Raw genomic sequence first — 72089 nt, 5'->3', positions numbered from 1 at the left:
GACGCAGTTAACTTAAGCTTGAATCCTATCATCAGTGTTTTTGCTACACAAGGATGTGACCTTTGAAGCCTAAATGTATTTACTCTCTTTCAATAGTGCAGACTTTCTGGTTTGTCTCAAGGTGTGTGTGTGATGCATGGAATTTTATTACTTTATGATCTGACTTACAGTGTGGACGTGCAATGGAAAGAAAGACTTGCATCCCAAAGCACTTTACAGCCAATTAAGTATTTTTGAAATGTAGTCACTGTTGTAATGTAAGAAATGTGGCAGCATGATTTGTGCATCGCAAGGTCCCACAAACAGCAAAGTGATAATGACCAGATAATCCTCCACAGTGTGAAACCCCAACAGAATGGGATCGTAGTGGTGGGGGTTACTAAATGGGCCAGCACCTGACTTGCACGGCCATCATGCCTACATGTGTCAGCTGTGGCTCAGTGGGTAGCACTCTCGCCTCTGAGTCAGAAGGTTGTGGGTTCAAGTCCCACCCCAGAGACTTGAGTGCATAATCTAGGCTGACACTCCACTGCAGTACTGAGGGAGTGCTGCACTGTCGGAGGTGCCGTCTTTCGGATGAAACGTTAAATCAAGACCCCATCTGCTGTAAGGTGGATGTAAAAGATCCCATGGCGCTATTTCGAAGAAGAGCAGGGATGTTATCCCCGGTGTCCTGGCCAATATTTATCCCTCAATCAAAATCACTAAAAACAGATTATCTGGTCATTATCACATTGCTGTTTGTGGGAGTTTCCCACATTGCAACAGTGACTACACTCTCTAAGTACATCATTGGCTGTAAAGCGCTTTGAGACATCTGGTGGTCGTGAAAGGTGCTATATAAATACAAGTCTTTCTTTTAGTGTGTTGTTACAGACTCTCCACCTTCTACTATGTACCCATAGGGCCAAAACTAAGATAGCTGATGACTGTACTATACTCGCCCATTCTGAAGAATGGGAACAAAAGACTTGTATTTTTGCTGGTAGTGATTGAGGGAGGAATGTTGGACAAGACACCAGGATAGTTCCCTGCTCTTTCAATAGTCCCTTTAATATGCACCTGAACTACCAGAACATGTGCATTAACTTTGGTCCAAAATCTTATTACTCCTTCAGTACTGTATTGAAATGCCAGTCTAAATTATGTGTTTGGATCTTGGAGTGATTCTTGAATCCACAGTCTTTTGACTCAGAGGCAACAGCATGACCAACTAAGCCAGGCTGACATGCAATCTACAGAATATCATTGATCAGCTTGCTGAGTTGACCTTGCTTTATGGGTTAGCCATCAACTTAAAACAGACTGAAGTCATGCACCAAACGACACCAGGTTAACCTTACAACAAATGCAAGATCATGATAGGGAACACAAAGCTGAATGCAGTTTATCGCTTTACATACCTTTGTAGCAGTTGGATCAGGAAAACAATCACAATATCAAAAACGCCAATGCAGTATATGGTATGTGTACTATTACGTTTGGATCCAAGTTAAAGACAAAGTTGCAATTATACAGTGCAGTTGTGCTCACTACATCTATACAGCTACAAAACGTGGATTCTTTACTGTTGACACATGCTGGATTACTTTGGCAAATTTCCTGATGGTGAAAAATTTCTTCCATTCCTGAGTGGCTGTCTTCCTCACCAGGGACACCACGTTGGCCTCCTGAATGAACTCGTACCTTTTGTGCCTTGCTGCAGTCTTCTGAGGAGGGTGCTTGATTGATCCAAAGCTGACAACCCTCCTTTGCTGTGCTTGCTGCATCATAGAATCATAGAATGATTACAGCACTGAAGGAGGCCTTTCAGCCCGTCGATCCTGTGCCGGCTCTCTGCAAGAGCACTTCAGCTGGTCCCACTCTCCACCCTTTCCCCGTAGCTTGCAAATTTTTTTCCTTCAGGTACTTATCCAATTCCCTTTTGAAAGCCGCGATTGAGTCTGCCTCCACCACCCTTTCAGGCAGTGCATTCCAGATCCGAACCACTCACTGTAAAAAAGATTTTCCTCATGTCACCTTTGGTTCTTTTGTCAATCACCTTAAATCGGAGTCATCACTTGCAGGTTACGCGCAGTAAAGGAAGCAGACCTCCCTCTGCCCTGGTGCTTACACTTACTTCAGACTTGTCTCTCAAGTTTGGATCGTGAATTGTTGAACTAGTTCTACGTGTGTTGTGTATGTCCCTTTAAGGGAATAACTGGTCTCAGACTGCAGTACCGGCAGTGACCACCCCTGTATAAAAGGCGCAAGCAGCCTTCTGTAGTTTCAGTTTCCAGATTGTCTCCATTCAGTAAAGACTTGTTAAACCAACTCCTGCATTCCGTGTCTCCATTAACACATGGATTTAATACTGGCGACGAGTAAGAAACGAACTTACCTGCAACTCGGCAGCACCTCAGACGACGTTATTGAAGGTCGAAGCCAGAAGAAAGAAAAAAATATACTCCAGAAACGGGCGTCGACCGTGGGCAACCGCCCTCCAAATCATCGGATTGAAAACTTGCAGGAGAGACTGTCAAGAGCCAGGCTTGGTTCCCCAGTCTGTGGGTTCCCAGCTAATCGGGCTGGTGGCAGGTAGTGCACTGATCCTTCCTGGGCTGCGGCGGGCTAGAGCTCGATCGGGTGGCTCTGCAACGGGGCTGGGCAGCGAGTCGGGAAGCAAAGAGAGAGAGAGAGGGTGGAGCACACAGGGCGCGGCCGGTGCTTCGCAGCCAGGCAGCGTTCGGACCTAAGAAGAGGGAGGGAAATGTCCCAGAGGGTCCGCTCCACGACGGGAACGGTTAAAAATAAAAATACCGCGGAGAGCGGCGTTGACAGCAGTGGCAGCGGCGGGAAAGCGCGGGAGGCGTCATCTTAACTTGGCGGGGAAGAAGGAAAAGCGCGGGAGGCGCCATTTTGATCCATCGGGGACGAAGGAAAAGCGCGGGAGACGCCATCTTAGATTTTCAAGATGCCAAAGACTGGCGATATCACTGCCTTCGATAATGCAATAGAAGACTGGACCACGTATGTGGAAAGAGTCGAGGTATATTGCGAGGCAAACGAAATAGCCGAGGAGAAAAAGGCATCGGTATTGCTAAATTTAATGGGCGCAAGAACGTACGGCCTATTGCGGGACCTGATTACTCCAGCCAAACCGAAGGCGAAGAGTTTTAACGAAATTGTTGCTATCCTACAGGAACACTTAAATCCTACACCGCTGCTGATAACAGAAAGATTTAAATTCCACAGGAGAAATCAGCATAAAAATGAGAGCAATGCTGATTACCTTATGGAACTACGCAAGCTATCAAAGCACTGCCAGTTCGGAGCAGGACTGGCAGATACCTTACGGGACAAATTTGTCTGTGGACTCCTGAGTGAAGGAACCCAGAAGAGGTTACTCTCAGAGAAAGAGCTGACGCTAGATAAGGCTTTCAGCGTGGCAGTATCGTATGAAGCAACAGCAAGGGGAGCTGCGGAAATACAACAAAAGCCACAGGAATACGGCACCCACGAAATGACACGGGGATTTGCAAAATGTTATCGCTGCGGCAGAACAAACCATGACCAGAAGGACTGCTGGTCCAAGGACAAAATATGCAGGCAATGCGGAAAGATGGGACACATTGCACGAGTTTGCAGGTCTGAGAAGAAGACCAACGACAACAAAAAGGCTACTAAGGAACCGTACAGGAAAGTACAAAAGATGACGGACAGTAGTTCCGAAGACCAGATGAGCGATAGTGAATCCGGGAACAAGAGACTAAGCTGTCTCAAACTTCACAACGTAATCGCAAAAGAGGATCACCGAACCATTTGGGTCACCCTCACGATAGCAGGGTCCCAAGTCAAAATGGAATTGGATACAGGATCAGCTCTAACCGTCATGAATCGACGAGACTACGAGCGGCTATTCTCACATATACCCTTGAGAGAGACGGCCATTGTCTTGAAGATGTATACGGGGCAAAAAGTATACCCCAGAGGAAAAATAAGGGTGCCTGTCGAATACAACGGCAAGAAAATACGGAAATTGTATCTCTACATTCTGCAAGATGGTGGACCACCGTTATTGGGACGTGAATGGATCAGAAAGATAAGTTTAGACTGGCACTCCATTCAGGCACTGACGGTGGTTGGTAAAAAGGATGACGACGTCACTCCTGGACGATTGTCAACAATCTTAGCTGACGCCAAAGAGGTATTTCAACAAGAACTGGGCACTCTTAAAAGCGTAACCGCCTCGATAAAAATAGAAGAGAATGCAATTCCCAAGTTTTTCAAAGCAAGACCGGTACCATATGCAATTTGCCCAGCCGTCGAGGCAGATCTGGAGAATCTGGAGAATGCAGGCGTATTGCCTAAGGTAGACTGGAGCGAGTGGGCGACACCCATCGTTCCTGTCATGAAGAAAATGTTAAACAATAAGTCTGAGGAGCCAAGGAAGGTTTGCATCTGTGGGGACTTCAAGGTGACGGTGAACCCAGTCCTTCACACAGTACAATATCCTCTTCCAAGGATAGAAGACATCTTTGCCTCACTATCTGGAGGGAAGCGTTTTACAAAAATTGACCTAGCACAAGCATATTTACAGATTGAGGTTGAAGAATCCTCTAGGAAGTATCTCACGATAAACAATCACAAAGGTCTTTACCAGTATCATCGATTGGTATTCGGAGTAGCATCGGCTCCGGCGATATGGCAAAGAGCGATGGAACAAGTCCTGCAAGGGATTCCGGGGACTCAGTGTTACTTGGACGACATCCTAGTGACAGGTGAAGATGACAGTGAACACCTTAACAACCTAGAACAGGTGCTCACTAGACTACGTGAACATGGGCTACAAGCCAACCGCCCCAAGTGCGAGTTTTTTAAGAAACAGATATCGTATTGTGGCAACGTGATTGATGAAGAGGGGCTACATAAGTCCCCTGACAAAATTGAAGCGGTTGTTAAGGCCCCAGCGCCTGAAAATGTGTCGCAACTGAGGTCATTCCTCGGATTGGTGAATTACTACCATAAGTTTTTACCGAATTTGTCCACAATTCTGCACCCACTGAACGCCCTACTACGAACGGGAGTAGCATGGAAATGGAGCAATGACTGTAAGCGGGCCTTTCAGAAGAGTAAGGACTTAATCACTTCAAGAGAAGTATTGGCTCACTACAACCCATCACTACCGATAAGACTGGCGTGTGATGCATCTCCCTACGGCATTGGGGCGGTACTGTCACATAAATTCCTTGATGGTTTAGAGAGGCCGATAGCTTTTGCGTCACGCTCGTTAACTTCAGCCGAGCGTAACTACGCCCAGATTGACAGAGAGGCCCTCAGCCTAGTGTGGGGGGTGAAGAAGTTCAATTGCTACCTGCACGGTCAAAATTTTACTCTAATAACTGATCATCAACCTCTTGTCTCCATTTTCAACCCCCAGAAGGGCGTACCGATAATGACAGCACGACGGCTACAGAGGTGGTCCCTTTTCCTAGGGGCACACCAATATGACATCAAGTACAAAGGAACTAAACAGCATGGGAATGCTGATGGATTGTCGCGCCTACCGTTGCCGACGGTGGAAGAAGAACTTGCATTGGATCCAATGGAGATATTCCACTCGACCATAGTCGAATGTCTCCCTGTGACGAATGCAAACATAGAAAAGGAAACACGAAATGACCCGTCACTATCCCGGGTCTATGATTTAACGGTGAAGGGATGGCCAGCACATGGCGAACCACTGCTGCCAGCATTCTCGCCGAGAAGAGAACAGCTGTCAGTGTGCAGAGGAACCTTGATGTGTGGATCCAGAGTAGTGATTCCACCCAAATTGAAGGATAGAGTGCTCAATGAGCTTCATGAGGGTCATCTGGGAGGGGTAAAAATGAAGAACTTAGCTAGAGCGTTTGTGTGGTGGCGGGGAATCGATAGAGAAACCGAAGAGATGACCAAGAGCTGTACAGGATGCCAGAAGGTCCAAAATGCCCCACCACAAGCCCCTCTACATCCATGGGAGTGGCCCTCATCTCCATGGCAAAGGCTGCACATTGATTTTGCTGGTCCCTTCATGGACTCAATGTTTTTAATTGCGGTGGATGCACATTCAAAGTGGCCAGAGGTAATAAAAATGTCCTCAACCACCACAGAAAAAACTATCACAGTCTTACGAACCATATTCGCCAGGAATGGGCTGCCTGAACAGATTTGCTCTGACAATGGACCACAGTTTGTGTCTGAAGAGTTCCGGAGGTTCTTAAAGAACAATGGTGTTAAGCATTATACATCTGCCCCATATCATCCAGCCACTAATGGATTGGCCGAGATGTTTGTCCAAACATTCAAGAAGGCTATCAAGGCAATGTGTAATGAAGATATACCCCTACAACACAAGGTGGACAACTTCTTGTTTGCCTACCGGAATGCGACACATGCGGTTACCAACCAAACTTCTGCCATGATGTTCTTCAATCGAAGACTACGATGCCGCTTGGATTTGGTTAAGCCGAACATCAGAAGAGATGTGGAGAACAGGCAGTTTCAGAATATGAATGAAAGGCCAACCAGGAGTTTTAAGGTAGGTCAACCAGTTTTGGCCCGGGACTACCGCACAGAGAAATGGCAGCCAGGAACGATCTGTACACGGCAAGGACCTCTCATGTATACCGTGGACGTTGGAGAGAGCATTGTAAGACGCCATGCTGGCCAGATTCTAGAGTCACTGGAAAATGTCAACTCCACACCATGATCTGATACACCTGGCGATGAAACCGACGTACCAATTGCATCTACCGCAGAATCGGTGATATTGGAAGCAGATGAACAAAACAACGACATTGATCCCGACTCAACTTTACCAGAAGAATCTGATACCCCAAAGAGGCGTTATCCAGACAGAATCAGGAAGCCTCCTCAAAGACTGAACTTATAATTGCTTAACCTCAACCAATGTATCTAGCAACCGTAATTGTGATTGTAATTAGTTATCATTTAGTTGTTAAATGAATGTTATGTACTGTTTATCTAAAAGGGGAGGAATTGTTGTGTATGTCCCTTTAAGGGAATAACTGGTCTCAGGCTGCAGTACCGGCAGTGACCACCCCTGTATAAAAGGTGCTAGCAACCTTCTGTAGTTTCAGTTTTCAGAGTGTCTCCATTCAGTAAAGACTTGTTAAACCAACTCCTGCATTCCGTGTCTCCATTAACACATGGATTTAATAACGTGGGTCAGCTTTTCTTTAAGACACAGCAGCAGCCCATTAAATCTGCTGCTGTGCCAGACATCCTGCTCCTGTTACAACGATGTTCCCTGTACAGTACCCAATCCATGCAGGGAACACGGATCTATATTTAAAGGAGCCCCACTTTGCTAGATAACACGAGGCCCTCTCCATACAATGTACCTTGCAACCTGTGTGTGCTCGCCAGCAGTCTAGCTGTCACTGTAATGGGATCAGAAAGTTTAACTTATAACAAGTACCAGGGAAGGTTGAGAATCTTGCCTGGCAATTGACGATTCAATTGTAAGCACCCCAGCATCTATGAAAGTGAAACAATGGTAATTCCAATCAGGACACCACCCACAGGTAGGTAAATATCTTAGGGTAAAAATTCCACAATCCAAGGAGGCAGAACAAAGACACGATTTCAGCAGCCGGAGTCCAGTTTGGGGCAGAACCTGGATGCACCAGGTCCCTCCCCCACCATAGAAAACAAGATTATAAGTTGCCCGCTTTAGGGTGGGCACTTCTTAGGCCTGCTGCCACAACTTCGTAGAACAACTCAAGGGTATGTCCAGGGGTGTTATCAGGCAACCCCCAAATATTCTGTCCAGCTCACCTTAATAGCAGGTGTACGTCTCTCTGGGCCTGAGAGCTGACAAGATTCATTATGGGTCTTTTGAACCATAGAGGTTTATAGCCCAGAAGGAAGCAATGCAAGGTCTGCAAATGTGGGTGTGCAGCTCTCAGCGGGTGGGTACAGAGAACCTCTTGTGCATCTTTACCTGCTTGGTATCCCTCCATTGGTCTTCCCCTTCTATACATCTCAAATAGGAGAGTACCTGTTGGAAAACCCATTGATGCCAATAATGGTGTTGCAGGCATAAATCAAATTAGGCCAATTGGCACAAACATTAGCAAAAAGGCTCTTGAGAAACCTAATGCCAGCAGAAAAGGGTATTAAAAGAAAGAAAAACAAACTGTTTAAAAATGGCCTTAAAACATTGAATGAATATTCTCACTAGGCCTTTTCAGTTTACTGCTGTATACTGCTCAGTGCCCTAACAACCCTGGATGCCTATTACATATGGGCAAGATTTGCACTGTTGTGATGGTCAGATAGAAAGTAGAGTATAAATAAATGGATGTTTCTTGGATTGGCAAGATGAAGCTAGTGGCATGTCCCATGGATTTGTGTTGGGACCTCTTCTGTTCTCTTTTTCTCTAAATAATTTAGACATGCACATAAAGGAAATTATATCAACATTTATTGACAATACCTAATTAGGTGGCAGGGAAAACTGAGGAATGCTGGAGACTGCAGGAGGACATAGACAAGTTAAAACAGTGAGCAAGTATTTGACAAACGCAGTTCAATGTCAGATAAATGTGAAGTAGTACATTTTGGGGAAAAAGAACAGAACCTAAATGGTAAAATTTTCAATTGAAAAGAGGAATAGAGAAATGTGGAATGCAATACATAGATTGATCTTTAAAAGCACAATTACAAGTTCAAATGGAATTCTGGATTTCATATATAGGCACTGAACACAAAAGCAAGGGTGTGATGATAAAGTTGTACAAGTCTTTGATGAAGTCACGGATGAAATATAGTGTGAAATTTTGGTCATTCCTTTATTAAAAATGTCATAGAAAAGGAGCAACACAGATTCACTAGGAGGATATCAGGGTGGGAGGATATAGTTATAGGAACATAGGAACAGGAGTAGGCCATTCAGCCCCTCAAGGCTATTCTGCCATTCAATTAGATCATGGCTGATCTGTACCTTAACTCCATTAACCCACCTTTGTTCCATATCCCAGTTCATACCCTTAACTAACAAAAATCTATCTACCTCAGTTTTGACATTTTCAATTGACCCAGCAGGCACAGCCTTTTGGCTGAGCGAGTTCCAGATTTCTACTACCTTTTGTGTAAAAAGTGCTTCCTGATTTCACTTCTAAATGACCCAGCTCTAATTTTAAGATTATGCCTTCTGTTCTCGATTCCCCCACTAGAGGAAATAGTTTCTCTCTATCTACCCTATAACATTTCTTTATCATTTTAAACACCTCAATTAGATTCCCCCTCGACCTTCTAAACTCAAGGGAATACAAGCCAGGCTTATGCAACTTGTCCTCATAATTTAAGTCTTTTTTCCCCGGTATCATTCTGGTGAATCTGTGCTGTACCCCTTCCAAGGCCAATATATCCTTCCTAAGGTGTGGTGCCCAAAACTGACGCACTACTCGAAATGGGGTCTGACAAAGGTTCTGCACAAGTGAAGCATCACTTCCTCACTTTTAACTTCCAAACCTTTCGATATACAGGCCAACATTCCATTAGCCATTTAATTTTTTTTTGTACATGGATAGCCAAATCCCTTTGCTCCTCCACAGTTCCTAATCTCTCACCATTAAGAAAATAATCTGATTTGCCTTTGTCAGATCCAAAGTGGATGACCTCACACTTCCCCACATTAAATTCCATCTGCAATAGTTTTGCCCATTCACATAGTCTGTTGATATCTTTTTGTAATTTGCTGCTCCTATTGACACTTGTCCAAGTGCTTAATCACTCTGTCTATTATGATAGATTGCAATAACTTCCCCACAATTGATGTTAAACTAACAGGCCTGTAGTTACCTGGTTTCTCCCTCTCTTCTTAAATAATGGAGTGACGTTTGCAATTTTCTAATTCAAAGACACAGGCCAGAATTTTGTTGGGGGGTCAGTGGGCGCAATCGGTGGTGGTAAAGTGTTATTTTTCCCCAGCAGGTCAGGATCCCACTGTGAACCAGCTGCCACGTGCCTTTCCCTGATGACGGGTCTGTCAGCGCTGAGCAGATCTGACATGCAGCGGCGGGTTCACAGTGGGGGAACCAATTCAGGTAATTAGTGGCTTGTTTAGAACCACTTAAGAATGAATTTCAGCTCACCTTTTGCATTTGACAGCCTGCCCACGGGGTCCACACTGGTCATGGACCACATCTGTTAAGCTGAGGCGGGAGTTCAGTGGTCATTGAATCAGCTGTTGAGTTGACAGCTTCAAATGTACAGTAAAAACTCTCACCTTACAGAGATATCTTCCCTCAGCCACAAATTCTTCCTCACTGCATTTCCACAACAGATTCACCATGCTGCAAGTCTTTACACAAGTCTCCATCCAGTCTGACCTTATTACTTCTCTCACTATTGACAGATCGCTTCTGTCATCTCTACTTCACCTGCTATCTATTCCATCAGCATGGGTGCCCCTTATACTCTCTTACCTTGGTCCTCAAAATCCCACCACGATTAGCCCCAACACCCGCAGCACCAACAAAAACACCAACAACCTTCTCCACAATCACCTGATGCTGCACAGGACAGAGGGCATCAGCAACCGACCATATTGCTGCCCGGAAGGCCAGGGATGGCCTCACCTTGGCCAGATTTACTTCACTTGACACTGTACACCCTGGCTGCCACTTGATGCGCCAGGTTGGCACCACCCCACACCAACAACATAAAGCATCCCTATAATGCCCAAGTCATTCCTTTCATGCTCATCACCATAACAGGGAGGTACCCTTTTGTCTTACCATTCACTGCAACCCACTAAGCCACTTCCAAAGGAGCACACAAATCTGTCCAAGAACACAAAGTGTTGAAAAGAAAGTTTTCAATTTTTGACACCACATTAACAGACACTTTACATGAACATTGCATAAAACACCCAAATGCCTATCCTTCTGTGTTGTTAGTTGGTATGATTGCACTAGGATGAGGGTGAGTGTCAGGGGTGGTTAGTGAGATGGAGATGTGATAATATAAATAGAGAGGGATGGGTGGAGGTACAAGGTAAGTTGGTATGAGTAAGGATGTGCAGGAGTAGGGTAGGGAAGGCAGAGTGATGGGGATGTGATGAGTGGCACAGCAGAATGAGGTTGAGTGTGGCTTTGTACTAAGGTTTTGTGATCTACTGAGATCATTGAAAGGTTTGCGGCTCTGTACCCAGGTCCTCCTGACCACATCCCTGCTTGTGCCCTCCTCTGCAATGTGCAACCAGGCTGTGTTGATCTCCTGTGGAGGTCTCTTCTGCCCATGGGAAGGGAAGAGGACTTCCCTACGTGCTGTGACTTCCCCCATAAGCATATGGAGGGAGTCATGGGAGCGCCTGGGTGCAACCCTGTGTCTTTGTCAGTGTTTGCAGCACTTCAATGCTGTAGAACACTGACAGCACAAATGTCAAAATAAATTTGGCCATGGTCCCTTTAAGGAAACCGGCTGATGATGCATCGTCAAATGACGTCACCAGACCCGCTTCATCTAAATGGCTGGGAAATGCGCTGGGCGGGCTTAACGAGCCCAACCAAGGGATATTCATTCTACACAGCGGGCTGGAGCCAGCAGCGGGGTCATGATCCGCCACTGACGTCGCCCACCATGGACCCCCCGAGGTTAGTAAAATCCCGGCCACAATTCTTAAATCTAGGGAGCTTTGGACATTTATGAATAATGTATCTCAATTTCTTCACCTATTTCTTTTAATACCTTGGGGTGGAAACCATCAGGTCCTGGAGACATGTCTGTATTGAGTCCCATTATATTCTCCATTATCATTTTTTAAATTTACATTAAATCCACTAAGTTCCTCCCATTGACTTATTTTTAGATTCCCTTGTACTGCTGGTATTTTGTCCTCTTCCTCCACTGTGAAAATGGATACAACATTTTAATTTAACAAGTCTGCTATTTCCTTATTAGTTCTTGTAGCCTAGTTTGCACATATCTTTAATGGGGCCACATTCTTCTTTAACACTCTCTTTCTCTTAATATATTTATAATTATTTTTGTTAGCTTTAATATCCTATGCAATTTTTTTCATTTTCATTTTTGCACCTCTCATTACTTTTCTTGTATCCCTTTATTGCTTTTTATAGCTCGCCCAGTCTGCTGGATTTCCACTTTTCTTTGCATTTATGTGAGCCTTTTCTTTTAACTTGATACTGTCTCTTACCTCATTTGTTGACTATGGTTACTTAACTACACAAGTGGAGCCTTTGTCTTTTAGGGGTGTGTACTGGTTTTGTACTGTACCGATTACTTTTAATATATCCCATTGTTTGTAGGTTTACCCATTAACAGTTCAGTCCAGATTACTGAGGTGAATTCATTTTTCATCCCTTCAAAGTTTGCCTTACTTCAATTCAAAACTTTGGTTTGTAACTCTCCCTTCTCCCTCTCAAAGCTAATATAAAATGCAATCATATTACAGTCACTATTTCTAAGATGCTCTCTTACTGTCAGATTGTTAACTAATTCTGGTTCGTTACTCATCACTAAATCTAGCATGGCTCATTCCCTTATCAGTTCTAAAACATATTGGCCTGGAGATTCAGCTAGGTTTACGGCGCAATCTTGCCCGAACTTGGCCAAACCAGCGCAAAAGATCGCAGAATTTCAAGTGCAAATTATGTCCAGCTCAAATCGAGTTTCCGCAACCTTTTGTGCTAGTTTAAAAACATTGCGCTAGAAACCAGCCCCGTCCACAAAACTGGCCACGCCCCCAGATGAGAGTAAGCTTGCAGGGAACATAAAAACTGACTGTAAAAGCTTCTATAGATATGTGAAGCAAAAAAGATTGGTGAAGTCAAACGTAGGTCCCTTGCAGTCAGAATCAGGGGAATTTATAATGGGGAACAAAGAAATAGCTGACCAATTAAATACATATTTTGGTTCTGTCTTCACAAAGGAGGACACAAATAACCTCCCAGAGATGTTGGGGAACATAGGGTCCAATGAGAGGGAGGAATTGAATGAAATCAGTATTTGTAGGGAAATGGTGTTAGGGAAATTGATGGCATTGAAGGCCGATAAATCCCCAGGGCCTGATAATCTACATTCTAGGGCACTTAAGGAAGTGGCCCTAGAAATAGTAGATGCATTGCTGATCATCTCCCAAAATTCTATAGACTCTGGAACAGTTCCCATGGATTGGAGGGTAGCTAATGTAACCCCACTATTTAAAAAAGGTGGTAGAGAGAAAACGGGGAATTATAGACTGGTAAGCCTGACATCGGTAGTGGGGAAAATGCTAGAGTCCATTATAAAAGATGTAATAGCAGAGCACTTGGAAAACAATGACAGGATCGGACAAAGTCAACATGGATTTACAAAAGGTAAATCATGCTTGACTAATCTACTGGAATTTTTTGAGGATATAACTGGTAGAATAGATAAGGGAGAACCAGTGGATGTGGTGTATTTGGACTTTCAGAAGGCTTTCGATAAGGTCCCGCATAAGAGTTTGGCGTACAAGGTTAAAGCACATGGGATTGGGGGTAAGGTACTGACTTGGATAGAGAACTGGTTGGCAGACAGGAAGCAAAGAGTTGGAATAAACGGGTCTTTTTCCGAGTGGCAGGCAGTGACTAGTGGGGTACCGCAGGTACCGCTAGGACCCCAGCTATTCACAATATATATTAATGATCTAGACGAGGGAACTAAATGTAATATCTCCAAGTTTGCAGACGACACAAAGCTGGGTGGGCGTGTGTGCTATGAGGAGGATGCAGAGAAACTCCAGTATGATTTGGACAGGTTGGATGATATGGCAGATGCAGTATAATGTGGATAAATGCGAGGTTATCCACTTTGGTGGCAAAAACAGGAAGGCAGATTATTATCTGAACAGCAAAAAAGGGGAAGTGCAACGAGACCTGGGTGTCCTTGTGCACCAATCGCTAAAGGTAAGCATGCAGGTGCAGCAGGCGGCTAAGAAGGCAAATGGTATGTTGGCCTTCATAGCGAGAGGATTCGAGTACAGGAGCAAGGATGTCTTGCTGCAGTTGTACAGGGCCTTGGTGAGACCACACCTTAAATATTGTGTGCAGTTTTGGTTGCCTTATCTGAGGAAGGATGTTCTTGCCATGGAGGGAGTGCAGCGAAGATTCACCAGACTGATACCTGGGATGGCAGGAATGACGTATGTAGAGAGATTGGGTCGATTAGGCTTATATTCGCTAGAGTTTAGAAGAATGAGAGGGGATCTCATTGAAACTTATAAAATTCTAACAGGACTAGACAGACTAGATGCAGGAAGGATGTTTCTGATGGCTGGGGAGTCCAGAACCAGGGGTCATAGTCTAAGGATAAGGGGTAAGTCATTTAGGACTGAGATGAGGAGGAATTTCTTCACCCAGAGAGTGGTGAACCTGTGGAATTCTCTACCACAGAAGACAGTTGAGGCTAACTTATTAAATATATTCAAGAAGGAGTTAGATATATTTCTTAAGGCTAAAGGGATCAAGGGATATGGGGAGAAAGCAGGGACAGGGTACTGAATTTGGATGATCAGCCATGATCTCTTTAAATGGTGGAACAGGCTCGAGGGGCCAAATGGCCTACTCCTTCTCCTATCTTCTATGTTTCTATGTTTCTATCACATTAATCACCATGGCGAGTTTCTGCTAATTGCGCTCGTTTGTGGGCCTTCGAGGAGGCTCTAGAAATTAAGCTTTTTTATATGCGCAAGGACACTAATAGGCATGTCTTAAAAGTTTTTGACTATCATTTTTTTCATTTACCAATATAACTAGGAAATGGCTCTGTATAGTGTTTTTTAAAGTCATTTTCAGTTATTTAAAATTGGATTACTCACAGGTTGTGGATTCAACACTGATTAAAAATGCGTATTTTTTGTGATAAACTCATTTTCAACTGTATTAATCAAACTGCACCAAGTTACCACTCTTAAATATATCAAGGAATATGTTGTAAAGTAAACCATTAAAAAAAATTACATTTTAAAATGCTGCCCGATTGCGCTGGTTCATGGCAGAATTTACGTTCGCCGATATGCAAATGACTGAGCTGAAACTTGAGGGGAAAAAAACTTTGCAAAACGGGCTCAATTTTGGGCGCTTTTTGAACCCGGATCACCGACTGCGCCCAAAGTGGAAACTCCAGGCCAATGTTCTAGAAATCTGTCCCAAATACATTCTATAAATTCCCTGTACTACTCGAGCTGTTCTGCTTCTCTCACTCTATGTAAGAATTAAAATCTCCCATTACAACAACATTGTTTTTGCTACATGCTTCCCTGATTTCAGTATTTATATAACCAACACTCCCACCTTGCCCCCGCCACTATGTTACTACTATCAGGATGTCTGTAGACAGATCCTACGAGAGACTTGCAGCCTTTTCTGTTCCTTAACTCTACCCATAGGGGGGAATTTTTGGGGGGGTCAGCGGGCGCGTTTGGTGGCGGGTTTGGGTGGGAAGATTTTTTTTTGACAGCGGGTAGGGAACCCGCTGTCAACCTGCTTCCATGCTAGTCTCCCAGATGTCATTGCTGAACAGACCCGACACCAAACGGCGGGAGGAGGCAATTTGGATTATTAAGAGCTTGTTAACAGGCACTTAAAAACTATTTTAAGCTCACCTTTAGATTTTAAGAGTTTGCCCACGGCTTCCCCACTGCTCGGGGATCACGTCAGGTAAGGAGGTCAGGATTTGTGTCAGCATAGGATGATTTCTTAACTTGACAGCTGAAAATCTTCTATAAAAGCTCCCATTTCATAGCTGTTCACTTTCCAAGGCTAGAAGCTGTAGCCTACTGCATTTGGAAGACAGATTGAGCTTTATGCAGCTTGCAAGCGTTTGGAGCAAACTCTGTATCCAGTATCACCTCATTGGAACAACCTCTCTCACCATTGACAGATCGCTTCTGTCATCTCAACTTCACCTGCCATCTATTCCATCAGCATCGGTGCCCTTGAAACTATCTCACTTTGGTCCTCAGAATCCCACCACGTTCAGCCCCAACACCAGCAGCACCAGGCACACCAGCAGCACCAACAACAACACCAACCTTCTCTGCAATCAACTGATGCTACACAGGACACAAGGCATCAGTACCTGACCACATTGCTGCCCGGGACGGTCTCACCATAGCCAGATTTACTTCATTTGATGCTGTACACCCTGACTGCCACATGATGCGCCAGGTTGGCACCACCCCACACCAACACCATAAAGCATTCCTATAATGCCCAAGCCATTCCTTTCACACTCATCACCATTGCAGGGGGGTACCATTATGTCTCACCATTCACTGCAACTCATTAAGCCACTTCCAAAGGTGCACACAAATCTGTCCAAGAACGTAAAGTGTTGAAAATAAAGATTTCAATGTTTGACAGCGCATTAACAGAAACTTCACATGGACATTGGCTAAAACACCCAAGTGCCTACCCTTGTGTGTTGTTACTTGATATGATTGGACTAGGATGAGTGTGAGTGTGAGGGGTGGCTAGTGAGATGGGAAAGTGATAATGTACATAGAGAAGGATGGATGGAGGAGCAAGGTAAGTTGGTGTGAGTAAAGATGTGCAGGAGTAGGGTAGGGAAGGCAGCATGATGGGGATGTGATGAGTGGCACAGCAGGATGAGGTTGAGTGTGGCTTTGTAGTAGCGTTTTGTGATCTATAAAGATAATTGAAAGGTTTGCGCCACTGCAGCCTGATCCTCCTGATGATATCCCTGCTTGTGTCCTCCTGTGCAATGTGCAACAAGGCTGCATTGATCTCCTAGGGAGGTCTCTTCTGCCCATGGGAAGGGAAGAGGACCTCCCTGCGTGCTGTGACTCCCTCCATAAGCATATGGAGGGAGTCATGGGAGTGCCTGGGTGCAGCTGTGCAGTGCTTGTCAGTGTCCTAGCTCGTACCAAATCCCATTCACCCATCACCCCTGTGCTCGCTGACCTATATTGGCTCCCTGTTAAGCAACACCTTGATTTCAAAATTCTCATCCTTGTTTTCAAATCCCTCCATGGCCTCACCCCTTCCTATCTCTGTAATCTCCGTCAGCCCCGCAACCCCCTGAGATAGCTGCTTCTTTAATTCTGGACACCAGGCTGCTTGTCTTCAAAATAGTGCCATGGGATCTATTACATCCACATGAGAGAGCAGACGGGGCCTCAGTTTAACATCTTCATCTGAAACATGGCATCTCTGACAGTGCAGCACTCCCTCAGTACTGCACTGTAGTATCAGCCTAGATTTTTGTGCTCAAGTTCCATGGAGTGGGACTTGAACCCACAACCTTCTGACTCAGAGGCAAGAATGCTCCCCACTGAGCCACAGCTGATACTGGTGGGTGAATTGATTAACACCAATACACTTGCTATAAGCAGTGCGGACAGTACCTGGAAAGAGCAGGGAAATAGGATTAGAGTAGATAGTTTCCATGTAAACTAGCACCGGCACCGGCACAATAGGCTGAATGCTTTCCATTTGTACCAATATTTCTATGATATACTGGTCTTATAGAACACCATTCTAAATGATTCTTATAGTAAAACATAGAGGCCTAGAAATTCAGTCGCGTTTGCGCCCACTTATTGGCTATAGAGTGGTTTGCGCCGGAAGTTTTTTAGCGCCCGAAATTCAGTTGGTCCCTAACATCGGCGTTAGCCAGTGGCGCTGCGCCGGCACCGATGACGTCATCGGTGTGCGCAGCGCCCCGGTTCCAATGCTATTCCGTGCCGATGGCCAAATTCAGTTGCGGCCGCCTCGCCCGTAGCGGCCGCAAACAGCGTTTGAAAAACGGTGCCTTGCAGCTCCGAGAGGCCGGCGCATAAAGGTGGAGGGGCGGCCGGCCGCTTTCCCGGCGGCCGCCTGGCCACACCTCCCTCCCCGGACTCCTGCACCACCCCCCCGCGGCATTGGTGTCTGACTCCCGCGAGCCCGGCACTTCTCCGTGGTGCCGGGCTCATTTGCCGGGGGAATCCAGCGGCGATCTCACGGCTGCAGGCAGCTCCTCCTTAAGAGAAGGAGGAGGCCTGCAGTACCCCAGCCTGCCGCACCGCATCGGGTGCCGCAGCGGCAGCTGGACGCCTGAAACTGACTTTCATCGCCCCAAACGAGGCGGCCAAACCCTGCAATAGCGCCCGCCTCCGTCTTGGGGCGGCGCAACTGAATTTCAGGCGGGCGCTACGGGAATCCGGGCGAGCGCAAAATTTCGGGCACTAAAGACCTGGCGCGGCGATACCGAATTTTTAGCCCAGAGAAAGTTAAATTTGTAATTTTTTATTTGAATGCAAAATTAATTACAACGGATTTGCTGATATCTGAAATTTATCAGAAAACAATTCTACACAATTAGAAATGACCATTTTTTTCACTTTTCTTGGCTTTTTGTGCATTCTAATGATGACATAAGAAAGACAGTTATACTTTTGTATTGCAGGATGTAAGAGAAACTCAGTACACATTTAAAGGACATTTAAGGATAGAAATTCTAGCCTGGCGAGAGGGAGGAATTGCAATTTGGGACGGATTCAGCAAAGTATCAGTCATTTTTTTTATATTGTCAATGGGGTCATTCAGGTCATTCCAATTGTTGTTATGCCAGTGACTTTTCTTTGAAAACCATTATTTTTTGTTTTAATTTCATGATATACTTGCTATTAAATCAATATGAAAAAGCAACAAAAAACCTTCATTTTATGTAACTAGTTTCAGATTTGGTTGGTTCATGGGAAATTACTGCAAAATAATTGTAGAAAATTACAGATTTGGATCTGACATGAAGAAACAAATTCTGAATTTGGAGCAAGCCTCATTGGGTCATTCTGGGTTCATTCACTAATATCTGGTTTTTACCCAATTTGGATCAGCCTGGTTTCGGGTTGGCCTGTTTCTTTTAACCGTGTTGATGGAAGACTTCACTTTCCCAAAAAGGAAGGAAAATTCAGGGAGAGAATCTATGGTACTGGTAGTCACATCTCGAAAGCAGATACAGAGCACCACTGGCACAAGCTGAGAAGAGTTCCCCTGCAGGCTGTGAAATGATATGTGACATTGGGGGATAACTTCAGATATTGGGGTAATGACTTAAAAACATTAAAGGAGAAAGGAATTACATATATATTGCTGGTTGTCTGATTTTAATCTGCTGTTGTTGATGCAATTTTCAGTTTGTTTGCTTCTGGGATCTTGAATACTATTGGTCATTCCATTCATCTTCATTTTGTATCAGAGGAATCATGACAACTAAAGGTTGTACCTGTCAGTAAAGAAAGCTCATTAGTGGAAAGTATGAATACAAATCAAAGTAAAGCATTTTGTCTGAACATTCACAGAAAGAAACTGATAGAAGTGTATTCCTCTCCCCTCCCAATTCTTGTTGGTGCTGACTCCTCATGGTTCCACAGACACTAGCAGCCTCTGGTACCGTGCAAAACTGCTGTCCTGCATGTATCAGCCTAAACAGCAAGTGTTGGCAGACTATTCAATCATGAGGAAAGAGTGGCAGAGGGGAAGGGGGTGTGACGAGCGCGGGTGCTCATTCTAGTCATCATCTGAAGTTCACATACAAGCAAATTCTAGCAGAGTTCATTTGATAGTGATCAGGAAAGGAGACCTTGGCTGATTTGACCCCTCCTTTGCCCAGGACACGGAGGCCAACTGTAGTGCTCCAGCTGAGATCAGATAACTCAGCACAGAACAAATATTGAACCTAGAACCTCCCTGGTCTGCATGTTGCTGTGCCACCTACATGGTATATTTACCTACTACGCCATTAGGAGAGCCTAAAACTTACCTTCTCATTGGAAAATTAAAATAATGCAAAGATAAGCTAGATGAATTTGGCTCCATCGCTGCTATTTTCATATACTGATGTTTTTATACCTGGTCTAATGAATTATTATATACCCTCTCAAAGGAGCAGCTGTAAACATCCTTTATCATACACTTAATAATGTTACTAGTGACGTAATAAAACTCACTACGCACTTGGTTCGAGTATAAGCAAGGCTTTAATCAACTTGTTTCAAAACATGGAGGTCTAGTTGTCCTTCACTAGTTCCTGTCTTACAAAATGTCCCTGGGCAAGCTGGGCCCACGCCCGAGTATTTATACTCCTTGGACGGTGCCACCAGCTGGCCGTCCAGTGTTATTTCATGAGTCGTTTCTTCGTGATGATGAGATTTATAACAACTAGTAAGTTGTTGCTCCAAGAAATCTGGAACTTCAGCATCCCTATTCTCCTTTTTACTGTTCCCTTTATATACTTTTGGACTATTAACATATAGTACATGACATCTAAGACACTGAAGAGGACATTACTATATCTATGAAATCTGTAATGGAAAAGCTAATATTTACATAAATAAACAGTTACATGAAAAAATAAATTAATCTGACCTAAATTAACCCATATCTTTCTAAGTAACTATTCATTTTATCCTATATTATGGCCTCTAAAAGCTCACTCACTACCAATCTTAGGTCAACTGGTCTATAGTTACCCAATTTATCCCTTTCTTCCTTCTTGAGCAAAGGTGTTGTACAGGCAACCCTCCAAGCCTCTGGCACAATTCCATAATCAAAGGATGTTTGAAGATTATGGTCAAAGCCTCCCTTAGCATTCTAGAATGCATGTCATCAGGTGTCTTTTCCACTTTGAGTTCCACCAACTTTATATTTATATTTGAGACCTAAAGAGATGTGATAAAGTGATATATAAATACAAATGTTTCTTTCAGTGTTGTATGTGTTTCCATGCTGCAGAATGCAATACTTATATTAATATTTCAATTTGAAACAAGGTGTGAACAGAGGGGAAGAGGGGCAGAAGGAGGAGAAAGAGGGGCAAAAGGAGAGGAGAGAAGTAGTGGAGGGGCAAGTGGTGGAGGGGCAGGAATAGTTATCCTATCTAATTAGGCCAGCTCCACCTCTTATACCCTTTCATTCCCACTAGAAGAACAACTGCAACCACACAATTTCTACTGAATGAAAAACATGGAAAAATGTTGCAAACTGTGGAATGGTCCAAATTAAAATTGGAGAACAGCAGCAGAGATGGAGATCACCTGTTAATGCATAGTCACCCTGCACAGATGGTGATCATCTGCTGATCCCCAGACCCACTAAAGCAGAAGTCAGTGATCAGGGAGGGGAGTCCCTAATCCACCCTCCCCACCTACTAAATCAGAAAATCACGCTTCACCCCCTCCTCCAGCTGAGGGAAAATTAACCTCCTGAAACACCCCTCAGCCAGAAATCAGTCCTGTCCCAACACAAACATTGAATGTTGTTCCCATCCACCCTCCACTCTTGAGACAAAAATGAACCTCTGGCCACTGCCCATGCCCCCCCCCCCCCGCCCCCACTGCTGAATCAAAATTAGCTCAATGCACCTCACCTGGGTAAAATTGCACTCAGACACAGCCCTACTGAGACAAATTCCCCTGTGTCCTTTTCCTCTCCTTCCCATGCCTTGCCACCTCCTAACAAGGGTAATGCAATAATCGTGGGGGACTATAATCTTCATATAGATTGGGCAAACCAAATTGGCAAAAGTAGTTTGGAGGACGAGTTCATGGAATGCATTCACCCTTCCCTCTGCCCTTCCTCTTTGCATTTCCTCTGTCTCTGTCCTCCCCTCCCTCTCCTCTGCCCACCTCTTTTCACTCTCTCCCCTCTGCCCTTTCATTTCCTCTCCTCTCTCCTCCCTCAATTCCTTCCCTTCCCCTCTTCTCCCCCTCCCTCCACCTCCTCTCCCTCCCATTTCCTCCCCTCTACCACTTGCCCCTCCACTATTTCTCTCCTCTTCCTTCCTCCTCCTTCTGCCCCTCTTTCTCCTCCTTCTGCTCCTCTCCCCCTCTGTTCACACCATGTTTCAAAATGAAATATTAATATAAATATTTTACTCTGCAGCATGGAAACATATATATCACGGAAAGAAACATTTGTATTTAGATATCACCTTATCACATCTCTTTCGGTCTCAAATCACTTTGTATATAATGAGTATCTTTGTAGTACAGTGATGATTGTTATGTAGACCAACACAGTAGACTTTCTGTGCACAACAAAGTCCCACAAAGAACAATGAGATGAATGATCAGTTAATCTGTTTTGCTGGAATTGGTAGGGAGAGAGGAAAGTTCTCCAGGATACTGGGAGAACTTCCCACTCTTTTCTGAATAATACCATAGGATCTTTAACATTCAACTGATCGAGCAGATGCAATCTTAGTTTATTGTTTTATCTGAGGCATTAATCTAGTGTCAGTCTAGATTATTTACTTACATCCTGAGGTGGGGCTTGAATCCTCAAGCTTCTGAATCAAGTCAAGAATATTGCCAATTGAGCCAAGCTGACACTGCCTTCAATCTATCTTATATCCTTATAAAGAAGTAGCTGGTTTTTTCTACTTACCATATGAGCTGCAATGTAGCCAGAAAACTTCTACCCACATCATCTTTGATTATTTATTTCTCTTTTAATTTGGCAGAGAGAGCACAAGGTGCAAAACATAGTTGCACAGAAATCGCTGCAGAGGGATCCCTGTAAAACAATAAAAAATATAAGGTACAATAAATAAACACTAACATGCTCACTTCCCTGAGTATGCACATCTACTTTTACTTATTTTTATATATTTTTGCCCTCTCTTTTTATTTTGTCGTCAATCCACTTCTTGCTCTGCAGCTTGGGTGTGGGAGAGGGGAGAAATGGGTTTAAGCTGGTCTGGGCTGTAGACGTCAATGTTATTCTATGGTCTGATAGGAAGGCAGGCGAGCGGAAGGCCAGCTGGTAATGTCACTTCTTCTTACAATTAAAATCAAACCTTTTATTCTTTCATTATAATATAATAAATAATGTTTACATTTATATAGCCCCTTATTACTACACAACATTCAAAGTTCTTCACATAAGGAATGCCTTTTCAATGCACTGCCTGTTGTTATGTAGGCAAATGTATTAGGTATTATGCAGCCAACATGTGAAATGCTAATATATCTGATTAGTGTGTTAAAAGTGATTAGAGATTCGTTATATCCTATGACAGATGAGTTAACTTGCCTGAACTTGGACCCCAGTGAACCCAAGTTGCTGCAGATTTCTCTGGTACATTAGTGATTTAAGATTAGAACGTAAAAAATTGTCATCAACGCTACCGCTTTGGTCTGTTAAAAACTACATCTGATGGTCTCTCCATCAATGCTGCACACTTCTCCAGTGGACAGGAGACCTCCTCATCAATGATCCTGATCCTGATGGATGTTCCTGGGTCCTTAACAACTGCTTCCAGATTAATATTCCAGGTTTCTCCTGCTGGATGCTCCAGGCTCCATTAAGAATTGTCCTGCTTTCCTTCAGTGGAGGCTCCGTGCTCAATTATCAATAGTCCGTGCTTCTTCCAGTAGATGCATCAGCCTCTCTGAAGGATGCTCACTCCTGCCAAAACCACCCACTCCCTACATACTATTGTTCCTTGGGAAATTAGCTTTAAGAACATCTGTTATATCACTGAAAGACGTTCATAAAATAAAACCTTGTGAGAATTTGCCATTTTCATTATGAGAAGGAGAGAGAAAAAGAGGATGAGCCCAGAAAACTGAAAAACCTAAAGATGAGGGAGAACGAAACATTTCCCCTATACTGTATTGCTTTTCAATTGACAGATTTATATTGCTTTCCACTTGATCTGTTGTTTCTAAACAAAGGTAGGTTTAGGGCCAGGACTGGTATAGATAAAGCTGTATCCTAGTTTCAGTAGCGGAGCCCTTTTATAGCATTTGGAAAAGGAAAATGCTGTATTATTTTATATAGAACCTCCTATGATTCTCTAGTTAAATATTTTCCCATTTGCTCCCATTCATTTGAATCACTCACAAGCTTCTCAAGCTTCTTATTACTAACTTGCTAGACCTGATGCTGCACAGGACAGAGGGCATAAGCACCCGACCACATTGCTGGCCGGGAGGCCAGGGATGGCCTCACTATGGCCAGATTTACTTCACTTGACGCTGTACACCCTGGCTGCCACGTGATGTGTCAGGTTGGCACCACCCCACAACAACACCATAAAGCATCCCTACAATGCCCAAGCCATTCCTTTCACACTCATGACCATTGCGGGGGGTACCGTTATGTCTCACCATTTGCAGCAACTCACTAAGCCACTTCCAAAGGTGCACACAAATCTGTCCAAGAACACAAAGTGTTGAAATAAAGGTTTCAATGTTTGACACCACATTAATAGAAACTTTACATGAACATTGTATGCCTACCCTTGTGTGTTGTTAGTTGGTATGATTGCACTAGGATGAGCATGAGTGTGAGGGGTGGCTAGTGAGATGGGGATGTGATAATATAGATAGAGAGTGAGGGATGGGTGGAGGTGCAAGTTAAGTTGGTGTGAGTAAGGATGTATAGGAGTAGGGTAGGGAAGACAGAATGGTGAGGATGTGATGAGAGGCACAGCAGGATGAGGTTGAGTGTGGCTTTGTACTAACCTTTCATGATCTACTGAGATCATTGAAATGTTTGCGCCACTGCACCCAGGTCCTCCAGACCACATTCCTGCTTGTGCCCTACTCTGCAATGTGCAACCAGGCTTTGTTGATCTCCTGGGGAGGACTCTTGCACCCATGGGAAGGGAAGAGGACCTCCCTGTGTGCTGTGACTCCCTCCATAAGCATATGGAGGGAGTTATGGGAGAGCCTGGGCGAAGCCCTGTGTCTTTGTGCAGTCATTGTTAGTGTTTGAAACACCTCAATGCTGTAGAATACAGATAGCACAAATGTCAAAATAAATTTGGACATGATCCCTTTAAGGAAACCAACTGATAACGCGTCATCAAATGACGTCACCATACCCAATCCTCTAATTGGCCGGGAAACGCACTGGGCAGGCTTAACAAGCCCAATCAAGAGAAATTCATTTCACAGAACAGAATGGAGCCAGCAGTGGGGTCAGGACCCGCCACTGACCTCGCCCGCCATGGACCCGCCGAGGTGAGCAAAATCCCGGCCTATGTCTCCGTAATGGTTATTATATCACATCCATTTGTTTCTATCTGTGCTATTAATTCATCTATTTTGTTGTGAATGTTTTGCACATTCAGATATAGTGCCCTTAGCTTTAACTTTTTTCTATATTTCCCTGATCTCATCTTAGTCACTGATGCCCTATTACCTTTGTTAAGCTCTCTGTCCCTTCCTGACCCACTTTGCTTATTTTTACACATATCACTACTTTAGTAATCGATTGTCTGTAAAAGGTGTGGGCTTGAGGGACCAAATGGCTTTTTCTTATTTCATGCTTTCATACGTTCTTAAAATCTGACCTACTTACAGTGATGTAGTACTTTGTTCTGACGAGAGTTCTCATAGCCATGGTAGTACCACAGAGACAACACTCGCCCATGTTCCCTGCAATTTGACAGCTTAGGCAAATTGCACAGAAAAAACCACAGCAACCTAGAAATAATGAGACAACATAAACTATAAATGTATCACAAGCTTCCATTGGAGAGAACAGAGAAGTTAACGTTTTGGGTGCAGATAATTCTTCAAAACACAAATTTGCAGAAAGGTCCTCACTCGAAACAGTGGTCTGTTTTCCATAGATGCTGCCTGACCTGCTGGGTGTTTCCAGCATTTTCTGTTCAGATTTCCAGCATCTGCAGTATTCTGCTTTTCGTGTACAAACTCTCATTACGGTAACTGAATGAGATGCGACATTTAAGCAACAGTAGCAACCAAGCCTTACTTTTCTGCTTCAGTAAAATTCAAGTCTTTAATAGTTTGCAATTTTTCCTGCAGATTTGATAAAACGCTTCTTTTAACGCAAGATATTAGGATTTTTTCACGGTCAAATCGGACATTTTCAAACAACAACCTGCATTTATATAGTGTCTTTAATGTAGAAAAACACTCCAAAGTGCTTCACAGGAGCGTAATCAGACAAAAAGTGACAGAGTCAAAGAAGGAGCTATTAAGATGGGTATCTAAAAGCTTGATAAAAAAGGTAGGTTTTAGGAAGAATCTTAAAGGAAGAGAGAGAGAGGCTGAGATGGAGAGGCAGAAAGATATGGGAAGTAATTCCAGAGCTTAGAGCCTATATGGCTGAATGCACAGCTGTCAATGTTGAGGTGAAGCGAGTGTGGGATGCACAAGAGGCAAGAGTTGGAGAAACGCAGAGTTCTCGGAGGGTTGTAGGGCTGGAGAAGGTTACAGAGATAGAGAGGGGTGAGCCCATAGATGGATTGAAAAACAAGGATGAGAACTTTAAAATCAAGGCATTAGTGGACCAGGAGCCAATGTAGGTCATCAAACACCAGGGTAATGGGTAAGCGGGCCTTGGTACAGGTTAGGATAAGGGCAGCAGAGTTTTAAATGAGCTCAAGTTAATGGAGGGTGGAAGATGGGAGGTTGGCCAGGAGAGCATTGAAATAGTCAAATCTGTAGGTAACAAAAGCATGGATGAGGCTTTCAGCGACAGATAAGCTGAGGCAGGGGCAGAGACAACCGATGTTATGGAGTTAGAAGTAGGCGGTCCTAGTGATGGTGTGGATATGGGGTCAGAAGGTCAGTTCAGGGTTCAAAAAGGACACCGAGGTTACGAACAGTCCGGTTCAACCTAAAACAGTGGCCAAGGAAGGGGAATGGAATTGGTGGTAAGGGAATGGAATTTGTGGCGAGGGCCAAAGATAATGGCTTCGGTCTTCCCAATATTTAATTGGAGGAAATTGCAGCTTGATCACAACTGGATGTTGGAAAAGCTGTCTGACAATATAGCGGCTGTGGCGAGATCAAGAAACGTATTGATGAGATATATATATAAAAAAAGTCTTGCATTTATATAGCACCTTTCACGACCTCCGGATGTCCCAAAACAATGAAGTACTTTTGAAGTCTAGTCACTGATGTAATGTAGGAAACACAGCAGCCAATTTGCGCACAGCAAGCTCTCACAAACAACAATGAGTCAATGACCAGATAATCTGTTAAATATTGGCCAGGACACCAGGGAGAACTCTCCTGCTCTTCTTTGAATAGTGCCGTGGGATCATTTATGGCTACCTATGAGGGCAGGCGGGGCTTCACTTTAACATCTAATCCAAACGATGGAACCTCAGTACTGCAGCACTCCCTCAGCACTGCATCACTCCCTCAGCACTGCACTGGAGCATTAACCTAGATTTTGTGCTTAAGTTTCAGAAGTGGGACTTGAACCCAGAACAATTGGATTCAGAGGTGAGAGTGCAACTACTGAGCTATGTGTTGATGCCTATATATAGGCATGGAGCTTAGAATGGTGGTTTCTAACAGCCAAGCAGTAGTCCAAGGCAGAATTTAGTTCTGTTGTAGTGGGATTTGAGATAGAACATATTTAAAATGAAAGGAATGTTGTCCTTCTTTTAGAGTCTGTCATACAAATCAAATTCCTCTCATTTTTATTTTAATGGGGACTTTAACATCTCCATTAAACTAGCGGCGAGAGGAATTTGATAGGAGCACATTAAGCGTTAATATGATAACATTACCTGCAGTCATTTACAGGTTATCATTTGCAGTGTGTTGTATGAACGCATTAAAGCATAGAATCAGGCAGACAAGCTTCTAACTGTGATCTTCACTTTATTGTGTAAAATGGCTGACTGCCGTTTTCCCGGGTAATTCCCATAATGCAATGCACATTACATTACCGTATTTACTGGTGTCAAACTCGCACATTACATTACCGTATTGACTGGTGTCAAACTCGCAATCAATACACGACATCCCCCTTTTCCTTGGAAACAAACTTGCATTTTACAAACAGTTGCTTACAATAACACTGCATAACTTATTTGGTTTATAAACTTTTTACAAACTTGTGTCTTACCACACAACTAAATCATTCCCAGGTTTAAACATTTAACATCACCCATGCAGTTCTCGCACAGTTTATGTTGTGACATAATCAGACATTCTTTGGGGTTTTCTTTTAACTCTCTGAGGACTGGCTATATTGGGTATGTCTGACATGTTGGTGTCAGTGGGTATTGCCTGTGTCACAGTGGTATGTGTGTCAGGGTCTACTATACTGTCCTCAGTCCCTTGTGTTTCCTCCTGCTCATGGAGTGTCTCCTTTGGTCCATTGGTTCTGTATTTCTTCACAAACGTAGTGTTTCTCGAGTAGCGTGCTCCGTCTGGAGATTCCACTACTACTTGACTCCCTGTTTTACTCAAAACTTTGTGGGGTGTGGCATTAAAAGGAGTGGTGAACTTGTCCACTTTGTCCTGCCGTACCAGCACCGTGTCGCCAACTTCCACCTCTGAGTATTGTGTTCTCCGCTGTTCATTTGCGTACAGTTTGGACTTGCCTTTTTGTTCTGCGTCCCGGTCACGTACTTTCATGTCTGCGCGCGACTCTGTGATGTCTGGCAGCTTTCCTCTCATTTTCCATTTAAAGAGCAGCTCTGCCGGGCTCTTTCCTGTCGTGGCATGGTCAATGCTCCTGTACACAGTCACATATTTTCTAAGTTCACGTTTCCAATCTAGTCCTTCTGACTGAGAAATTCTGATTCTCTTCATCAGCGATGCATTCTAGCGCTCGACTTCTCCGTTAGCCTGAGCCCATTTTGCTGTCGTTTTCAGGTGTTTGATCCCGTTGTTTTCACAGTATTCTTTGAATAATTCAGATCGGAATTGGGGACCATTATCAGATTTGCAGGTGATTGGCAAACCATGACGGCTGAAGATTGACTAAACTATCAATAACCTTCTCTGTTGTTGTGGAGGTCATGATGTCGTATTCATAGTAGCGACTATAATAATCAACTACCACAAGAATGGAGTGGTTGGATGGCAAGGGTCCCAGTAAGTCTATAGCTACATCCTGCCAGGGGCCCTCCGGTAATGGTGTTGGTCTCACAGTTCAGGTGGGTCGGGTCTGGCTACTATCTGACAGCCGTGGCACGCTTTACAGTGTTTTTCATCTGCCTTCTCCATGCCAGGCCACCAAACCTTGGTTCTGAGATGTTGCTTTGTTCCAACTATTCCCAAGTGTCCTTCATGTGCTAACACCAGGGCTCGTGCGTGTAACACTGTGGGTAGCACGATGTGCGTTCCCCGAAGAACTAGGTACCCCACTACGCACAGCTCGTTTGCAATTGCTGCATAAGCTTTACAGTTCTCAAAATGTCCGTTTGTGATTGCCTTCCGTACCTCAATCAACTCTGGGTCGGTAGCAGAGGCTTCCTCCACCTCTCTAGTAGTGAGTGCTTTTGGTGTCGCACTCACAGCTACAAATCTCACGTATTCATCTGAGCCATGAGAATGTCTCTCCTGTTTTGCTGTCTCCCCCAGCAATCGTGACAGTGGGTCTGCAATGTTTTGCTTGCCTGGAATGTGTATCACCTTAAAATCGTACGGCTGTAATCTAAGTACCCATCTCTCTATACGGGCACAGGGTTTAGAGTGTGGGCCGTATATCACTTGTAATGGCTTATGGTCAGTTACCAAGTTAAATTTTCGGCCATACACATATGGATGCAGCTTCTCACAAGCCCATACAAGAGCTAAGGCCTCTCTCTCTGTTTGAGAGTATTTCCTCTCACAGTCTGTTAAACTACGACTTACATAGCATATTGGCACCTCTTGTCCCTGTTGGTCCTGAACTAGTACTGCGCCTAAACCTACAGGACTGGCATCTGCTATCACCTTGGTTGGTGCGTCCTTATCAAAATATGCTAAAGTGCCGGCTCTGGCCAACTCTTCCTTGAGTGCACTGAATGACTGTCTCTGTTGTGATCCAAATTTAAATGGTGTGTCTTTTCTCGTCAGGCGTTGCAGTGGCTCTGATAGTGTTGCAAACTGCGGGATGAATCTGCTACTGTACCCAACGAGTCCCAAGAAACTCCTCACCTCTGTAGCATTCTCTGGTTCCCGAGCTTCTGCCACCGCTCGCACTCTCTCTGCTGTTGGTCCGAGGCCCTTTTCAGACAACAGGATTCCCATGAAAATCAATCGGTCCATGTTGAATTGGCACTTCTGAGTTTAGTGTCAATCCACTTTCCATTAGTCTGGTCATGACAGCGTGCAGGCATCTGTCGTGCATTTCCTGGTCGTGTGCATGCACGATAATGTCGTCTGAGATGTTTTCAACACCCTCTATTCCAGCTAAGGCATTAGCTATCTCATGCTGATATTGCTCACTAGCTGAAGATACACCGAATATCAGCCTCTTGTACCTGTATACTCCGTTATGTACTGCAAAGTTGTGATTTCTTGTGACTCAGGGGTCAGTTCTAGCTGGTGATAACCCCATTTCAGGTCTAACTTACTAAACACCGTCGAGCCATTCATACCTTGGAGTATCTCATCAACGGTGGGGATTGGATATCGTTCCCTCACTATTGCCTGGTTTGCTCGTCTCACGTCTAGGCATAACCTTACATCCTTATCCGCTTTTGGTACAATAACCACAGGATTTACCCATGGGGTGGGACCAGTTACAGGTTCGATAATGTCCATGTCCCTCAATTGTTTTATTTTGGCCTCTACTGCCCCCCTTAAGTTGAATGGTATACGCCTGAGTGGCTGGGCCACAGGCTTCACTTGTGGGTCGATATACAAACTGATCTGTTTTGTGTTCAGCCTTCCTACTCCCTGGAACACCTTTGGATACCACTGTTCTAGTAGCTGTCTTACATCTACCACAGCTGAGACATCTGCACCTATTTTTAAAACTCCCAGTTTCATGGCTGTCTCCCTTCCTAGCAACGGCTCTCCATGGCCTTTAACCACAATGAACTCTGCCTGCTCAGTTCTCTTACCTATTGTAATCCTACATGTGAATATACCTTTAACTGACAGTGGTCGGCTAGAAGCATAAGAGAATAACTTTCTCTCTGTCTTAGGGACATGTGACTGACACTTAATGTGTTCTGACTTTAATCCTTCCCATATATTCTCATCTATCACATTATTAGTTGCACCTGAATCAATTAACATTCTCAGGTTTACTCCCCCCACACAAAAGGTAAGTCTCTCTGTCACGTTATTTCCAGTAACAGCAAATGCAAAGTAATTTTGTTCCTCTACATTGTTCACACTGTGTTTCTTTGTACCCTTTGTGCGGCATACTTTGGAGAAATGACCCTTTCCCTTGCACTTATGACACATTTGTCCGCGTGCTGGGCATTTCGGATCTCTGCCCATGTGGTCTGTGTGTCCACATCTGTAACATTTCCTTTCGTTCCTATCGCCATTTCCCTTTGGTTTCTCTGTCGAGCTTTTCGCATAATACCCTCTTTTCTGTGTAACACGACGAACAGTATCTGTCTCCGACTTCTCTGTACATGACATGGCTGACATCTGCTCCTTGATGTTTTCACATTGTGAGGCCAATTGCAACGTGCGGGCGAGCATTAGACCTTGCCCTTCCTCTAGCAATTTCGTCCGCACATAGGCTGATGTGCACCTACTCAGGATAGTGTCTCTTATTTGATTATCCGCATCCCCCCCAAAAGCACAGTCTTTAGCAGCCTGCCGCAAGCGAGTAGCAAATTGTTGCACAGTCTCACCTGTCTTCTGGGACAACTTATGATAAGTCTGTCTAGCAAATGCTGCGTTGACCTGGGGCACGAAGTAGTGATTCAAAGCACTAACTGCCGCCGTGTAGTCTGCTGGCTCTCCTGTGTCCGGTAGAGTCGAAAAGATATCCTGGACATCTGGTCCTGCTAGGTGTAGAAGTAGAGCTCTTCTCCTCTGCTTTGTGGCAGCTGTAGACGTTTCGTCGATAATGAGTCCTTTGCCGTCGGCATAAAGCTCAAAAGACGTTAACCACCTCGTCCATCTTGGACCCAACGTGGCTGGCTCGGCGAAGCATGCAAAATTTTGAATGCCGGTCTTCTCCATCCTAGCTAACTAAAACTTGGGCAACTACCTATTTAAAATGATTCCATTCGTTATCCTCGTCGCCAATGTTGTATGAACGCATTAAAGCATAGAATCAGGCACACAGGCTTCTAACTGTGATCTTCACTTTATTGTGTAAAATGGCTGACTGCCATTTTCCCGGGTAATTCCCATAATGCAATGCACATTACATTACCGTATTGACTGGTGTCAAACTCGCAATCAATACATGACACAGTGCAGCAAATGATTGAAATTCGTCTCGTCACTCGGTTTCCAGGCAAAGTTCTAAACTTTGTAGCAATCGTTAGAAAGGGTCATTGTGCTCCGATCCTGTCAGTATTTCCCAAAGCATTTAAAGATCTTGGGGAAGAATTTCCATGGGAGTGCTCCCAATCTCCTGCCATAACTTCAGTGGAAGTAACGGTGGAAACAACCGTTTATGCCATTTCTCCAGGGCTTCCGCTAATTCTCCACCAAAGCTACGGCGGGAGATTGGGAGAACCCTTGTGCAAATTCCAGGCACTTATTCTGTATAATTTGGAACTAAATTGGGCCGATGAGCTTTTTAAAAATTTTGAAGGAAGAATTTTTTCTCCAATGTTCTCCCTTTTGCTCATTTCCTCTTTTGTTTTGCTTGGTTATGGTTTCTCAGGCATTAGCAGCTCTTCAGTGCCTCACCCAAGGGGCCAATCTTCATGCATGAGTCCAGACTGAGTGTTAGCTCTTCATTTAACTGTAGGGAGCTGAGCTCAATCCTGTCCTTACCAAACATCCGCAGGTGCACTTTCAAGCAGGAGTTGCTGACAGTAGTCAAGGGTGGGAATGTTGTCTGATTTTTTTCTTGTTTCTAGCCATAGTGCGGAGGCCATTTGCTGCACTATTGCTGTGGCTGAGATCAGCTAACTCAACTCAGACCAAACTTGAGACTTTCTGGTTTATTTGCCTTCGTGTCACAGCCACTAAGCTGTCAGGGGAGCTGTGTGGAGTTTTTAAAATCAAAAACTCTAACCCAAACAGTGGACCTTAGAGATAGTTTAAAAAACAACAAAGGAAAAACTTGTATTTATATAGCGCCTTTCACCTCATCGGGATGTTCCAAAGCACTTCACAGTCTATAAAGTACTTTTGAAACGTAGTCAATGTTGTAATGTAGGGAAATAAATGCTAGTGTAACAGACTCTCAATGGTCAGTCTTTTGACTTCCTTCAGGGTTGGAAACAGACATAGATGGCCCTGTATAATTCTCTATCAGGCAAATAAGGTCAATCAGTGGAGCAAGGGTGGAGGGTAGGATCACACATGCATGGAACCCTTCACTAATATACTGGTACAGCCCCAAGATAATGGGACAGGCAACACTCGGCTAATTGTTATAATACTTTCTTTCAGTCATTTTTTTTCTTAAATTTTGTTTGCACAGAAATATTTTGGCTTTTTTGACTGTGGTTACTGCTTGAATGGCCTTGAAATGTAAAGGATCTAAGTATTTAGTGAAGCCAACAGGTCCACATATTGTACAGGCATGTCAGACAAACAGGTGTAGGCTGGCTTGGTAACTGGGTGATTTGTACGCAGCTTTAGGACTTTTGTATACAGAATGGCCATAGTCACAGAAGGTAAAAAGGAAAAGCAAGAAATATTTGCATTTAGATGGCGCATTTTATGACCTCAAGACGTCCCAAAGCGCTTTACAGCCAATGAAGTACTTTTGAGTGTAGTCACTGTTGTAACATAGGAAAGTGGACAGTATGTTTGAAAGAACAGAAAATTAACTAGAGAGCAGAAAGGACATTTAAATGTGACTGTGTCAGACAGTCCAAAACTATATATGTGTATACGGATTTTCTTACATATTCCCACATCATCACAACAGCTAAACAGTCCGGTGCTCCAGTCCTTTTTGGCTGTGGAAAGAGGCTGACTCATTATCACCACTGGGTTTCCTCCAAACTGTTCCATTTTGGTATTTTTCTTTTTGTGTTTCACAGGGACGCACACAAAATCTAGAAACAATAAAGAGCTATTTTTAGTGAGAAATGCTTGATGGCAATGAATTCTGAGACACAGCTGTAGAACTCTCTTTCAATGCACTCTTCTAAGCCAAATATCCCATGCAAAACCCTTAAACATTTCCAGTCTACAATCATTACTCTTCCCCTTAGGATTGAACATTGGACTTGTGGGGAAAGCAGCCACAATGCCAGCACACTGGACTCAACTAGAAGATGTGACCTGCAGTCCCAGTCAATGAAGATACACGCACAATCTTCCCCAACCTAAGGGAGTGAATTCACAAGGTCATCTGGGACAATTGCCTGGAGAATGCTGCCCCGCTTTGTGGCGGGGTGGGGGGTGGGGATGGTGAACAAGGACCACACCTGGAGTACAGCCATTTCTGGGGCACCACATCTTAGGAAGAATATATTGGCATTGGAGGGAGTGCAGTGTAGATTTACTAGACTGATACCTGGACTCCAAAGATTAAATTACAAGGATAGATTACATAAACTAGGATTGTACACAATGTTCCCTGTAAGCCGTGCTTTCTTCTGCAAGGGCTGTTTATTTTAATGCACAGTCCCTTTAAATCTTAGCGTATCCGCGGTATTTACAATGGAAAAGCCGATGAGCAGCCTGCACGGGACCTTGCAGATTGCTGCGCTCAGTTTAGAAGGAACATTGGTTGTATTCCCTAGAATTTAGAAGATTAAGGGGTGATTTGATCAAAGTTTTAAAGATATTAAGGGGAACTGATAGGGTAGATAGAAAGAAACTGTTTCTGCTGGTTGGGGAGTCTAGGACTAGGGGACATAGCCTAAAATTTAGAGCCAGGCCTTTCAGGAGTCAAGTTAGCAAACAGTGCTACACACAGAGGGTGGTAGAAGTTTGGAACTCTCTTCTGCAAATGGCAGTTGATGCTGGGCCAATTGTTAATTTTAAATTTGAGATTGATAGATTTTTGTTAACCAAAGGTATTAAGGATATGGGGCTGATATTAGGTCACAGATCAGCCATGATCTCATTGAATGGCAGAACAGGCTTGAGGGGCTAAATGGCCTATTCCTGTTCCTATGTTTATTATGAATTATTTACTGTTAGAAAGGACAGCAGTTGAGCCCAGAAATGGTTGTTGCTGAATGAACGCTTATAATGTTAGTGTTTTTTAAAATTTGTTCATGGAAAGTGGGCATCGCTGGCAAGGCCAGCATTTATTTCCCATCCCCAAATGTTAGCATACTAAATTTCCTGGTCCCGTATTTTAACCTGTTTGTTTTGCACAGTAACATAGTAATGTTTTGGATGGGTCAATCCAACCTAACTTTCCAAATCACCCAACAGTTTCCTTACTTTCATTCTGGAACTAATAGACCTATATCTCTTTTCCTATTAGGAATTCTGCCATGGCTCTCTGTTTCACCACCCCCACTGGTAATGGCTCGGATTTTGCGGTAAAAACCATGGTGAGGCTATCAGTGCTCACCGTTATTAATGTGTAAATTGGACAGCAACTTCCGGCGACCGCACATGCGCAGTTAAACGCGGAAACCAGGATGTTGCTGTCTGAGTTGCCTTGATCCTCCAGAAGCTGCACTATACTGGTATCTCGCCGCGAAACTCCGCATTGAAACATCGTGAAGTTGCGGTACTTATGTGATAAATACACACTAAACTCACTAGAGAATGTTAGGGCTTGTCCATTCCAGTGTAAGTACATTTTTAGCAGCGTGATAAGTCTTAATTACTGTCAAACAACCTCTTTGGTACTGAAAATATATTTTTACAAGTGTGGAGTCTCATTCCATCAGATTTTAATTATTGTTGGAGATTTTTTAAAAATGTAAATAATATTTTTTAAACTTTTTCTTTTTTTTAATCTCTCTTTTAATCCCATCGTTATCTCTTCCTCTTTATTTTGTTTTCTGCTCATTATTTGGCATTGAATTAAATATTCTAACTGACACTTCCTGGTTCAGACACTGCGGGGTCGATTTTCGTTCAGGTGCGGGGAATTGGCGGTTCCCCGAATTTAGTGATTCTGACACGATTGTAAATGGGTCTGTGAGATTGATGCAAATTTAACACAATTGGCCAATTGATTTCCAGCGTGTGGGAAGCCTTGGCAATTGAGTATTTCCAGTCAGAAAGTCGCAGAATATGACGTCATCATTGCTGCTGCTTTTACGGTTCACAGCAAGCCTTGCTTCCTCTGCAGGCTCCCAAACTTCACCATTAAGATGGCACAGGAGCCTGCAGGAGCAACGGCCAGCGGGAGGGCCAGATCTGCGCCCAAATTTGATGAGGCTTCGCTACAGGCATTATTGGATGGTGCTAGGGCCCACAGGGAGGTCCTCTTCCCTTCTTCAGGGAGGAAGAGGCCTCCGAGCCAGACCAAGGCTGTGTGGCTAGAGGTGGCAGGTCAAGTCAACTCCTTGGGGCTAACACGAAGAATGTGGTTGCAGTGCAGGAAAAGATTCCATGACCTTCTTCGCACTGGAAAAGTAAGTACTGTATGATGTTTCCATCACCCTCAATCTGATCCCCATTGCCTTTCCTTACCAGCACTCAGCTTTAGCAATCTCTTCCTGCACATCCCACTAGACACTCACATCCATGCACCCTTACCCATTCCCTCTTTCTCTATGCTCACATTCACAGAACTATGCCAACATGCAGCCCTCACACTCCCTCTCACTCTGATGCTTTGAACACAACTGACAACACACAGGGAGGGCCCTTGGTCTTGCAACCTCACTCCATCTTTGTCTCCTTCTAAGTATCTATGCTATGCAATCTCTGCACTCACTCCTTCATTCTCACTCAACCTCCACTTGTCTCCCTCATTGCAGGAAAAGAGAGCTCACAACAGGAGAGAGCGAGCCAGGACAGGAGGAGGGCCGCCCTCATTAGCCCAGCTCACCCCCTGGGAGGAAGGCGTCCTGGAGATTGCCGGGGCTGACCGAGATGTGGACGTTGGGGAAGGCGAGACAGGTGCATCCCCGCAAGCTGGTGACAGAATAGTTTTCCATCTCTCTTATTGGCATTGCATGAGTCGCTGATAATGATTCTGAAGCTACATCATATGGACTTATGATCATCTGCAAAATGCATTGTGCATGTAACCTTGGCATCACATCTCTAACTTTTTCCTTGGCTCCCCCACAGGACCATCGAGAGCCCCCATCCCCAGTGTGCAGGAGGAAGAGCCTGAGCAGCCAGACTCCTCAGAGGAATCTGCAACCTGTGAGGGTGCAGCGTCATCAGCAATAAGCGCACCCAGCACCAGTGCAGACACTCACACCTCGGTGGGACCTTCGGGACCTAGAGTAGAGTTGTCACCTGGTGTATCACAGCTCACAAGTGAGCATCAGCAGATTGTGGAGACAGGGACAGCAGTGGAGAGTCCTCATCGGAGGGCGCAGGACTCTGCCAGCTCGGCCCTCTGCCTCTGGGTCCATCCGTAAGATCAGAGGGGATGGAACTCCAGGCACAGATGCAGGAGTCTCTGGCAGGTTTTGTCTCTAGGGTTGCTGCGAGTGTGGAGCAAATGGAGGAGTCCATAGCGAACATGAGCAGAGCCTTTGTGGAGTCATTGACGCATGAACGCATCACCACGGAAAGGATGGCAACCTCCATGGAAAGGATGGCTACAGTCGAGGAGAGGATGGCTATGGCCATAGAGGAGCTAAGTCGCCAGAGTGTTGAAAACATGGTGAGAGTTCAGAATAGACTGACATCTCTTGAGGAGCGATGGTCAGCTATTGAACAGAGAAACCAGACCTTCATGGCAGGCTCTCTGAGTAGGACTGCCATTGTAGAAACGGGTCCCCATGGCCCCCCTGATGTGCAGCAAGCTGCTCTCAAGCCACTTGCAGGCACTGAGGGGGACCTGACCCATGAGAGGGAGGTTGGTGGCAGACCTCAAGGAAGTGAGGGCTCCTCTCCAAGCGCTCACACTTCCATGCCACTGCAGAGCCCTCGGTCAGCGCCTCGCCGGAGTCCACACCCAACGGAGATAGAGGTCTCAACCCCTGCACAGCCACAGGAGCAGCAGACTGCTGACGAGCCCTCACAGGCTTGCCATCCCAGAGGACGCCCGCCAAAGGTGTCGAGACAGGAGCAGCAGAAAAGTGAGCAAGGGGCTTCCACATCTGCTGAAGCCACAGGGGAACCACTACGTAGGAGCACTTGTAAGAGGAAAATAAAGCACTAATAGTCACAAGGGTAGTCACGTGGGTGAAATGTGTTTATTTTAAAAATGCCATCAGTTGGTTATTGTAAATAAAATTTCTGATGACAACTTCTGCAGTTGTGGCATGTGTCATTTCGCGAATGGGGCTGGAGGTCCTCTAATGCCAAGAGGGGAATGAAAAAAAGGCCTCCCATGCATCTGGTAGGTGCCTCAGTTGAGGAAGCGCTGAGTGAGGGTGGCGAGAGGGGTCTCGCAGGAGGTCACACTGGAGAAGTGTGTGAGGCTCCAAACTTCCACAGCTGTGGTTATGCCTTCTAAAAGTTCCCCCAGGCCTGAGACAACAAAGTCCTGCCACCTGCAAATGATGACTGATCAAATATCCTCTTTAATGTTGGACCTGCAGCTGATAGTCAGCAAGCCAATAGTGTTCACGCCAGGTTTCACAGGCGTGATCCCCACCAGGCACGTTTTGCGTGGGAAAAGGGTTAAACAGGCAAGCACCTGTTAAAATGGGATTATAAAGGCCAATCAGTGCTGTTTAAGGGCCCTAAAGACCAGTCCCGCCTGTTGCCGGCGGGACTGATTCGGGTCAATCAGACACACCTAGGTTAAAATGGCGTGGAGGCGGGAACCAGGCGGGGGGGGGGGGTTGCGACCCCTAGGTTTTGCAATTTTAACCCCCCGCACGCCTAAAAGCCCGCCTCACGGCCCAATGAAAATCGAGGCCTGCATGTCTCAGTAATAATTCTTCAATCTGATTGGTTAAGGAGATACACAGTTGCTTTCCCTGTTCACACAGGTCCCAGATCCCCTGTAGCTGCACCAAAATAGATTTATAATCACCACAAGTTCCAGAGCAAAAGCCCACAGAAAGTCTGTGAGTAAGTGCAATGTAATGAACAGTTGGCGCCATTCATTCGCCGCTGACCGCAAAATCTGGGCCATTGTTCCACAATTCTATCATCCACTTAATATTAGAAGAACTTCCTTGGATCCAAATTCTCCATACCTGTGAAATTCTTAGACCTCTAACAGCAAAGACTTATAGGGAGGCAGAGTCGTGGTATATGATAATTTCACTAAGTTTGATAGATCACACTTCAGTTATAAACAATAGTGGCAAATGTTTCAAAATGTTATTACTAATGCAAAGAAAAATATTTTAGTACCTTCAAAGAATTTCTTGAAACACCTGTCTTAACTGTTTTGTGATTTAAAAACAAAATCAACTTTCAATACAAAATAAGCAATCCATGAAGTACCTATATTATATGCTGTATTCTATAGTTCAATTAAACAACCAGAAGCCTTGGAGGGAGTGCAGCGTAGATTTACCAGAATGATACCTGGACTCCAAGGGTTAAATTACAAGAAAAGATAACACAAACTAGGGTTGTATTTCCTGCAATTTAGAAGGTTAATGTTAGATCTGTGGTTCAGTGGATAAATAATTACACGGATGCTGTACACAAACAAATAATAGGTCTTTACTGGAGGAGGGTAATCTCTAGACTGGGGTACAGAGGCATGCGCACAGCTTATATACCGGTGTGGTCACTGCCGGTACTACAGTATACAGGAGCTGTAAAAGGTAGTTCTGACTTAAAGCACATACACTACAGTTAATGATTGAAGTTTTCATGATATTAAGGGGAACTGATAAGGTTGATAGAGAGAAACTATTTCTGCTGAATGGGGAGTCTAGGACTAGGGGACATAGTCTAAAAGTCTGAGCGAGATCCTTCAGGAGTGAAGTTAGGAAACACAGAAGTATGGTAGAAGTTTAGAACTCTCTTCCGCAAATGGCAGTTGATGCTACGTCAATTGTTAATTTTAAATCCGAGATTGATTTCTTAACCAAAGGTATTAAGTGATATGGAGCAAAGGCAGTTATATGGAGTTAGGTCACAGATCAACCATTGAATGGCAGAACAATCGAGGGGCTAAATGGCCTACTCCTGTTCCTATGTTCCTATCGGGCATAACTGTCAAGACTGTTCTCACTGCCTGATTCACAAATTAAATGCTTAATACAACCTCAGCTCCAGAATCTTTTGCCCATCACAATTTTAATCAAACATATCGTACATAGATAGGCTATATTTTCCCTAAAATTTGCATAATTTCTTTGTAATTTCTCTTTTAATTGCTTTGGTGCAGCTTCTGACTTTGAGAGTCTAATCAGATCACTGGTGTGTGCTTATCTTGGTCAAATTGAGGAACCTTCAGCTTGTACCATATGACAGGTCTCCCCTGCAGTGAGAAGCATATAGTATTCACTTTCTTCAATTTGATCCCCAGACTCTACCAACCTCTCCTCTTGAGAACGAGTATCCTCACATAAGAACATAAGAAATAGGAGCAGGAGTAGGCCATTTGGCCCCTCGAGCCTGCTCCACCATTCAATATCCTAGCTGATCTTCTACCTCATCTCCACTTTCCTGCAGTATCCCCATATCCCTTGATTCCCTTAATATTCAAAAATATATCAATCTCTGTTTTGAATATACTCAATGACTCAGCCGCCACAGTTCTCTGGTAGAGAATTCCAAAGATTCACGCCCTCTGAGAGAAGAAATTACTCCTCATCTCCATCTTAATTGGGTGACCCCTTATTCTGAAACTATGCTCCCTAGTTCTAGATTCCCCCACGAGGGGAAACATCCTCTCAGCATCTACCCGTCAAGCCCCTTCAGAATCTTATATGTTTCAATAAGATCCCCTCTCATTCATCTAAACTCCAATGAGTATAGGCCCAACCTGCTCAACCTATCCTCATAAGACAACCCCTTCATCCCAGGAATCAACCCAGTGAACCTTCTCTGAACTGTCTCTAATGCAAGTTTATCCCTCCTTAAATAAGGAGACCAAAACTGTACACAGTACTCTAGGTGTGGTGTCACCAACGCCCTGTACAGTTGTAGCAAGACTTCCCTACTTTTATACTCCATCCCCCTTGCACTAAAGGGCAACATTCCATTTGCCTTCCTAATTACTTGCTGTACCTGCATGCTAACATTTTGTGTTTCATGTACGAGGACACTCAGATCCCTCTGTACTGCAGCATTCTGTAGTCTCTCCATTTAAATAATATTTTGCTTTTCTATTCTTCCTATCAAGGTGGATAACCTCACATTTTCCCACATTATACTCCATCTGCAAAATTTTGCCCACTCACTTAACCTATCTATATCCCTTTACAGACTCTTTGGCCTAGAAATTCGGTGGGCTGCGCCACCAGTTAGCGCTTAAAGAGGGCACTCAGTGGCTTTAGCGCCACTGGCCACGCCTCCCGCGATATTTAGCTGGGGCGCTAATGGCGGCGTTAGCCTGTTGCGCTGCGCCGCCACCGATGACGTCATCGGTGTGCGCAGCGCCCCGCTACTGCCCCGATCTCGATATTCGGTAGCGCCCGCCTCTGTAGCGCCGTTCGCAAATCGCGCCCGGTTCACGGGGCCTACCTGTGGCGGCAGTGGCGCAAATGAAGGTGGAGGTGCGGGGCGGCTGTTTTTTTCGGCAGCCGCCTACCAGCACCTCCGTCCCCGGCCTCCTGATCTCCCCCCGCGGCAGTGCCGGCTGTTTTCCGAGAGCCCGGCACTTCTCCTCGGTGCCGGGCTCTTTTGCCGGCACTCGCAATCTCCGATCGCGCTGGTGCAGGCCCCTCCCCCTTAAGAATGGGAGGAAGGCCTGCAGTACCGCAGCGTGCCGTGCCGCAGTGTGCCGTGCCGCAGCGTGTGGCGCTGCGGCACGTTGCACTGCGATATTCAGTTTCAGCGCCCTAAGAGGGACGTGGAGCGCCTCGAGCCTCGCCCCGTGTCCCTCTTGGGGCGTTCAGGCTGAATTTCCAGCGGTCGCAACTGCTCCGATCGCTGCGCTAATTCCGGCGCCCAGGCGAGCTTGGCGCCCCGTTTGCGGCTCCACCGAATTTCTCCCCCTTTGTGTCCTCCTCACAACTTACTTTTCCATCTATCTTTGTCTCATCAGCAAATTTGGCTACAGTACACTCATGCATACATTCCATGAATTCATCCTCCACACTATTACTGCAAATTTGGTTTGCCCAGTCTATATGTAGATTAAAGTCCCCCATGATTATCGTATTACCCTTGTTACATGCGCCTCTAATTTCCTCTAATATACTCACTGCACACCAAAGTTCAGAGTCAAGTCAAGTCAAGGTACTATTCGGGAGCCCTGATCATATTAAGGGCTCTTCAATTTGTTCTTAGGGCAGATCACGACCTAAAGTTTATTTTTTAATAAGTCCAAACTTCAGGTTCAAGCTCCTCTATTAACTTTCTGTAGTGCAGTTAACCAGTGCTCAAAAATCTTGAGGCTGCCTGTACATAACATCCACATTTTAAAAAAAGAGTATGAAATATGCTTTATTACAGATTTGAATTCAACCCATTTGAATCCATTCATTGCTGATATACTAGCTACTTTAGTTCAGTTTAATACATTTCACAAAGTGTTGTCTGTATCTTATTGCAGAAGTCTAGATCTGGTTTATTTTTTTACCTGCCAATAACTATAAGTAACTCACCGCCTCGAGTAAAGAAATGGATCCTGGAGACTCTTTCCTCTGTACTACGTTGAAAAATCAGTTACTACATTTTCTAACCACACCTTTATATAGGCTTAGTAAAGCAAGGACATGGCATTTTGCCAATCAGTTATTGTTGTTAGGTTAAACACGCCCCATTTTTCCAATATTTGCATTGAGTATTTTTTAAATGTTGTACCTTACAACACAGTACAAAGCAGCTGAAGGGATTCAACATGCGGGGCTAGGTTCTCCATCAGGAATCTGCCTGAAATCGGGCAGTGGAGGATGAGGGGAAATTCAGCCGATGAGGCCTACTGCTGCCTCACCTCCCCGACCTGGATTTTCCTCTCTCCCACCCCTGCTGAGACTGCTGCTGGCCACTCCTTTCCTGTCCACCACCTGAAAATGTCAATGGGAGGGGGAGGGGCATTGATACCTATAATGAAGAAAAAGCTTCTGTGCTGTTGCCGCAAGTGAGGACTGTAGACTCCAGAGTCACAACTATCAGTTGGCGCATATCCTCGGAGACTGACCTCAGAGGCTACACATATGTATAATGTTCCAATGCCATAGGCCACCTTCTCCTTGGCCTCCACTGGAAAGGTGGCACATCTTGATCCACTCCTCTGGCTCCATCACCCAGTGCCACATTCTCGCTATCATTCAAGGTCCCCCAGGTGAAAGTATCTGAGGTGGTGCATAGGATTGAGAAAGCAAGTAACACAGAGATGGGATTGAGGAGGTTGTGGCAGAGGAGCAGGGGGCAGGATTTTGGTCTGGGGTCTCATGAGTGAGCTTCACATCCAGACCCTCTCCCTCATCGGCATCATCATTGTAGTTGCCAAAGATGGTTTACCTTCCCTCCTGCTCCTCCTCCTCCTCCTTGTCTTCATCATCTTCCTCATCCTCTGCCCCGTTTGTTGCTCTGATGGATCTGCAGGAAAGGAGGGTTGAAGCTAAGAATGGGTGAGCAATTGAGATTAGGGAGACAATGAAGGGTCTGAAAGCTTGTGGCTGTGTGTCATTTCCAGGGATGCCATGGCACTAACCTGGCGTTGGCAATGTCCTACTGATCTTGTCATCTCCCATAGATGAAAAGCAGAGTGCCTCCCCAACAGCTTCATGGCAGGCTCCTTGTAAGGGTGAATTCTTTAATGTCAGAGATTTCCCCATACGTCCCCTATTTCTCAAGGACATTGTGTGCAAGATCCACCTGCAACAGGATTGCGCCAATTTAATGAAGGTTACCAACTGAGAGATGCCTCCCAGGTGGCGTCACACAACTGATGCAAGAGATCTTACCCTGTTAAAGGAGAGGAAGGGATTTTAAGATTTTCCAAGCAAATAATTGTTGTTAGGAGAAATAGCAACACATACTGTAATATCTCATGTTAGTGTCCCATTTAACTAGAGTGCAGTGCAAAGGGTTACTTGTGCAGCTGTGGGATTTCTGGTAGTACTCTTGCCTCTGTCAGAAGATTGTAGCTTCAAGTCCCACTCCAGAGACTTGAGTACATAATCTAGGCTGGCACTTCAGTGCAGTACTAAGGGAGTGCTGCGCTGTCAAAGATGCTGCTTTGTATCAAATACAGTAGCATTTCCTTAGAATCATAGAATCATAGAAATTTACAGCACAGAAGGAGGCGATGCTGAGGATGTGGTGGATAGCACATTCAGTGAGTTGGTCACACCGCAGGTAAAGGCTAGCTCAGACAGTAAATGGGTGACCAAAAGGCAGGGTAAAGGCAGGAAGGTAGTGCAGGAGTCACCTGTGGTCATCTCCCTCCAAAACAGGTTTACCGTTTTGGGTACTGTTGGGGGAGATGACTTACCAGGGGAAGGCACCAGCAGCCAGGTTCAGGGCACCATGATTGGCTCTGCTGCACAGAAGGGAGGGAAAAAGAGGGATAGGGCTATAGTGATAGGGGATTCAATTGTAAGGGGGATAGATAGGAGTTTCTGTGGCCGAGACCGAGACTCCAAGATGGTATGTTGCCTCCCTGGTGCAAGGGTCAAGGATGTCTCGGAGCGGGTGCAGAGCATTCTGAAGGGGGAGGGGGATCAGCCAGTTGTCGTGGTACATGTAGGTACCAACGATGTAGGTAAAAAGAGGGAGGAGGTCCTACAAGCTGAATTTAGGGAGTTAGGAGCTAAATTGAAAAGTAGGACTTCAAAGGTAGTAATCTCTGGATTGCTACCAGTGCCACGAGCTAATAAGATTAGAGAGAGTAAGATAGATAAGATAAATACGTGGCTTGAGCAGTGGTGCAAGGGAGAGGGATTTAAATTCTTGAGGCATTGGAACCAGTTCTTGGGGAGGAGTGACCTGTACCAAGGGGACGGTCTACACCTGAACTGTGAGGGAGCCGATGTCCTCGGGGTAATATTTTCTAGGACGGTTCGGGAGGATTTAAACTAATTTGGCAGGGGGATGGGAACCTAGGTAGTGGAAAAGAGGGAAGTCATATGAAGTCAGAAATAGATGGTAGAAAGGTGAGAAGCAATAAGCAAAGGAGAGAAACACAAAGGGCCAAACTAATTCATAATGAGAGTGTGAAAAAAGCAAGCCTGAAGGCTTTGTATCTTAATGCTAGAAGCATTAGGAACAAGGTGGATGAATTAGTTGTGGAAATAGAGGTAAACAAGTATGATTTGATTGGGATTACAGAAACGTGGCTGCAGGGTGGGCAAGGCTGGGAACTTAACATCCAGGGATATACAATATTTAGGAAGGATCGGCAAAAAGGTAGGGGAGGTGGGGTAGCATTGCTGGTAAAGGAGGGGATTAATGCAATGGAAAGGAAGGATATTAACTCGGATGAAACGGAATCTGTATGGGTAGAAATGAGAAATAGCAAGGGGAGAAAAACGTTAGTGGGTGTGATATATAGGCCTCCAAATAGTAATATGGAGGTGAGGGAAGGCATAAAAAGGGAAATTAGAGAAGCGTGCGATAAGAGCACAGCTGTCATCATGGGTGACTTTAATTTACATATTGATTGGACTACCCAAATTAGTAAAAATTCTGAGGAGGAGGAATTCCTGGAATGTTTTCGGGACGGTTATCTGGACCAATATGTCGAGGAGCCGACTCGAGATCAGGCCATTTTAGACTGGGTATTGTGCAATGAGAAGGGACTTATCACCAATCTTCTTGTACGAGGCCCCTTGGGTCAGAGCGATCATAATATGATCGAGCTCTCAGTCGAGATGGAGAGTGAGGAAATTGAATCAGAGACTAAGGTCCAGAACTTAAATAAAGGGAATTACGAGGGTATGAGACGGGAATTGGGTAAGATTGATTGGGTGGTGTTTCTGGGGGGATTGACAGTGGATAGACAATGGCAAGCATTCAAAGATAGAATGGAAGAATTCCAGAACATGTTTATACCGGTTTGGCATAAAAATAAACCTAAAAAGGTGACTCAACCGTGGATAACGAGGGAAATTAGGGACAGCATAAAATCAAAAAAAAGGGCATATCAACTGGCAAAAAAAAGCACCAGACCGGAAGATTGGGGGCAGTACAGGATACAGCAGAAGAGGACAAAGGGATTAATCAGGAAGGGGAAAATAGAATACGAAAGTAAACTTGCAGCAAAAATAAAGACAGACTGCAAAAGCTTTTATCGGTATATCAGGAGGAAAAGACTGGTAAAATCCCAAGTCGGTCCCCTGCAGTCCGATTCGGGAGAATATATAATGGAGAATAAGGAAATGGCAGACCAATTAAACTCATACTTTGGTTCTGTATTCACAAAGGAGGACACAAATAACCTCCCAGGAATATCGGCAAACATAGGGACTAATGAGAGGGAGGAGCTGACAGAAATTAGTATCTCTAGGGATATGGTGTTGGGTAAGTTGAGGGGACTGAAGGCCGACAAATCCCCGGGGCCTGATAAACTACATCCTAGGGTACTTAAGGAGGTGGCCCTGGAGATAGCAGATGCTCTAAGGATCATCTTCCGGAACTCCATTGACTCGGGAACAGTACCCGTGGATTGGAGGGTAGCTAATGTTACCCCAATATTTAAAAAGGGGGGTAGAGAGAAAGCAGGGAATTATAGACCAGTAAGCCTTACATCGGTTGTGGGCAAAATGCTAGAGTCCATTATTAAGGATAAAATAGCGGAGCACTTGACAAATGGGGAAAGGATCGGACAGAGTCAACATGGATTTAGATACATAGATACATAGAGATAGGAACAGGAGTAGGCCATTCGGCCCTTCGAGCCTGCTCCGCCATTCAATGAGATCATGGCTGATCTTCGTCTGAGATCATAGCTGATCTTACCAGTTCAGTACCCCGTCCCCGCCTTTTCTCCGTAACCCTTAATCCCCTTAGCCTTCAGAAATATATCCAATTCTCTCTTGAAAATATTTATTGAATTAGCCTTCACAGCCCTCTGTGGCAGGGAATTCCACAGGCTCACCACTCTTTGAGTGAAGAAATTCTTCCTCATCTCTGTTTTAAATGATTTGCCCGCTATTTTTAGACTATGGCCCCTGGTTCTGTGCTCCCCGGCCATTGGAAACATTCTCTCTGAATTCAGCCTGTCCAGGCCTGCCATAATTTTATATGTTTCGATGAGATCCCCTCTCAATCTTCTAAACTCCAGTGAGTACAAGCCCAAACTATTTAATCTCTCTTCGTAGGTCATTCCCGCCATTCCAGGTATCAGCCTGGTGAATCGCCGTTGCACTCTTTCCATGGCAAGAACATCCTTCCGCAGATGGGGCGACCAAAACTGTACACAATACTCCAGATGCGGTCTCACCAGCACCTTGTACAGCTGTAGTAAGGTATCCCTATTCCTATACTCGAACCCCCTTGATATGAAGGCCAACATACCATTTGCCTTCTTAATCGCCTGTTGCACCTGCATGCTCTCCTTCAGTGACTGGTGCACAAGAACACCCAGGTCCCTCTGCACTTCCCCATCTCCCAAAGGGTAAATCGTGTTTGACTAATCTGCTGGAATTTTTTGAGGAAGTAACTGGTAAAATAGATGGGGGAGAGCCAGTGGATGTGGTGTACCTTGACTTCCAGAAAGCCTTCGATAAGGTTCCACACAAAAGATTGTCATGCAAAATTAAGGCTCATGGGATTGGGGGCAAAGTATTAACGTGGATAGAGAACTGGCTGGCGGATAGAAAACAGAGAGTTGGAATAAACGGCTCGTTTTCAGAGTGGCAGGCAGTGACCAGCGGGGTGCCGCAAGGATCTGTCCTGGGACCCCAGCTGTTCACAATATATATAAATGATCTGGATCAGGGAATTGGATGCAATATTTCCAAATTCGCTGACGACACTAAACTAGGAGGAGGGGTGGGCTCTGATGAGGATGTCAGGAGGCTACAGTGCGATTTGGACAGGTTGGGGGAATGGGCGGATACGTGGCAGATGCACTATAATGTGGATAAATGCGAGGTTATCCACTTTGGGGGTAAAAACAGGAGGGTAGATTATTATCTAAATGGCAATAGATTGGGAGATGGGGAAGTGCAGAGGGACCTGGGTGTTCTTGTGCACCAGTCACTGAAGGAGAGCATGCAGGTGCAACAGGCGATTAAGAAGGCAAATGGTATGTTGGCCTTCATATCAAGGGGGTTCGAGTATAGGAATAGGGATACCTTACTACAGCTGTACAAGGTGCTGGTGAGACCGCATCTGGAGTATTGTGTACAGTTTTGGTCGCCCCATCTGCGGAAGGATGTTCTTGCCATGGAAAGAGTGCAACGGCGATTCACCAGGCTGATACCTGGAATGGCGGGAATGACCTACGAAGAGAGATTAAATAGTTTGGGCTTGTACTCACTGGAGTTTAGAAGATTGAGAGGGGATCTCATCGAAACATATAAAATTATGGCAGGCCTGGACAGGCTGAATTCAGAGAGAATGTTTCCAATGGCCAGGGAGCACAGAACCAGGGGCCACAGTCTAAAAATAGCGGGCAAATCATTTAAAACAGAGATGAGGAAGAATTTCTTCACTCAAAGAGTGGTGAGCCTGTGGAATTCCCTGCCACAGAGGGCTGTGAAGGCTAATTCAATAAATATTTTCAAGAGAGAATTGGATATATTTCTGAAGGCTAAGGGGATTAAGGGTTACGGAGAAAAGGCGGGGACGGGGTACTGAACTGGTAAGATCAGCTATGATCTCAGACGAGGATCAGCCATGATCTCATTGAATGGCGGAGCAGGCTCGAAGGGCCGAATGGCCTACTCCTGTTCCTATCTCTATGTTACTATGTTACTATGTCTGTGCCGGCCGAAAAAGAGCTATCCAGCCTAGTCCCACTCTCCAGCTCTTGGTCTGTAGCCTTGTAGGTTGCGGCACTTCAAGTGCATATCCAAGTACTTTTTAAATGCAATGAGGGTTTCTGCCTCTACCACCCTTTCAGGCAGTGAGTTCCAGACCCCCACCACCCTCTGGGTGAAAAAAGTTCAACTCAACTCCCCTCTAAACCTTCTATCAATTACTTTAAATCTATGCCCCCTGGTTATTGGCCTCTCTGCTCAGGGAAATAGGTCCTTCCTATGCACTCTATCTAGGCCCCTCGTAATTTTATACACCTCAATGAAGTCTCCCCTTAGCTTCCTCTGTTCCAAAGAAAACAACCCCAGCCTATCCAATCTTTCCTCATAGCTAAAATTCTTCAGTCCTGGCAATATCCTTGTAAATCTCCTCTGTACCCTCTCTAGTGCATCACATCTTTCCTGTAATGCGGTGACCAGGAATGTACACAGTACTCTAGCTGTGGCCTAACTAGTGTTTTATATAGTTCAAGCATAACCTCCCTGCTCTAATATTCTTTGCCTTGGCTAATAAAGGAAAGTATCCATATGCCTTCTTAACCACCTTATCTACCTGTCCTGCTACCTTCAGGGATCTGTGGACATGTACTCCAAGGTCCCTCTGTTCCTCTATACTTCTCAATATACTACCATATAGCTGTCTAGTACAGCTATAACACTGGCATCTATCCGACAATGTGGAAAACTGCCCAGGTATGTCTTGTCCACAAAAAGCAGAACATATCCAATCCGACCCATTACCACCCTATTAGTCTACTCTCAATCATCAGCAAAGTGATGGAAGGTATTGTCGACAGTGCTATCAAGCAGCACTTACTCACCAATGACCTGCTCACTGATGCCCAGTTTGGGTTCTGCCAAAACCTCTTGGCTCCAGACTTCATTACAGCCTTGGTCCAAACATGGACAACAGAGCTGAATTCCAGAGGTGAGGTGAGAGTAACTGCCCTTGACATCAAGACAGCATTTGACTGAATGTGGCATCAAGGAGCCCCAGTAAAACTGAAGTCAATGGGAATCGGGGGGGAAACGCTCCACTGGCTGGAATCATACCTAGCACAAAGGAAGATGGTTGTGGTGGTTGGCGGTCAATCATCACAGCCCCAAAACATTGCTGCAGGAGTTCCTCAGGGCAGTGTCCTAGGCCCAACCATCTTCAGCTGCTTCATCAATGACTTTCCCTCCATCATATGGTCAGAAGTGGGGATGATTGCTGATGACTGCACAGTGTTCAGTGCCATTCAAAACTCCTCAGATAATGAAGTGGTCCATGCCCGTATGCAACAAAACCTGGACGATATTCAGGCTTGGGCTGATAAATGGCAGGTAACATTCGCGTCACACAAGTGCCAGGCAATGACTATCTCCAAAAAGCGAGCATCTAACCACCTCCTCTTGACATTCAATGGCATTACCATCGCCAAATTCCCCACCATCAATATCCTGGGGGTCACCATTGACCAGAAACTTAACTCGACCAGCCACATAAATACTGTGGCAACAAGAGCAGGTCATAGGCTGGGTATTCTGCGGTGAGTGTCTCACCTCCTGACTCCCCAAAGCCTTTCCACCATCTACAAGGCACAAGTTAGGAGTGTGATGGAACACTCTCCACTTGGCTGGATGAGTGCAGCTCCAACAACACTCAAGAAGCTCGACACCATCCAAGACAACAGCCCACTTGATTGGCATCCCATCCACCACCTTAAACATTCATTCCCTCCACCACCGGCATACCGTGGCTGCAGTATGTTCCATCTACAAGGTGAACTGCAGCAACTCGCCAAGGCTTCTTCGGCAGCACCTCCCAAACCCACAACCTCTACCACCTAGAAGGACAAGGGCAGCAGGCGCATGGGAACACCACCACCTCCAAGTTCCCCTCCAAGTCACACACCATCCTGACTTGAAAGTATATCGCCGTTCCTTCATCGTCGCTGGGTCAAAATCCTGGAACTCCCTCCCTAACAGCGTTGTGGAGGTACCTTCACCACACAGACTGCAGTGGTTCAAGAAGGCGGCTCACCACCATCTTCTCAAGGGCAACTAGGGATGGGCAATAAATGCTGGCTTTGCCAGCGGCGTCTACATCCCATGAACGAATAAAAAAAAATATTTTGTATTCCCTTGCCTTGTGAGCCTTCCCCAAATGCATTACCTCACACTTCTCCAGATTGAATTCTATTTGCCACTTTTCTGCCCACCTGACCAGTCCATTGATATCTTCCTGCAGTCTACAGCTTTCTTCCTCACTATCAACCACATGGCCAATTTTTGCATCATCTGCAAACTTCTTAATCATGCCCCCTACATTGAAGTCTAAACCATTGATGTATACCACAAAAAGCAAGGGAGCTAGTTCTGAGCCCTGCGGAACCCCACTGGAAACAGCTTTCCAGTCACAAAAGCATCTGTCAACCATTACCCTTTGCTTCCTGCCACTGAGTCAATTGTGTATCCAACGTGCCACTTTCCCTTGGATCCCAAGGGCTTTTACTTTTCTAGCCAGTCTGCCATGTGGAACCTTGTCAAAAGCTTTGCTAAAATCCATGTAGACTATCAAATGCACTACCCTCATCAACCCTCCTTGTTACCTCCTCAAAAAATTCAATCAAGTTAGTCAGACACAACCTTCCCTTAACAAATCCATGCTGACTGTCCTTGATTGATTTGTGCCTTTCTAAATGACAACTAATACTGTCCCTCAGAATTTTTTCCAACAATTTACCCACCACTGAGGTTAGGCTGACTGGCCTATAATTACTCGGTCTATCCCTTTCTTTCTTTTTAAAGAATGGTACAATGTTAGCAGTCCTCCAGTCCTCTGGCACCACACCAAAGCCAGAGAGGATTGAAAAATGATGGTCAGAGCCGCCGCTATTTCCTTTCTTGCTTCTCTTAACAGTCTGGGATACATTTCATCCAGGCCTGGCTATTTATCCACTTTCAAAAGTGCTAAACCCTTTAATACTTCCTCTCTCACTATGTTTATCTCATCTAATATCTTACGCTCCTCCTCCCCGATTGCAACTGGGAGAATGGAATAGAATCCTTACAGGGATGGGAGGAATTGTAGTCCAGGTAGCTGTGGGAGTCAGTGGGCTTATTTATAGTGGCTGTTTGTTTCTTTTCTTGTCCCATTACTGTAATGTATATACCTTTAAGGGGGGAACTATGTTTTACAGCTCATGTATACTGCAGTACCGGCAGTGACCACACCTGTATATAGCTCTGAGTAGTAATCTGTACAGATCAGTTGCAGTGTGAGCCACGTTGAGTAAACACCTGTTGTACCGTTCTCCACAGTCTGTGTCTTATTATACACGGACGCAACATTGGCGACGAGGCAGGTTCAAACCTACCTGCAACTCTGCATCACCTCCCAGGGATTCGTTCCTGGAGATCAGTGGATTGGAGGTCAAGGCCAGAGACTCGGGCGTCGACCACGGGCAACCGCCCAGTCATCCAGCAGAGACTCGAGAATTGCGGGGGAGGCTGTCGAGAGCCAGGTTTGGCTTTCCAGTCGAGGTGGTCCAGCGAAACAGGCTGGCAACAGGTAGTGCGCAGACCCTTCCCGGACAGCGGCGGGCTAGAGCCCGACCGAGCGGCACAGCAAAGGGCCGAGCAGCGTCGACGGGGGAGAGAGAGAGAGGGCAGAGCGCACAGGGCGCAGCCGGTGTTCAGGGGCCGAGCAGTGTTGGAGAGAGGGAGAGAGAGACGCGCAGAAACCCGCGAGGCGCCGCCATTGCCACGAGGACCGCCGAGAGCGGCATTGGCAGCAGCGCAGGAGAAGCATGCGAAACCTACAGGGCGCCACCATTGCCACGAGAACTGCCGGGAGCGGCGTTGGCAGCAGCGGAGGAGGAAGGAAAGCGCAGGAGACGCCATTTTAAGCCATTGGGAGACACCATTTTAAACCACACCCAAAATGCCGAAGAGTGGCAGTATCACCGCATTTGACAATGAAGTCGAAGATTGGACTACATATGTCGAACGAATAGAGGTGTACTGCAAGGCAAATGAGGTGTCAGATGACAAGAAAGCGTTGGTATTGTTAAATTTAATGGGTGGAAAGACGTATGGTTTATTACGAAATCTAGTAACCCCAACGAAGCCAATGGAAAAGAGTTTTGAAGACATAGTAACGATACTAAAGGAACATTTAAACCCCACACCGCTGATGATAGCAGAAAGATTCAAGTTTCACAAACGGAACCAGCATAAGGATGAAAGCAATGCTGATTATTTAACAGAACTGCGCAAACTATCGAAACACTGCCAGTTTGGAGCGGGACTGGCAGATACCTTAAGGGATAAGTTTGTGTGTGGGCTTCAAAGTGAACGAACCCAGAAACGGCTTTTATCTGAAAAGGACCTTACGCTGGAAAAGGCTTTCAGCATTGCGGTATCATATGAAGCAGCAGCACGGGGCGCTGCAGAGATACAACAGAGACCGCAAGAATATGGCACAAACGAAATGTCATATGGAACAGAGAAGTGCTATCGCTGCGGCAGAACACACGACCAGAATGATTGCTGGTTCAAAGACAAAGTGTGCAGACAGTGTGGAAAAGTAGGACACATAGCACGAGTCTGCAGGTCGGGAAAGAAAACCAGCAATAAGAAACCTACCAAAGGAAAGTACAAGAAGGTACATAAGATGACGGAGAATAGTTCAGACGAACAAAAGAGTGATAACGACTCCGAAAGCAGGGAACTGAGTTGTCTGAAACTACATAATGTGATCACAACGGAGGATCACCGAACCATTTGGGTCACTCTCAAGTTAGCAGGAGTCCAGGTAAAGATGGAATTGGACACAGGATCAGCCCTAACAGTCATAAACCGATGGGACTACGAGCGGCTATTCTCACACATACCCTTGAGAGACACAAAAATTATTTTGAAGACGTACACAGGGCAAAAAGTCTACCCCGAAGGAAAAATAAGGGTGACCGTTATATATAACGGTAAGGAAACATCAAAACTAGACCTGTATGTATTGCAAGATGGAGGACCACCATTACTGGGACGTGAATGGATCCGGAAAATACAACTGGATTGGCATTCCATACAGGCACTGACTGTGGCTGACAAAAAGGATGACGACGTCACACCTGGGCGACTGTCAAAGATCCTAACTGACGCGAAAGAAGTGTTCCAGCAAGGACTCGGAACACTAAAAGGCATGACAGCGACGATTAAAATTGAAGAAAGCGCAAGCCGAAAATGTTTTAAGGCCAGACCAGTACCTTATGCGATCCGCCCAGCCATCGAAGCAGAGCTGGAGAGTCTGGAACATTCAGGTGTACTGTCCAAGGTAGACTGGAGCGAGTGGGCTACACCCATCATCCCTGTGATGAAAAAGTCGTTGAGCAGCACGCCTGGGGAACCAAGGAAGGTTTGCATCTGTGGGGACTTTAAGGTAACAGTGAACCCGATCCTTCACACCGTACAATATCCACTTCCGCGGATTGAAGATATTTTCGCCTTGCTATCTGGAGGGAAACGCTTCACTAAGATTGATCTGGCCCAGGCGTATCTGCAAATGGAGGTAGAAGAAGCATCAAAAAAATACCTCACAATCAACACCCATAAAGTTCTCTACCAATACAACCGGCTGGTATTCGGGGTAGCATCAGCTCCGGCTATTTGGCAGAGGGCAATGGAACAAGTCCTGCAAGGGATCCCAGGGACCCAGTGTTATTTGGACGACATCCTGGTCACGGGCAAAAATGACAGTGATCACCTTGCCAACCTGGAGCAGGTGCTCCCTAGATTGCAGGAATATGGGCTCCGAGCTAACCGCCCCAAATGCGAGTTTTTTAGAAAACAGATCTCGTATTGTGGCCACGTTATCGATAAAGAGGGGTTACATAAGTCCCCAGAGAAGATTGAAGCAGTAGTCAAGGCTCCAGCACCGGAAAATGTGTCACAACTGAGGTCGTTCCTTGGGCTGGTAAACTACCACCATAAGTTCTTGCCAAATTTGTCTACAATACTACACCCACCGAACACCCTACTGCAAACTGGGGTGCCATGGAAGTGGAGTGACGAATGTAGATGAGCTTTCCAGAAGAGCAAAACACTAATCACATTGAAAGAGGTATTGGCCCATTACAACCCGGCATTACCAATTCGGTTGGCATGTGATGCGTCACCCTACGGCATTGGAGCGGTGCTGTCGCACAAATTCTCGGACGGCTCAGAGAGGCCAATAGCCTTTGCGTCACAATCACTAACCTCAGCCGAGCGTAACTACGCCCAGATTGACATGGAGGCCCTCAGCCTAATGTGGGGAGTGAAAAAGTTCAATCACTATCTGCACGGGCAGAAATTCACCTTGCTGACTGATTACCAGCCTCTTGTCTCCATTTTTAATCCGAAGAAGGGCGTTCCGGTGATGACTGCGCAACGACTACAAAGATGGTCACTTTTTCTAGGGGCGCACCACTATGAGATTGAATATAAGGGCACGAAACAGCATGGAAATGCTGATGGGCTATCACGTCTGCCACTGCCTACTGCGGAGGAAGCACCAGCAGTGGATCCTGTCGAAATATTCCATTCGACTATAGTTGAATACCTACCGGTAACTAACGCTTGTATCGAAAAGGAAACCCGAAATGACCCGACACTGTCTCGGGTATATGATTTGACGGTGAAGGGATGGCCAGCACATGGCGACTCACTGTTGCCAGCATTCTCGACAAGGAGAGAACAGCTGTCAGTGTGCCGGGTGTAAAGTCCGCGCCTCAATAATACACGGACTTCGGGAGAACAGTTTAACAGGTACTTTACTGAACAGGAGGGCAACGTCAGACTGAAATACAGAAGCCTGCTAGGGCCTTTTATACAGGGGTGGTCACCGCTGGTACTGCAGTCTAAAACCAGTTCTTCCCTTAAAGGTACGTACACAACAATTCCTCCCCTTTTAGATAAACAGTACATAACATTCATTTAACAACTAAATAATAACTAATTACAACTTTCTGGATATTATATACATCAACTGAAATAATCATTTATAAGTTCAGTCTTTGAGGAGGTTTCCTGATCCTGACTGGATAGCGCCTTTCTCGAGTATCCTGTTCTTGCGGCGAAGCTGATTCTGGTTCATCGTCACTGGTTGGTTCGTAAGCTTCCAATACCACTGCTTCTGAGGTAGACGCAATCTGTACTTCAGGTTGATTACCAGGTGCACCTTCTCATGGCACGGGTTTGGCTTGTTCCTGTGACTCTAGAATCTGGTCAGCATGGCGCCTCACAATGCTCTCTCCAACATCCACTGTGTACATTAGTGGTCCCTGCTGCGTGCATATCGTGCCTGGCTGCCACTTTTCTGTTCGGTAGTCACGGGCCAAGACTGGTTGCCCTACCTTGAAGCTTTGGGTTGGCTTCTCATTTATGTGCTGGAATTGCTTATCCTCAACATCTCGTCTTATGTTTGGTTTGAGCAAATCCAGGCGACATCTTAGCCTTCGGTTGAAAAACAGTACGGCTGGAGCTTGGTTGGTCATGCATGTGTCGCATTCTGGTAAGCAAACAAGAAACTATCCACCTTGTGCTGCAGTGGTATGTCGTCATTATACATTGCCTTTATGGCCTTTTTAAAGGTCTGAACAAACCTCTCAGCCAATCCATTTGTGGCTGGATGATATGGGGCAGATGTGTAATGTTTCACCCCATTATTCTTCAGGAACCTCCGGAAATCCTCAGACACAAACTGTGGCCCATTGTCGGAGCAAATCTGTTCTGGCAACCCATTCCTGGCGAAGATGGTCCTTAGGACTGCAATAGTTTTCTCCGTGGTGGTGGAGGACATTTTAATGACCTCTGGCCATTTCGAATGGGCGTCCACAGCGATTAGAAACATTGAGTCCATAAATGGACCAGCAAAATCAATGTGTACCCGTTGCCATGGAGATGAGGGCCACTCCCATGGATGTAGCGGGGCCTGTGGTGGAGCATTTTGGACCTTCTGGCATCCTGTGCATCTCTTGGTCATATCCTCGATTTCTTTATCGATTCCCGGCCACCACACAAACGCCCTGGCTAGGCTCTTCATTTTTACCCCTCCCAGTTGACCCTCATGAAGCTCATTGAGCACTCTATCTCTCAACTGGGGTGGAATTACCACTCGGGATCCACACATCAAGGTTCCCCGGCACACTGACAGCTGTTCTCTCCTTGGCAAGAATGCTGGCAACAGTGAGTCGCCATATGCTGGCCATCCCTTCACCGTCAAATCGTAGACCCGAGAGAGTGTCGGGTCATTTCGGGTTTCCTTCTCTATACTCAAGTTTGTAACAGGCAAACATTCGACTATGGTCGCATGGAATATCTCAACGGGGTCCACTGCAGGTGTTTCTTCTACCGTAGGCAACGATAGGCGCGACAGCCCATCAGCGTTTCCATGCTGTTTCGTACCCTTGTACTCTATGTCGTACTGATGTGCCCCTAGAAAAAGTGACCACCTTTGCAGCCGTTGCGCCGTCATCACCGGAACGCCCTTCTTTGGGTTAAAAATGGAGACCAGGGGCTGATGATCAGTCAGTAGGGCGAATTTCTGCCCGTGCAGATAGTGATTGAACTTCTTCACCCCCCACATCAGGCTGAGGGCCTCCCTGTCAATCTGGGCGTAGTTACGCTCGGCTGAGGTTAGCGAGCGCAACGCAAAGGCTATTGGTCTCTCTGAACTGTCACGGAATTTGTGTGACAGTACCGCTCCAATGCCATAAGGTGACGCATCACATGCCAACCGAATCGGTAGTGTTGGATTGTAGTGGGCCAATACTTCTTTTGAAGTGATTAGGCATTTACATTCCTGAAAGGCACGCTTACACTCATCACTCCATTTCCATGTCACTCCAGTTTGCAGCAGGGCGTTCAGTGGGTGCAGAATTGTAGATAAATTCGGCAAGAACTTATGGTAGTAATTCACCAACCCGAGGAACGACCTCAGTTGCGACACATTTTCCGGTGCTGGAGCCTTGACTACAGCTTCAATCTTGTCCGGCGACTTATGCAACCCTTCCTCATCAATCATGTGGCCACAATATGAGATTTGTCTCCTGAAGAACTCGCATTTGGGGCGGTTGGCTCGTAGCCTATATTCCTGTAATCTCGTGAGCACCTGCTCCAGGTTGGCAAGGTGTTCATTGTCATTTTCGCCCGTAACCAGGATGTCGTCCAAATAACACTGGGTCCCCGGGATCCCTTGCAAGACTTGTTCCGTTGCCCTCTGCCAAATAGCTGGGGCCGATGCTACCCCGAATATCAGTCGATTGTACTGGTAAAGGCCTTTGTGAGTGTTTATCGTGAGGTATTTTCTAGATGCTTCTTCCACCTCCATTTGTAGATACGCTTGGGCCAGATCAATCTTTGTAAAACGTTTCCCTCCAGATAGTGAGGCGAAAATATCTTCTATCTGCGGAAGTGGATACTGTACTGTGTGCAGGACTGGGTTCACAGTCACCTTGAAGTCCCCACAGATGCGAACCTTCCTTGGCTCCCCAGGTGGGCTGCTCAATGCTTTCTTCATTACAGGAACGATGGGTGTGGCCCACGTGCTCCAGTCCACCTTGGACAGCACACCCGAACGCTCCAGACTCTCCAGTTCAGCTTCCACAGCTGGGCGTATCGCGTATGGCACCGGTCTGGCCTTGAAAAATTTTGGGGTTGCGTTATCCTCAATCTTTATGGTTGCCTTTACTCCTTTTAGAGTCCCAAGTCCTTGTTGGAACACCTCTTCCGCGTCAGATAGAATTTGTGACAGACGTCCAGGTGCGACGTCATCATCTTTTTTGTCAGTCACAGTTAGCGCCAGAATGGAATGCCAATCCACTTGTAGTCTTCGGATCCATTCACGTCCCAATAATGGTGGTCCTCTATCTCGTAGTATATACATGTATAGTTTCTGTGTTTCCTTTCCGTTATATTCAACTGGCACCCTTATTTTTCCTCTGGGGTAGACCTTTTGCCCCGTGTATGTCTTCAATACAATGGACGTGTCCTTTAAGGGTATGTGTGAGAATAGCCGCTCATAGCCTCGTCGATTCATGACAGTTAGGGCTGATCCTGTGTCCAATTCCATCTTCACTGGGGACCCTGCTATCATGAGGGTGACCCAAATGGTTCGGTGATCTTCTTTTGCGATCACGTTGTGTAACTTTAAACAACTCAGTCGCCTGCTCCCGGAGTCCTTATCACTCTCCTGATCTTCTGAACTACTATCTGTCAGTTTCTTTACTTTCCTGTACTGTTCCTTAGTAGTTCTTGTCATGTTGGTTTTCTTTCCCGACCTGCAGACTCTTGCTATATGTCCCATTTTCCCGCATTGCCTGCATATTTTGTCTTTAAACCAGCAGTCCTTCTGCTCATGGGTTGTTCTGCCGCAGCGATAGCACTTTTCGGCTCCATACGCCATTTCGTTAGCGCTGTATTCTTGTGGTTTCTGTTGTATTTCCGCAGCCCCCTGTGCTGCTGCTTCGTAGGATACTGCCACGCTGAAAGCCTGTTCTAGCGTCAGTTCCTTTTTTGAAAGTAGTCGTTTCTGGGTTCCTTCACTCTGGAGCCCGCAGACAAACTTATCCCGTAAGGTGTCTGCCAGTCCTGCTCTGAACTGGCAGTGCTTCGATAACTTGCGTAGTTCCGTAAGATAGTCAGCATTGCTCTCATCTTTGTGCTGGTTTCTTTTATGGAACTTGAATCTTTCTGCTATCAGCAGTGGTGTAGGGCTTAGATGTTCCTGTAAGATATGAACAATGTCCTCAAAACTTTTCTCCATTGGTTTAGCTGGGGTAATTAAATTCCGCAATAGGCCGTACGTACTCGCACCCATCAGATTTAATAATACCGCCGCTCTCTTTCCATCAGCCACCTCATTTGCCTTGCAGTACACTTCAATTCTTTCCACATACGTCATCCAGTCTTCTACCTCATTGTCGAAAGCAGTGATACTGCCACTTTTCGGCATCTTGGGCGATTTAAAATGGCGCCTCCCACGCTTTTGCTTCTTCCCCAATGGAATAAAATGGCGCCTCCCGCGCTTTTGCTTCTTCCCCAACGGGATAAAATGGCGCCTCCCGCGCTTTTGCTTCTTCCCCTTACTGCCACGCTGCTCCTAGCGTTCTACGGGGTAATGGCGGCGACCCGCAGCTTCGGCGCGTCTCGCTTTCCTTCCCCCCCCGTTTAGTTTCTCTCCGCTGTCCTGTTCTCGAGCACCAACTGTGCCCTGTGCGCTCCACCCTCTCTCTCTTGTTTTCTTTTCCTGGCGACGCTGCGCGGCCCGATTTGTAGAGCTGCTCGATCGAGCTTGAGCCCGCCACAGTCCGGAAGGGTCAGCGCGCTACCTGCTACCAGCACGATTAGCTGGAACCACAGTCTCTCCCGCACTTCTCCAAACACCGATGGATTCTTTGGGCGGTTGCCCTCGGTCGACGCCCGTTGCACAGACTACGGCCTTCCAGGACCTTCCTTTCAGGCGAGATCCCCGTGAGATGATGCCACACTGCAGGTGAGTTCGAACTTACTCGTCGCCACTGTAAAGTCCGCGCCTCAATAATACACGGACTTCGGGAGAACAGTTAACAGGTACTTTACTGAACAAGAGGCAGCTTGAAACTGAAACTACAGAAGCCTGCTAGGGCCTTTTATACAGGGGTGGTCACTGCCGGTACTGCAGTCTAAGACCAGTTATTCCCTTAAAGGTACATACACAACACCGCCCACTTTCACAAACAGGAGCTGCGTGTCGTAATTGAGGCCATGCAGCTGGCGGAAGAAATACGTCGCCAGCGCACACCATCTCGGAGGATTCTCGACGTACAGGTATCTCTGCAGCGTCTGAAGACGGAAAGTCACAGCCTGGGTGCGAAGGCACACCAGCGCCTGACCGCCCTCCCTAAGCGGGAGACTCAGAACCGCGGCAGAGACCCAGTGCTTCCTTTTGTCCCAGAAGAAGTCGATGAGCTTCTTCTGCATCTTGGCGTCAAACGCAGGGGGAAGGATCAAAGTGACCAACCTGTACCACAACATGGCGGCCACCAGCTGGTTTATGACCAGCGCTCGACCCCTGTAGGACAACACTCGGAGCAGTCCTGTCCAGCGTCCTAGGCGAGCGGTGACTTTGGCCTCCAGCTCTTGCCAGTTCGCCGGCCAGGCGTCCTTGGCAGGGCTAAGGTAGACTCCCAAATAGAGGAGGTGCGTGGTGCTCCAGGCGAAAGGCCTGAACTCCTCTGGCAGGGAGTCCACCCGCCACTGACCCACCAGGAGTCCGGAACATTTCTCCCAGTTGATCTTGGCAGAGGATGCATCCGAGTAAATCTGCTGGCATTCCCGCATCCTCCGCAAGTCAGCGGGATCCATGACCGTGAGGAGCACGTCATCGGCGTAAGCCGAGAGGACCACCTGCATGCCCGGCCCTTGCAGAGCCAGTCCCGTCAACCTCTTCCGCAAGAGGCGCAGGAAAGGCTCCACGCAAACGGCATATAACTGACCGGACATGGGGCATCCCTGACGCCCCCCCCTCCCGAAGCGAAGGGGCACCGTCAAGGACCCGTTAACTTTAATCAGACACTCCGCGGCGGCGTACAGAAGCCGGATCCGGGCGACGAAATGCGTCCCGAACCCGAATGCGCGCAGAGTCCCGAAGAGATACTCATGATCCACCCTGTCGAACGCCTTCTCCTGATCCAGGGAAAGGAAGGCAACCGACAGACCAGCCCTCTGGGAGTGGTGGACCAGGACCCGGACCAGATGGATGTTATCATGGATGGTCCGGCCCGGGACCGTGTAGGACTGGTCGGGGTGGATCATATGGGCCAGCACGGTGCCAAGGCGAGCAGACATGGCCCTGGCAAAGATTTTATAGTCCGTGCTGAGGAGGGAGACTGGGCGCCAGTTCTTAAGGAGGCGGAGATCGCCCTTCTTAGGCAGCAGGATAATGACCGCCCTGCGCCAAGAGAGGGGCATCTCCCCGGTTGCCAAACTTTCCCCCAAGACCCGCGCGTAGTCGCCCCCCAAGACGTCCCAGAACGCCCTGTGGAACTCCACGGTCAGCCCGTCCAGCCCCGGGGACTTTCCCCATGAGAGCTGGCGGAGGGCGCTGGTCAGCTCCGCCAGGCTTAGCGGAGCGTCCAATTTTTCGGCGCCCTCCGGGCTGACCTTCGGCATGTCCTCCCACAAAACTCTGCGCGCATCCTCGCTGGACGGATCCGGAGAGAACAGAGCCCCATAATAGGCGCGGGTCTCCGCGCTGATTCCCTCCGGATCCGAGACCAGAGACCCGTCGTCGGTCAGCAGCCCCAAGAGCTGCTTACGGACCCCCCGTCTTTTTTCCAACGAGTAGAAGAAGGAGGAGCCGTGGTCCAGGTCCTGCAGGAGCTGGATCCGCGACCTCACGTACGCGCTTCGGGACCCGACGAGTGCAGGTCCTTCAGCGCGCCCTTCTTCTCTTCGTACACCTTCCGCAGGGCCGGGTCCTCGACGACCTGACCGAGACGGGACTCCAGGTCGAGCACCTCCTTCTCCAACCACCCGACCCGGGCCCCCTGCCTCTTGGTCAACCCCTTCGTGTACTCCTGACAGAAGAGATGGACGTGAGCCTTGCCCACGTCCCACCATAGCCTCAAGGAGGGGAAGCCCCCCCGCTTCCTTCTCCAGTCAGCCCAGAACCGACGAAACGAATCCCGGAACCGCACGTCCTCCAGCAGCAGGTTGTTAAAATGCCAGTACGCGGACCCCCCCCCCGCGCGCGCAGCGGAGCGAGCTCCGCCCACACCAGGTGGTGGTCCGTGCACGGCACCGGCTGCATGGAAGCCGCCGGAACACAGGAGACGTACGCCCGGGAAATGTAGAGGCGGTCGATTCTGGACCTTCCTCCCCCAGACCTCACACTAGTGAAGGCGCTGGAGTCGGGGTGGAGATTTTGCCAGACGTCCACCAAGTCGAAGGACCCGACCAGGTCCCTCAACTTCTCCATCGCCGCCGGGCTTTGCAGGGGACCCGAACGGTCCCTCGCCTGGAGGGTGCAGTTAAAATCCCCCCCGAGGATGACGCACTCGCCCACGTCGACGGAACCCAAAAGAGCGGGGAGCGAAGAAGTGCACTTGCTGCGCACCGGTCTGAGGGGCATACACGTTCACTAGATGGAGCGGCATGCCCCCCAGGCGAACAGTGACCTGGAGCAAGCGGCCCGGCACGTGCTCCTTGACCCCCAAGATCGCCGGCTGAAAATGCGGGGCCAGCAAGATAGCCACCCCGCTGGAATTGTTGGAGAGGTGACTCATGCTGACCCCTCCTTGCCACTCCAGGAGCCACGTGGCTTCGTCTCCCGGAACGGTGTGGGTTTCTTGCAGGAAGCACACCGCATACTTCCCGTCCTGAAGGACCGAGAAGTTATTCAATCTGCGGCGCGCCTCCCTGCTGCCGTTGATGTTGAGGCTGGCTATGGTTATCTTCATGTCAGAAGCATAGTGCAACCTCTACCTACACCTAACGGGGGGAGGGAGCGCAGCCGCTGGTCAGCCGCCACTTCCTCAGCAGCCCAGTGAGGAACGTTCTGAGCTGACGCAGCTCGAGCGGGTTCACGCCCTCATCCGCGCCCATGATTTTAACGGTGGCGCGGACAGACACGATGAGCAGCGCCAGCTCTGACCACCTGTCGAGGGCCAGCTGGATCTTATTGTGCCGACCCAGGCACGTGGCCATAAAGTCCCGGAGTTCCCTTACGGGAATGAGGGGAGACTCATCGGCGCTGGAGTCCAAATCGTCCACCGTGCCCATCACCGAGTCCCCATCCTCCTCCAGGGGGTCGTCACCAGCGGCTGACCCATCCGTCGCGCAGTGCGCAGCGAACAGCTCGGCCGCACCGGCCAGCCCCGCCTCCGCCCGGATCCCACCCCCAGGATCGGCAGCAGAGGATTCCTCCCTGGGCTCCTCTAGGGGCGCCGGGCCAGAAGACGGCGGCGGTTCGGATTCCCCCCCAGCCTCAGACACCAGAACGACCGGAGAAACCGGGGAGAGAACAATTCTCAGCTCCTCCAGTACGTCCGGCACCAGAGACGCAGCCAGGGGGCCATCCTCCTCCCCGCCACCAACCTCCGACCCAGCGGATGGGGTGTTTTGAATTAAAACCTCTACCAGGTCGAGCAGCCCCTGGGAGATGTCCGGGTCGCATTGGGCAAGCTTATTTTCCTCGAGCTCGCCCGACCCAGACCGCAGGCCGCCCGACCCGGCGAGGGGTAACGGTACCGATAAAATGTCAATAACCGCCGCGGGTTGTTCCGCGACCCCCCCCACGGGCAGGGTCTCGTCCCCATCCCCGGGAGGCACGTGCCGGACAGACACATCTGCCTCAGCCTCCCGAGGGACAAGCGACCCCTGCCGATCGCTGGTGATGATGACAGCGGGTGGGGGGGGCGCAGTACCCGCGGCGGGCGACGACTGCCCCTGCTCGGAGGGACATTCCTCCTCCCGGTCCTCCTCCTCTCCCAGGGGGTCGCGCCTTCTTTTTAGCACGGAGGGAGCGAGGGAGACCTCCATGTCTGCAGAGGCCTCCTCCTCTGCTCCCTCCGGCGGAGCAGGTTTGTCGGGTTCCTCGGGCCCGAGCCCAGCCGCAGGTATTGGCGTTTCCGCTACGGCGGTTGCGGCCACAGGCTCGGGCATGAGGCCCCTCCCACTCGTGTCTGCCCCGATTAACTCCGCGAGGAGCGCGGGTGTAAGGGGCTTAAGGGGCAAGGGCTGGCCCTCCACGGGAGGACCCGCCCTAAGGTGTTTAGTTTTTTGCCGCGCCTTCTTTCCGGCAGGACGCGCTCCCTCCCCCCCGCCGGAGGCCTTGGTGGCATCGGCCCCCAACGTCGACCGCGCATCAGATGTTCCCAACGCGCGGGCAGATCCGGGGGAAGGAGCGGCGGCGGCGCCAGCCTCGGCCGCACCAGACGATCTGGCGGCCTTGGAGGCGGGGCAGTTTTTCCGAATGTGCCCCACCTCCTTGCAGGCGTGGCACCGCACACTGTCCGACGTCCAGAAGACGCGATAGGCGGTCCCCTCGTGGTGGACGACGAACGCCCCGTCGGTGTCCTCCTCCCGTGCCAGCTGGATGAATAGCTGGTGCCGGAAGGAGAAGACGTGGCGAAGGCTGGCTTCCCGGAAGCCGAGCGGGATGGGCGTGATCCCCGACCTCACCTCCCCAAGTTGGCGCAAATGTGGGAGGAGGAGCTCACCAGGGACATAGGGCGGGACCTTCGAGATGACAATTCTCTGCGCGGTGGCCTCGAGAGGATCCATCGGCAGGAAGGTCCCACCCACGGTGAGCCCCTTGGCAACGGCCAGGGACACCGCCCGCTCCGACCCCAGGAAGAACACAGCCTTCCCGTACATTTTTGAGGCTGCTATGATGGCTGAGGGGCCGACAACCCCAGCCATGGCTTTAACGCAGGCCTCAATAGTCATAGTGGGGTGAGTGTAGCTCTTCAACCCAAGCTTTTTTGTTATCAGTCTGAATGGTGACGGGGCAGCAGAAGCAGCGGGAGCAGCTGTGGCTGCCACTCCCGCATACGTCCTGGCTGGCCCCCCCCGCCACCGGCGAACATGCAGTCGCCATTTTGGGGTGTTTTCTAAAAAAGGCTACACTCACCCCAAGTCACAGGCCTGAAGGTGTTAATGGCCTCAGTTATTTGTATGTCTTCTATTTGAGCAGAGGGAGCTGTTTAGATTGAAGGCACACCTCTCCCCTTATTGATTGAAATTGGGAGAGGGGCCTTCTCCCCTCTGCTCAATAGGTAATTAATTAAGATAGATGAAATTTGTAGTGTATGTGCCTTTAAGAGCCCCAGGTGTGCTGTAATGCCGGTAATTGCCACTCGGGCTATATAAGCCTGTATATTGTGTATATCCATTAGAACCCCCCCCCAGACTTTGCTTAGTAAATACCTATGAACCAACTCCTGTCTTCAGTGTCTTTATCAACACACGGACACTACAGTGGCGACGAAGTGGAAACGGACTTACCTGCAATTTGGCAGCACCTCAAGTACATCGATTCCTCGGGCGTCCAGAAGACTCAAGGAAGTGAGAGAAGCTGTGGTTTCACCAGCTGGCCAAGCTGGTGGCAGGTACTGCGCTAATCCTTCCTGGGCGTCAGGCTGGGGCTCCAGCGACTGGCTCTACGGCTGAGACAGGCAACGAAATCGGAGGCAAGCAATAACGGACTGGGAGGGAGCACTCGGGAGACGGCCGGCGCGGCAAGCAGGTCAGCGTTCAGACCTGGAGAGAAACTCCGGCGGGAACGAGTCTCCAACAGTAAATAAAAAAATAAAAAAAGAACGGAAACCGCAGTAAACAGCATTGTCATCGGCAGCAGCGGCGGGAAAGCGCGGGAAGCGCCTTATCTTTGCTGCAGAAAAGAAAAAAAGCGCGGGAAGTGCCATATCTTTTCTGAAATGCCTAAGTCTGGCAATATTGATGCTTTTGATAGCAAAATAGAGGATTGGACCACATACGTGGAAAGAGTAGAGGTATATTGCACTGCAAATGGAATAGAAGATGAAAAAAAAGCTTCAGTACTTCTGAACTTAATGGGCGCAAAGGCATACGGGCTGTTACGAAATTTAATCACTCCAGCCAAACCAAAGGACAAGAATTTTAAAGAAATTGTTGATACCCTGCAGGAGCACTTAAACCCAACACCGCTGCTGATAGCGGAATGATTCAAGTTCTTCAAGAGAAATCAACACAAAAATGAAAGTAACGCTGATTACCTAACCGAATTAAGAAAGCTATCAAAGTACTGTCAATTCGGGGCAGGACTATCAGATTATCTTCGAGACAAATTCATTTGCGGTCTCTTAAGTGAAGGAACACAAAAAAGGCTGCTTTCTGAAAAAGATTTAACATTGGACAAAGCTTTCAGTATGGCTGTATCATACGAAGCAGCAGCAAGAGGAGCTGCAGAGATACAACAAAAGACACAGGACTTCGGCACGCATGAAATGACACAGGGTTTCGAAAGATGTTATCGCTGCAGCAGATCCACCCATAACCAGAGGGACTGCTGGTTCAAGGACAAAGCATGCAGGCAATGCGGAAAGATTGGACACATTGCACGGGTATGCCGATCTGGACAAAATAAATCCACAGACAGAAAAAAAAAAATCAATAAAGAAAAGTACAGGAAGGTACAAATGATGACGGACAGTAGCTCCGAAGACCAGAAGAGCGATAGCGACTTCGAAAACAAGAGACTAAGCTGTCTCAAATTACATAATGTACTTGCCAAAGATGATTACCAAACCATTTGGGTTACCCTCACGATAGCAGGGTCCCCAGTTAAAATGGAGCTAGATACAGGATCAGCTCTAACCGTAATAAATCGATGGGATTACGAGAGGCTATTTTCGCATATACCTCTAAAAGACACATCCATTATCTTAAAAACATATACGGGGCAGAAAGTATACCCCAAAGGAAAAATAAGGGTGCCTGTTGTATACAACGGCAAAGAAATACAAAAGTTGTATTTATACATTCTACAAGATGGTGGTCCACCATTGTTGGAACGTGAATGGATCAGAAAGATACGTTTAGACTGGCACTCCATTCAGGCACTGACGGTGACCAGTAAGAAAAAAACCAATGATGACATCATACCTGAACGATTAAGAGACATCTTGGCCAACGCCAAAGAAGTGTTTCAAGAGAAACTAGGAACCTTGAAAGGCATCACCACCTCAATAAAAATGGAAGATGCAGCAATTCCCAAATTTTTTAAGGCAAGACCGGTGCCATATGCAATACGTCCAGCAGTCGAGGCAGAGCTGGAGAATTTGGAAAAAGCAGGCGTATTATCCAAAATATATTGGAGCGAGTGGGCAACATCCATTGTTCCGGTCATGAAAAAAGCATTGAATAAAGATAAATCTGAAGAACAGAGAAAAATTCGCATCTGTGGAGACTTCAAGGTGACTGTAAACCCGGTCCTTCACACAGTACAGTATCCTCTTCCGAGGATAGAAGATATTTTCGCCTCACTATCCGGAGGGAAACGTTTCACCAAAATTGACTTGGCACAGGCATATCTACAGATGGAGGTTGAGGAGGCCTCTAAAAAGTATCTCACGATAAACACACACAAAGGCCTGTACCAGTACAATCGACTGGTTTTTGGAGTAGCATCAGCTCCAGCTATCTAGCAAAGAGCTATGGAGCAAGTCCTGCAAGGGATTCCGGGGACTCAATGCAACCTAGACGACATCCTTGTAACAGGAGAAAATGACAACGAGCACCTTGCCAATTTGGAGCAGGTGCTCACTAGGCTGAAAGAACGGGGCCTACGAGTGAATCGCCCCAAGTGCGAATTTTTCCAAAATCAGATATCATATTGTGGCCACATAATTAATAATGAAGGGTTGCATAAGTCACCTGAAAAAATTGAAGCGGTCATAAAAGCCCCAGCACCTGAAAATGTTTCACAATTAAGTTCGTTCCTGGGATTAATAAATTACTATCATAAATTTTTACCGAACTTATCAACTCTTCTACACCCTCTTAATGAACTTCTACAAACAGGAGTGATTTGGAATTGGAACGAAGACTGTAAACGTGCCTTCCATAAATGCAAAGACTTAATCACACCCGAAGAAGTTTTGGCTCATTACAACCCATCACTGCCAATCAGTATTATCCCATAAATTCCCTGATGGCTCAGAACGGCCGATAGCTTTTGCGTCACGCTCATTAAACTCAGCTGAGCGTAACTATGCCTAGATCGACAGGGAAGCACTTAGCCTGGTATGGGGAGTGAAGAAATTCAACCATTACCTACACGGACAAAAATTGACCTTGTTGACTGACCATCAACCCCTCACCTCCATATTCAACCCTAAAAAAGGTGTTCCCATTATGACAGCGCAAAGGCTACAGAGGTGGTCCCTTTTTCTAGGGGCACACCAATACAACTTAGAATATAAAGGATCAAAACAGCATGGGAATGCTGACGGTTTATCACACCTACCGTTGCCAACGGTAGAAGAGGCACCTACAGTAGACCCAGTAGAGATGTTCCACTCTACCATAGTGGAATGTCTACCAGTAACAAATTCTGCCATTGAAAGGGAGATGAGAAATGACCCGACTCTCTCACGGGTCTACGATTTAACAGTGAAGGGATGGCCAGCACATGGCGAACCACTGTTGCCAGCATTCTCGCAAAGAAGAGAACAGCTGTCAGTGTGCCGAGGAACCTTGATGTGTGGATCCAGAGTGGTAATTCCACCCAAACTCCAGGATAAAGTGCTAAAGGAGCTTCACGAGGGGCATCTGGGTGGAGTGAAAATGAAGAACCGAGCTAGGGCGTTTGTATGGTGGCCAGGTATCGATGGAGACATCGAAGAAGAGCTGCCTAGGATGCCAGAAGGTCCAAAACGCTCTACCACAAGCCCCTCTACATCCATGGGAGTGGCCCTCATCTCCCTGGCAAAGGGTGCACATCGACTTTGCTGGTCCATTTATGGACTCAATGTTCTTAATCGCGGTTGATGCACACTCCAAATGGCCGGAGGTAATAAAGATGTCCTCCCCCACCACGGAAAAAACCATCACAGTATTAAGGACCATATTTGCCAGGAATGGGCTGCCGGAACAGATATGTTCTGATAATGGACCGCAATTTGTGTCCGAAGAATTCAGAAAGTTCTTAAAAAACAATGGGGTTAAGCACTACACGTCCGCCCCATACCATCCCGCCACCAATGGATTGGCTGAAAGGTTTGTCCAGACCTTCAAGAAGGCCATAAAGGCCATGGGTAATGAAGACATACAACTTCAGCACAAGGTGGATAACTTCTTATTCGCATACAGGAATGCAACACATATGGTTACCAACCAAACTCCCGCCATGATGTTCTTCAATAGAAACCTAAGATGCCGGCCGGATTTGGTCAAGCCCAACATCAGAAGGGACGTGGAGAACCGGCAGTTTCAAGGCATGAATGAAAGGCCAACTAGAACCTTCCAGATAGGTCAACAAGTTTTGGCCCGGGACTACCGTACTGAGAAATGGCAGCCTGGAACTATCTGCACACGACTAGGACCACTGATGTATACCGTGGACATCAGAGAAAGCATAATAAGGCGCCATGCTGACCAAATCATAAAGTCATCCGAAAAGGGACACCCTACACCACAACTCTATACATCTAACGATGAAGTAGAGATACCCATATCTACCTCCGATCCGGTGATACTGGAACCCGATGAACCCGACACTGGCATTCAAGCCGAATCAGCCTTGTCAGAAGAACCTACTACACCACCAGAAACTACTACACCCCCGAGGCGTTATCCGGACCGAGTCAGGAAGCCTCCTGAGAGACTGACTTATAATTAATTAACTACAGCAATGTATGTTATTTTGCTTATAACATGTAATTAATAATTACTTAAAATATGATGTACTGGTTAGCTAAAAGGGGAGGAATTGTAGTGTATGTGCCTTTAAGAGCCCCAGGTGTGCTGTAATGCCGGTAATTGCCACTCAGGCTATATAAGCCTGTATATTGTGCATATCCGTTAGAACCCCCCCCCCAGACTTTGCTTAGTAAATACCTATGAACCAACTCCTGTCTTCAGTGTCTTTATCAACACACGGACACTACAAAATTGAGGTGCCTCAGAGAAAGAGGCAGAGAGAGACAAAGAGAGAGAGGGGGGTGGGAAGGAGGGAGGCCGCAAGGGCGGGGTTGCCACTCAGGATGGTGGGTGGGTGGGTGTCGGCAGGGGTGCACTCTCCGATGGAAAATTAAATTAAAGTCTTTGGTGGTGGTCTTCCGGCAGGGGGAGAAGATTTCTTCACCTGGGAAAGCTGGAGATGCCCCAGGCTCAGTCCCACACCAGGTCTTAATGATGTTAAAGTGAATTGGGCTTCACCTAGGCAGCTCCAGCTGTCCCAGGTCAGGCAATAGAAGGGGTGTTTAATAGTGGTGTGTGTGGCCTAGTTTTTAACAAGAGCCACACACACACACAGACACCCCTGGATGTTCCGGCCTTGTTTCTTCTTTCCTCCCCCCACCTGCAAAACAAAGTCTTTAGGAGAGTGCACCAGATAACACCCACCTGTAGATGTTCAAAAGATGTTATCCTTCCCTCCTTCCAAACAGTTGGTGGTTGTTGGTTGTTTCTCTCCCCTCTCTCCCTCTCCTGAAGTGGAGGCCAATTTGGGGAGGCAGTGATAGGAAAGGCCTCTCCCCTGGTTGATGTTGTTGCTGGCCTCCCTTCTCCTTCTCCTCCTCTGTCCTCTCTCTCCAGGCACCCCAGTTGTTATAATGATGATGGTGGAGTTGGTGGTGGTGGTCTTTCGTTGTCCTCCTCTTCCTGGTCAGGAGACCACCACTTTCCACTCTCCTCCTTCTCCTGGTCTGGCTTCTCCTTCTGCTTGCTGAGGCAGCTGCGCAGCCAGCAATGCTGAGAATGAGGTCTGAACAGGGGGGCAACGTCAGATTGAAATACAGAAGCCTGCTAGGGCCTTTTATACAGGGGTGGTCACCGCCGGTACTGCAGTCTAAAACCAGTTCTTCCCTTAAAGGTACATACACAACACCGGGGGACCTTGATGTGTGGATCCCGAGTGGTAATTCCACCCAAGTTAAGGGATAGAGTGCTCAATGAGCTTCATGAGGGTCATCTGGGAGGGGTAAAAATGAAAAGCCTAGCCAGGGCTTATGTGTGGTGGCCGGGAATCGATAAACAAATCGAGGACCTGACCAAGAGCTGCTCAGGATGTCAGAAAGTCCAAAATACACCACCACAGGCCCCTCTACACCCATGGGAGTGGCCCTCATCCCCATGGCAATGGGTGCATATTGATTTTGCTGGTCCATTCATGGACTCAATGTTTTTAATAGCCGTGGATGCGCACTCGAAATGGCCTGAGGTCATCAAAATGTCCTCCACCACCACGGAGAAAACTATTGCAGTCCTACGGACCATTTTTGCCAGGAATGGCTTGCCTGAACAGATTTGCTCCGACAACGGACCACAGTTTGTGTCTGAAGAGTTCCGGAGGTTCTTGAAAAAGAATGGGGTAAGGCATTACACATCCGCCCCGTATCATCCAGCCACAAATGGATTGG

At 46.8% G+C, this 72089-nt stretch overlaps 1 protein-coding gene across 2 annotated transcripts; it reads right to left on the bottom strand.

Moving 5' to 3' along the window:
• Positions 1-18262: 18262 nt before the first annotated feature.
• Positions 18263-42725, bottom strand: LOC147123059 (placenta-specific gene 8 protein-like). Of its 2 annotated transcripts, none has more exons than XM_085964730.1 (5): positions 42637-42725; positions 33751-33903; positions 25344-25468; positions 22419-22547; positions 18263-19257 (listed from the first exon to the last, which is right to left on the bottom strand). In XM_085964730.1, exons 2-4 carry the CDS (start codon positions 33857-33859, stop codon positions 22458-22460), a joined length of 324 nt encoding a protein of 107 aa, XP_085820856.1. In that variant the 5' UTR covers positions 33860-33903; positions 42637-42725; the 3' UTR covers positions 18263-19257; positions 22419-22457. The 2 variants fall into 2 exon arrangements, with proteins under 2 accessions (XP_085820856.1, XP_085820866.1); XM_085964740.1 differs by having other exon boundaries at positions 42612-42688.
• Between the last annotated feature and the right edge of the window lie 29364 nt (positions 42726-72089).

Source organism: Somniosus microcephalus, chromosome 2, assembly GCF_052327205.1.
Source record: "Somniosus microcephalus isolate GS21.2 chromosome 2, FLI_Smic_1.0, whole genome shotgun sequence".
Classification (NCBI taxonomy): domain Eukaryota; kingdom Metazoa; phylum Chordata; class Chondrichthyes; order Squaliformes; family Somniosidae; genus Somniosus; species Somniosus microcephalus.
Note: the sequence above shows the minus strand (reverse complement) of the source record. Positions and strands in the feature narration are given on the sequence as shown.

Excerpts from the sequence above, each read along its gene's own strand:
- LOC147123059 (XM_085964730.1), bottom strand. The coding sequence starts at position 33,859 with ATGGAACAGTTTGGAGGAAACCCAGTGGTGATAATGAGTCAGCCTCTT. Across the intron at positions 25,469-33,750 it reads TTGTGATGATGTGGGAATAT|GTTGCTGTGGTTTTTTCTGT; the intron begins GTAAGAAAATCC and ends CATTATTTCTAG. Across the intron at positions 22,548-25,343 it reads GAACAAAGTACTACATCACT|GGATCCCTCTGCAGCGATTT; the intron begins GTAAGTAGGTCA and ends ATTGTTTTACAG.